The sequence below is a fragment of the Chenopodium album genome, chromosome 11, assembly GCF_948465745.1.
Source record: "Chenopodium album chromosome 11, dcCheAlbu1.1, whole genome shotgun sequence".
NCBI lineage: Eukaryota > Viridiplantae > Streptophyta > Magnoliopsida > Caryophyllales > Amaranthaceae > Chenopodium > Chenopodium album.
The window spans coordinates 25,368,185-25,440,273 of NC_137844.1; the positions used below are offsets into that span (position 1 = coordinate 25,368,185).

General features: G+C 37.9%; 2 protein-coding genes and 2 long non-coding RNA genes across 10 annotated transcripts in view; 3 read left to right on the forward strand and 1 right to left on the reverse strand.

The window, feature by feature from the left end:
* Positions 1 to 11,996: 11,996 nt before the first annotated feature.
* Positions 11,997 to 13,498, forward strand: LOC145566480 (uncharacterized). The gene is made up of 2 exons (XM_081625888.1): positions 11,997 to 13,167; positions 13,254 to 13,498. The coding sequence occupies exons 1-2, from the start codon at positions 11,997 to 11,999 to the stop codon at positions 13,496 to 13,498; spliced, it is 1,416 nt and encodes a 471-aa protein (XP_081482014.1).
* Positions 13,499 to 49,488: 35,990 nt separating this feature from the next.
* On the forward strand, positions 49,489 to 52,312 carry LOC145568754 (uncharacterized). The gene is made up of 3 exons (XR_014095920.1): positions 49,489 to 50,108; positions 51,858 to 51,916; positions 52,017 to 52,312. It is a non-coding gene; the product is annotated as an uncharacterized LOC145568754 (long non-coding RNA).
* A 13,968-nt stretch (positions 52,313 to 66,280) lies between these two features.
* LOC145566481 (uncharacterized) lies at positions 66,281 to 66,929 on the forward strand. The gene is made up of 2 exons (XM_081625889.1): positions 66,281 to 66,451; positions 66,585 to 66,929. Exons 1-2 carry the CDS (start codon positions 66,281 to 66,283, stop codon positions 66,927 to 66,929), a joined length of 516 nt encoding a protein of 171 aa, XP_081482015.1.
* A 4,594-nt stretch (positions 66,930 to 71,523) lies between these two features.
* The window catches only part of LOC145568755 (uncharacterized), a 2,578-nt gene continuing 2,012 nt past the window's right edge, over positions 71,524 to 72,089 (reverse strand). For 2 of the 7 annotated variants that reach the window (XR_014095922.1, XR_014095925.1), the window contains one exon: positions 71,527 to 71,794. This is a non-coding gene — a long non-coding RNA (uncharacterized LOC145568755). Of the gene's footprint in view, positions 71,795 to 72,089 lie in introns of all 7 variants that reach the window. The other 5 variants (XR_014095921.1, XR_014095923.1, XR_014095924.1 and 2 more) reach the window with 5 other exon arrangements.

Consider the following 72,089-nt stretch of genomic DNA (forward strand, 5'->3'; position numbering starts at 1 on the left):
AAGTGGGTAGAGGCAGAGGCGGTCAAAAACATCATGACAAAGGATGTCATCTCCTTCATCTGGAAGAACATCATCACCCGGTTTGGGGTACCTATGTCTATGGTGTTTGATAATGGCCCTCAGTTTGAGACACCTTATCTCAAAACTTGGTTGGGAGATCAAGAGATCTCAAATTGTTCCGTATCAGTCGGCTGACCCCAAGCAAACGGCTAAGTTGAAGCCTTCAATAAACTTATCTCAGACGACATTAAAAAAAAATTGAAATAGCCGGTGGTTTATGGGCAGAAGAACTAATTCATGTCCTATGGGCCATCCGAACCACTGCAAAAGGAGCAACTAGAGAAACTCCATTTTTCATGGTATACGGAGCTAAAGCCGTCTTGCCCATTGAGCATTATGAGCCGACTCTACGAGTCATGCTTTACGATGAAGAGGCAAACTGGGAGGCCATGCGGTTAGCACTGGATTCCCTCCCAGAACGTAGGGGCAATGTCGCCTTGCGTCATGAGATTTATTGTTTGAGAATGACAAGAGCCTACAACAAGAAAGTACACAAACAACCCTTAAAGCGGGGGGACTTTGTGTTACGCAAAAAGGATGCAACCAGTAGGGCCAATGAACAAGGGAAGCTAACTCCTAATTGGGAAGGCCCCTACTAGATCTATGAGGAAGTAAGAGACGGCACCTACCGCCTGGAAACATCAGACGGTAGGCGGCTGCCTAGAACTTGGAATGTAGACAATCTTAAAAATTACTACTTCTAAGTTGTAAATTTTTGTAAATAGAAAGCCTATCAATTAAAAAGTTACTTTTTGTTTTCAAATTATGATATCTCTTTATATACATGCATCTGTCACAAGTGCCGCCTGTTTAATGAACAGACGGTATGCGTTCATAACAAGATAGAACCAATGTCCAAGTGACAAGAGGCCAAGGGCCGGATGATAAACTATCAAAAACTTGGTGGCTTATCATACGTCTAAAAGGCATGAGGCCTATGGCTGGATGATAACCTATTTTATAAATTCGCCTAACTTAGATTACTTCCCAAAATTATACAAGTCTTCCCAATAGGGGCAAACGGACATAAAGTATAATTGGATTACAAAATTGTGTCTACTAACTTACTTAGACGGCCAAGTTTAAATTAGCCAAAGTAGGTTAACTATGACACGGGAACCCATTTGAAATGGGGCTGGCACCTTAGGTCGCCGGATAAATAAAGAACCACCTGATATTGCCAAAAAGCATAGCAGGCGGACCAATGTAATATTGCATCCTAGTTCATACAACTAGTATTTTTAGCATGAATAGCCATTCGGCTTTTATGAAAAGGTCATTGACCGCTTAATCACCGGCTGCTCAAGTGGCCGGTTGCGCGCTTGGCTTGGGGCTATCAGCTTAGTGATTGATATACTTAAAAATCAGTCATACCCTCCCCAGGAATCACAAATTTCCAAGTCAATCGACCAACTTGTAAACCCAAGCGCACAACCGCCCAGGGGCAAGAACATCCGATATACCATTCAAAACTCAAATTTCAAATTCAAAACACAAGTGTTGAAAACCGACCTAAAGGCCGGATGATTCATCATTAAAAAGTTGATCCCTTGATCAGCCAGAACAAGTTAAATTATTAACCGGTTAAACAGCCGGTGACAAAAGAAATTGTTAAGAAACCTGACTCTACAGTTGGTAAAGAAACAACAATACACGGCACGCAGGGCGGAAAATGTATTAAAAAAGGCCATCCGGCCATAGAAAAACTTAAGCTTAATTAGCATTGGGGGAGGACAGCGCTTCATTCTCATCTGCCATATCCACGTCATTGGTCGGATGGTCCCCAGCTTGTTCATTGTCCTGGCCCCTAAACTCTTCACCCGAGGCCCCTTCCTCCGCCTGTTGCTGCTCATGATCCAGGGCTTCTGTCTCCTTCTCATAACGATACTCCTAGATAGAGTAATCATCATTAGGAAAGAGAGCCTTCCACGCCATCTTCATTCGGGTGACGCAGTCGGCCTCATTCTCCTGAATGAGCAAGCACTACTCTTCTTCAGCACGAGCCTTATACTTGGATTTAAGCTGCTCCTCCTGGTTGGCAAGTTTTTTCTGTAAATTCTCAACTTGGCGACGGAGACTGTCTGTGTCCCAGTCTATGTCTTGCAGCTTACCAAGCTCCGCCTGGGTCGTCTTCAGCTCCCCCTTGAGCTCAGTCACCTTATTTTGGGCCGCCTCCAAATCTTTCTTGACTTGCAAGTTGGCAGCCGCCTGCGAATACAGGATATCCTGAGTTAGTAACTCAGTTTTATTTACATCATACAGTGTCAGGTCAAGATTGGAAGCGGCCCTAAGGTTGGCAGCTCTTACCTCTTTTGTTTTCACATTAAAAGGCTTTTTGAGCCCATTCACTCGCAGCATAGCCCTGCATCCGGTCAGAAGAATTAAGGCCGTTAGTAAACAAACGACAGAGAATTAAAATCTCATAATTCTATAGTATAACATGAAAACATCTTCACCTCAGTAAGAAGAGCCAGTATAGCATCGAAGTTCATGGTCCCAACCCCATGTATTGAGTCCCGTTGCTCGGCAGAGATGTTCCGGAGCATATCCTTGGCAATTCGCCGAACATCCGGCACTTGGGGAGTCTCTGCATGATCAAAAAATTGGGTGTGAGAATGCATATACATCCGGTATGATAGAACAAAAGTCTCCTAATTTATTAGGAGGCTGGATGAAAAATTATATTTAGCAGAAATAATTCATTTGAATACCTGAGATTACAACCAGGTCCTGGACCTGCTTGTCTCTGCGTTTGCTTGGGGAGTCGGCCCCAATAGCAGGCTTCTCCTTTGCAGATTTGGAGTCTACCACCCGTTTCAGGGTAGCCATAGCAGCCGACGATTTTCCGCCGGTAGAAGGGTGGGATTCGGAGTTGCTCACAGACGGCTTGTGAGCAATGTTCTTCCGGGGCCGCTTGGGTGTTTGCTATTCATCAACAGTAAGCCGCTTGGGGGGCCTTTCATTCAGAGTAGATAGGACCGGGGGCTTGATCAAACCCTCTTGTAAGGGAATTAACGGCAGTTAGTAAAGATAACGTGCTTTAAATTCGAAGGAAAAGGGACGGATGTATAGGGCTTACATGCTTGAGCTGGTCCTTTTTGAAGAGTTGTGTTTTCTTTTTTATCATTTGGCGATAGGCGGATGCTGAGCCACTTGGTTTCTTGCTCGGAGTGAGCTGAGACATAGCTTCCTCTGCTAAAATATCCGAATGTATGATTTGAATAGCATAAACAAAGAACAAATGCACAACAAGATACTCATCCGACTACACACCTCGACTTTTTTCTAAACTAAGGCCACAGGCGGTCAGGTAGAATGGATCCCTAAGCCATTCGTATCTAGGGATATAGCTGTTACAAACTATTTCTTTCTCAGCACTCCCCTTTATGGTTTTAATGTCGACTTTAAACAACCCAGGCATCAAAATCTGATCCCAGCCCTCTTCAGATACAGGCGGGAGGAATGCTTTCTGGCCTAGGAGATAGGGAATTCTGATCCAAGAATTGAACTTCATGTTCCCGCTGGTATCTGGAGAAGATATTATGTAAAACCTATTTCTCCAATCTTTCCACTTGGATTATTTTCCAAGAGTCATCATGAACCCTTTGTTGCTTGTTAGGGTGTACCAGATGGGACCGGCTGATTTGGGGGCTTTACTCAAGTAATTCATAGAGGAAAATGCCTCAAAGCTTGGCTCAACACCTTACATCCTACAGCCGGCCACAAATCCTAGATATTAACCTAGGAATTGGCGGTAAGTTGTTATACCCCTTGGCGGTAGCCATCTAGAATTGCCTCAACAGTGGATCTAAGGGAAATCGAAGGCCCGCCTGCATTGCGGCCGCATAAAATCCAAAGCTGGAATCCTCGTAACTTTAGCTGAGAGGCCAGACTACTGTATCCTCTAAGACCGAAACATTGATTTCATAGCCGGCCCCCATCACATAGGTGTCCTTAAGTTCACCCAGGCTTTTCTGCATAAGTTTCTGGGTGGAGAGTGATATGTGTGCGAAGTATGGGGTGAATTCATCCTGCAGAGAGGAGGACGCCTCTTCCTGACCTCTCTCGGAAGAGGCGGATTCCTTATCAGATTCATCAGGTGGCCCCTCCTCAATTGCAGAGCCGCTTGAGGAAGCACTTGTATGGGAGGATCCTTGCTCGGATTTAGACCCCCCATCCGAGTCATCTGACTCTCTCAAACTAGAGTCGCTCAGGGTACTTGGGGCACCAGGCGCATCGTAGAAAAATTGCGCTCCTTGGCACCCTAATGAAACCCTCATCCTCCTCATCACTAGGCGATCGAGCTGTTCTTTTCATCCCGGCCATAGTGTCCTACACAGACACAGACACAGAGACAGTTGGATTTGGGGACGAATGAATAGGGAAGATGCCACCCCTAGTCCTAGATTCAGCCGTCCTAGGTGACCGGCTGGCAACTATCCTAGGCCGTGTCGTGTGTGTGTGTGAAACCATTTATGAAAACAGTGAAAAACAAACACAGGCGGAGATTTAAAGTTTGAAGGAGAAAAGAGTCAGGCGGTTACCTTGCAGAAGGTACTAATCGAAGGTAAATTGAGCCGGTTGAAGCAGGCAGACTGTGGCAAACGGCGGACAACAAACTTTTTCTCTAGAAAATCTCAAATTCTCTCAAAGTTATTTTTGTGATTATGCGAAAAACGAGGGGTAAATTTTATATATATAGAGGGGTAATTCTAGGGATACCTTGGTAATTTTCCCATAAAGTGAATAGTAAAAACTATTCCGCTAGCTGTTGAGTGATAAGGGTCACAAACGCCACGTGGCACACCACGTGACATCTGTGAGGGGCAAATGTTTTAGGTCAAATTAATCGGCCACGTGGCCCATTTAAAGTAGTACACGTGTCCACCTAGTATCGGTCCAAATCGGGCCACTAGCAAGATGACACGTGGAATCCACTGTCAAGAGAAGGAATGACGGCTTTCAGAGGCCCTATTCCCCAAAAAGCCGCTAAAGCGGGGGCAGCCCACCAAATCTAGTTCATATGACCTACGTAAGGGCACAGTCTCCAATGACCCTATAAATAGGGAGATTTTCCCTATTTAGGGAACAAGTTCATTTATTACCCCACACCTACTTTTCTCATACATCAGAGAAATCACCTGATCTCGGAATCCGAGAAGATCCCACTTTTACCTTTTTCGCACTTTTTACTCACTCTCGCACGTTCTAACTTGATCGTCGGAGGCGGAGCTCCAATCAACCGGAGTCTCCGTTGTTTTGCAGGTACAGACCGCGCCGAATCAGTCTTCGAGCTGTAAGTATCCCGAGGGACTAAAAACACCGAAAACAGAAATGTATATGCATAGATAGCTAGATTGGTTGAAAAGGATACAATTCATTCACGGCGTTGATTTTAATAAAAACCTATTCACCAATCGGAATGCTTAAGTCTTTTCGTGATTATTCTAACAAAATTGCGTATATGAAATATGAAAAAATAGATACCAAAACCGCTTTCCTAAAATAGGATTTTGGAAGAGTCTATGGAAACAGTCTAAGGGTTTGAAAATCTAAATAATGCTAGATTTGAAAGTAAGCTCAAGAAATCCATTATGGGATTGAAGGAAGCATTGCATATAGGAACTGGAACGTGTTTTCTCATAAAGTTAATAAAAGGTTTGGCTTATGGAGAAAAATAGAAATTCTTATGGATATGAAGTTTAATGGGAGCAAGAGTCAATCTTGTAAGCTCCAACAAGAAGTTTACAAACTCTATTGTGAAATCAAATGCTAAATGCTTAGATTTGAAAGAAATTTCAACAACGCCTCGCACCTCTTTCGTTCACAACGAGGTCTTAGGCAACTTCGTGCTTGGCTAGGTGTGTCTAAGTCTCGTGAAGGACAGATGATGTATGTTTATGAAAAGGTGTAGAAAAGCTTAGAAAAGATCAAGAGAAAGAGAGAGAGAAAGAATAAGCTTTAGCTTAGAGAGAGAAGAGATGATGATTCTGGGTGAATTGAAAATGGGGAAAATCGCCCCCTCTTTATAGATCAAAACAACAGAAAAAGATTTGAAACAAGTCGGATCCAACTTGGAATAAAACTGGTTCTATCGTGGCGCGATAGGATTATCGCGACATGATAGCGTTATCTCACAGCGATACGCTTATCGCGGCGCAATGGATTCCGTACGATAAGATTAGTACAGAATCCGACCTCTAATCAAATTAGGTTAGCCGAAGTTCGTACTTATCTTTATTAAAACAGTTTTATATCCTTTTAAAACACTTGTTCTATCTGATGTAGAATTCTTGATCAATTATCTTTTCAAAATAACTAATAATTATAATTATCAATCCTAATACCTTTAGAATTCAAAATAACCTTCTAGATAATTTCAAAAAATTAAGACAAATCCTAATGACTATAGAAATACAATTATATTTAATGGACTCTCCATGTGATCATTGGGTCCGCATATAAAATTCGATTTAGGCCCAGTTTAGTATTTTGGCCGTAACTTCTTCGTTACTCGGATTTGGACTTATAATATATCGTTGGAAAGCTCATTTCAAACTAAACTGGATTGGACGTTTTTTTATAAGTAGGACATGAAATTAATTATTTTCAAAATAAGAAATGAATTATTTTTTTAAAACATTTTAGGAAAGAGAAATTCACGAGACTCTTCCACATTTTACCTTGCTCGGTATTCAATGACATGAAAAGCACTCTTCACTGGGTTTGGTTTTTTGGGAGACACAATCAGGTGTCTACATAGGAAATCCCCTCAAAATTCCAATCTCCCATCAATATGGGAGAGTTGGTAAAAAGGCATCTTACCATTTAATTTTAATTCAAAAACCAAATTAAAATGCAAGTGAATCAACAAACAACAAGTATCATATAGTAAGCAAGGGGTTACGTAAGGAACACAAGGGGAGACCAACCACCCCTTACTTTCCAAGAAAATCCTTTAAAAAATCGGCTCCCGCTCAGCACTCCCACAATGCGCCAGATGGCTACCCAAGCTTAGGCAACAACGCACAGCCAGCTGGTGTCTTAGTGCTTCGGCTGGGCCTGCCTAATCGGCAGCATGTGCGGGCAGCTCGGCATGCAAGCATGCATAGCCCGCAGCCCACACATGTATTGCGTGCTTCGGCTGCTGCTGCTGTGCTTGTGCTAGGTGTACCCCAGTACGCTGCAACCTCGTGGGTAAGGCCTTGCACGCATATGATGCTGGCCTTGCTTGCGATGTGAGGGCTGGCTATTACTATGCCTAGCATGTGCGGCTGGCCCTACCAGGCCTTGCCTTGCACACAAGGTTGGCTCGGCCATTTGATGAGTTTTTAGGTTGTTTTTACCTTCTTTTCATGGCTTTATTCAATAATAAATGCTTAGTTTTATGCATTTTCTCTTTTATTTCCTTTTTCTCTCTCTTATTTTGTGTTTTTATGGGTTTTCTCCTTTATTTGTCCTCTTTTTGTGGTTATAGGTATTGTACGAGGTTTGGGTCTTAATATTGGTGGCCTACTAAGTTGGAAGATGCCTTTGGAGCAAGCTTATATTATTGGGAAAGCTCAAGAAGAAAGATAGTGGCATGATCCAAGTTCTAGCTCTTGCACTCTCAAGATGCGCTATCATTAGACCATGGTGTTGAACCCACCGTCAAGTCTATTTGAATCTGCCATGCTTAGTGTTTTTCATGAGCATGGGTGGAGCTACAGGGGGGGCTAGCAGGGGCCCGGCCCTTGTAGCCCAATCCCGCGGCCCATATTTTTTTAATATGGCCCCTGTAAAGTTTGGGCTTATATACTATTGAACTTCTTAATGATATATACATATTCTCTTGGTTCAGTGGTAAGTCAGTGCAATTTTTGTGCATGGGGTTGCGTTCGAGTCTTCATAAGAGAAAAAACGTGTTTTTTTTTAATTAAAAAAAAATCTTAATTATGTTTTTCTTTTTTTTTTTCTTTCTTTTTTTTTTTTTTTTTTTTTTGTTGTTTGTGAGAACATTAAAAAAGTTATCCTAATGTAACTCTTTGACTCTTTAATTCTCCAACAATATTAGATATTTTCTATTTGTTCTTTCCTCTTTTTTTTTTTTTTAGCCCAATTTATCTACTAACTTTTTCAACTCTTCAATAGGTGAATTTTAATTTTTTTTTTCTTCAATCTTCTACTTGTATTTATCGTGTAAATTTCTTTATTTATAAATTACCGGCTATATTTTACAAAAATTAAAACTTATACTTTTGTCTAATTGTTCGGTACTAATTTTTAGAGCGGTTGATATTCAAGAAGTGGATTTTACAGCAGTTTTATACAAGGAATATAGATTGCCAATACTTTTATCACATTATTGACGGTTTTTTATACGGAATATGAAAATTCATAAACGACATGCGATTAAGAAAAAAAAAATCATTATAATAAGCTATATAATTATATATAGATTCAACCATCGTCGGCCCCCGTAGCTTAAAATTCCTGGCTCCGCCCCTGATCATGAGGGGCGCACCATTCACATCATGCATGCACCAAAGAAGTGTCCTGCTCAGGGAGCGCGAGCGCGCATCTTTATCTTGCGCGGGCGTGCAATTGAGGTCCATTTCGTACCCAATTTATCGCGAACGCGATCGAGGAGGAGAAGGCGTGCAGGCCACCTTGCACGGGCGCGCAACCCTATTTTCGGGTCCATTTCGAGCTCATTTCCTCACCTCTTATAAATAATTTAAGACCCGATTTTTGGAGGAAGCTTTTACACATTATTTTTATCATAATTTTAGCTTAGTTGAGAGTTTCTCTATCTTGTTTTTAGGGTTAGTTTAGGAGTAGATTTAGAGAGACAAAGTGATGGATTTTAGTGTGACTTGAGAGATTGATGATACAAGAGTGACAATTGTACTAAAGACTTCTCTATTATCAATGAGCATTTCTAACTCTATCACATTTTATTGCTTTGTTTGTTTAATTTCATGTTTGTTTAATTTGATTTTGATGATTGATTCTTGATTAGTGTAGTTGTTCTTCAATATTTATTGATTCCTAATTGCATTCTCTTACTTGTTGATTTGATGAAGATTCTTGAGTACTTTTTCTAGGGATTGGGTGAAACTGTTATGATTGATTGATTGTGATTGATTTGGGAATTATATTGATTTGTTGTTGAGATTAAAGTGATTAATTTAAGTTTGCATGTGTGTAGTTAGGTTAGGCCTTGAGAATTATGCTAGATTGCATTGTGATTTCTAATGACACGACCCATCGATTTAGGAAGTGCAATTGTCGATTGGTTTGGATTGTGATTCTCCTAGTTTATTATTTGTAGAGACCACTAGCTTAATGATTAGGAGATAGCTCTTTGATTCCAATGGATAGCTCTTATCAATAGTCTTCACAACCATTAATTGGCATGTTTTTCCCAAGTTTTTACAATTGTCTTGATTATTTATTAATCTCCATTCCCTATTGTTTTACTTGTTTGATTCTTTGTTCTAGTAGTTGATCACTTGTTCGAAGGACACAATTCCTTTCAATCTCCCACTTGTCCTTCCGGACAAGTGCTTTATTTGTGTATAGCCTATTTCGTATTTCGCTTAATGTCTCTTCATGAACTAGAAGGTAAGATTCTTCATCAACCTTATTAAGTCCAGAAGTGTTTCTCGATTTTTGAGTTTGACTGTCAATAAGCAGATGATTTCAAAAATCCATCTGAGCAAGGCCATGCATTTTCACAGTCTCGTTCTTCGAGAGGCCTTATAAACAACAAAGACATGTTCCCTATTTTTCATAGGGGGACATTCCCAGTCTTGCACTGTAAGCTTCTCTTACTAAGAGGACCTAGCCGCCCGAATGTCGCCTTTATAATTTCCCTTGTACGGTAGACGTTTGACAAAAATTAAAGCATACTATTACTCAAACAAGAGAACCACTAGTACATAATTGAGTTTATGTATCACGTCTATGTAACACTTTTTGAGATAGAAGATTACTAGATTTATAAGTAACACTTTGGTAACACTTTTTCAGAATGTAACACTCAATGTAACACTTTTAACATAAGTAACATTATAAAGTAACACTTTCATACTTAGTAACATTTTGTGGTAACATTAACGGGTGTTACCTTGTGTTTTTGGGAAAAAAATAATTTAAATTAAAATTTCAATTAACAAAAGGCAGTGTTAATTCCTAATTTTAACAATTTCATTCATCTAGCTAGGTTAATACTATTAGCGACAAAGAAAAATTAAAAATAAAACAAAAATTGGGGCAAAATTAATTCTGAAACCGCCAAACAAAATCAAAAGGTGTATTTCATCCTCTTCCCAAGAGTAACGAAATTCTCTTACCTAGTTTGTTGATCATGTAGCGCAATTTCATCATAAAAATCAATTGAATCCTTGATCGTGTAGCGCAATTTCATCAGAGAAATCATTCGTTTCCTTGAAGCTGTGGGTATCATCACAATCGTGCTCCAATTTAAGGTATTATCTGATTTACGAGAGTGGTTTTTAATTTTTTCTGTTTATTTATTCATCAAATTTCAAGAATCTATAAAATGCTTATTCATTAATTTCAAGAATCTATGAAATCAAGCATTTATTTTTTTTAAAAAAATTGAACTCTAAAATAATTTATCGGTAGGAATCAATTAAGCGTTTAACTCTGTATTAGTATAATTGTAGGAATTAAGCATTTATTCATTAACATAGGTTCAGAGAGATTACATGCAAATTGTGCAGAGCTTGTTAAATAGTGTATTTGATTGAAGACACTTTGAACTAATATAATGAATTCTGAAGATGTGATTATTTGAGTGTTATTCTGTGTTTGGGTTCTACTTATTGAGGTATTCGTGAATTCCATTGCAATTTTAGAGGCTTGGATAATCCTCTTATTTTTTCCTCTAACAATTAATCTTCAATTCAGATGATTTGTTTAAATTTTTTTTTTGATGATTTGCTTATGTATCCAATAAGATAACGAGGATTAGAACATAGTTACAATGATACAATATGTACCCTCAGCTGGTTTGAATTAAAAAAAGTTACTAACTTCTTCAATTTTTAGACCATGTTACAATGTGAAATGCACTGTCAGATAATCTAGAATTTGATTGGTTTCAGGACATCATAGTTTATGTATCTGACCACATCCTTTTAGGATTAAGGCTCTGATTTATTATTCTTAGCTGTTAGATTTTAGCATCCTATATGCTTTTTGTAGATGAGACTTTGATCTTTCACAAATCTTGAAGTAAATTTGACAGGTTTTGCATTGCATTAGAGAAATTAGTTTTAAAGTGTCTGGGCAATTTCCCTGATTTGCAAGCTTTTCACTTGTGGTTTTTCACTTTCATTTTTCTATTGTCCTCTAGACTCTACTTTTATGGTCAATTTGTTTGGCTGGCTTGTAGGGTTTCAATAGCATAGGTTAAATATGGCTTCTATGGATTTAGAAAATAAAAAAAAACTTTTTATTAGTTAAATATGTTAACAGAAAAAGTTTGCATTTGATGAACGGGGAGAATTTTTCACCCAAAAAGGTTTGGAGCATAGGGGATGGGGGTCTTAGAATAAGGTGTTAACACTTTGTAAATTAAATACCCTGTAGGATTGTGTCATTGTGTCTGGAAGTTTGCTAATGGTCAGTGCTTTTGTATAGGGATCAACGTAAATTGAAGTGTGAAGCAGCACTAACTTACTTTGTTTAAATTTAACTTATTTTAATCGAATTTGTCTAAACAAGTCCTAATAAGTTAAACCAAATGGATTGAACATAATTTTTTATTTTTTTTACTCGTTTCATTTCTATTATTATTATACGAGGTTGAATATTTGGGCGTTTGTTTCTATAGATATTGTCATTCCTTTTGAACATGTTAAATTATATGCCAATATTTTAAATCTTTAAATTAATTATGTATAAATTTTTATAAAGGAGACAAAATGAGTTGTTGGACCAACTTCTTACAATCTAGTCACGAGTATGAGAAAGGTGTAGAGGATTATTTAGATAAAGCGTTTTCAACACAAGCAATTGGAAATCAAATTTCTTGCCCGTGTAAGGTGTGCTATCATCGCTTTTGGCATCATAGAGAGACAATTTTCAATCATTTGATTGCAAACGGGATCGAGCCTGGCACTGAAGGATGGCATTGTTATGAAAAGGGCTTGTCATCAACATCAAATAACGAGAGGGATGTTGAAGACATGCATGATGATATTGAACGTCTGATATATGATGTTCATAGAGATGTGGCAGAAAGGTGTGAAGGGGTTGGAGATGAGCCAAATGATGAGGCTAAGAAGTTTTATAATTTAGTTGAAGATGGAAAACAAGAGCTATATCCTGGGTGCAAAAAAATTTCAAAGCTATTATTTCTTATTCGTTTTTACCTTTTGAAGTGTACTCATGGGTTAACTAATATAGCAATTTTGGATTTTTTGGAGCTTTTTCGAGAAGTGTTACCAGATGCATCCAATTTGCCTAACTCTTTTAATGAGGCAAGGAAATTGATAAAAGATCTAGGTCTTCATTATGACAAGATTGATGCATGTCGTAATGATTGTATGCTATATTGGAAGGAGCACGAAGCTGCCACGTCTTGCCATGTTTGTCATGCTCCAAGGTGGAAAGAACCACAGACTGAAAACCAAGAAGATATTACTAATCAGCCATCTAAAAAAGTGCATCAAGTCCCCGCAAAAGTTCTTTGGCATTTTCCTCTTAAACCAAGGCTTCAAAGGTTGTACATGTGTTCAGAAATAGCAAAGCTAATGAGGTGGCATGATAAAGAAAGAAAGAAAGATGAGTTATTGAGGCATCCTGCTGACGGTGAGGCGTGGAAAGATTTTAACCAAAAGTACCCAGATTTTGCTAATGAAACACGTAATGTTCGTTTGGGGCTTGCAAGTGACGGATTTAATCCATTTCGAACTATGAGCACACAACATAGTACATGGCCTGTTGTTATAATTAATTACAACTTACCACCATGGCTGTGTATGAAACCAGAATTCTTAATGTTATCTTTCCTTATTCTTGGGCCCACCTCTCCTGGAAATGACATTGATGTCTACCTTCAACCATTAGTTCAAGAACTTAAAGATTGTGGGAGTATGGGTTGGACACATATGATGCGCAAAAGAGTCAAACATTTAAGATGCGTGCAGCTTTACAATCAACGACCAACGACTTTCCAGGTTATGCTATGCTATCTGGTTGGAGCACCAATGGGAAGTTTGCATGCCCCTATTGTCACTACGAGACTGATCATCATCACTTGAATAATAGCAACAAATCCTGCTATTGGGCTCATCGTCAATGGTTAGATGAAAATCATCCTTGGCGGTATGATGTGGAGTCTTTTAACGGGGAAAAGGAAGAGAGGACATCTCCTGATCCTTTAACAGGGGATCAAATTTTAAGCTTGTTGGAAAATTGGTAAAACAAGTTTGGAAAGTTACAACCAAAGAAGAAATATGTAGATTGTCCATGGAAAAAGTCCTCCGTCTTCCACACTTTGCCTTATTGGAAAGATTGTGGGTGTCGTCATCATTTGGATGTCATGCACATTGAAAAAAAACGTATGTGATAATGTGCTAGCAACTTTGTTAGACATACCTGGAAAGTCAAAAGATCATCATAAGGCTCGATTAGATCTGCAAGAAATGGGTATAAGGGAACAACTACACCCTATAGATGCAGGTGACGGGCGGTATGTTTTGCTGCCCAAAGCATCATTCTCAATGACGAAGGAAGAGAAAAGCATATTTTGTAGTGTTTTGAAGAAGGCAAAGCTGCCCCAAGGTTGTGCATCAAATATTGCAAGGTGTGTGCAAGTGAAAGAGGGGAAAATATCGGGGTACAAGAGTCATGATGCTCATATAATAATGCAACACTTGCTTCCGTCAGCTATTAGAAAAACTTTGCCAAAGCATGTTGCTTTACCTCTTATGAGATTGAGTGGCTTTTTTAGAGAAATATGCAAGAGATTCATCAATCCAAAAGATTTGGATCGCCTTCAAGCACAAATTGTTGAGATTCTTTGTGAACTAGAAAGAATATTTCCACCATCTTTTTTGACATAATGGTCCACTTACCGATTCATTTTATTGAAGAAATAAAGCGTGGTGGACCAGTTTATGATTGGTGGATGTACCCTATAGAAAGGTACCTTGGAAAGTTAAAATCATATGTTAAAAATCGATGTCGCCCGGAGGCTTCTATAGCTGAAGGTTATTTGGCTGAAGAGTGCTTGATATTCTGCTCTAGGTATTTAAATGCAAGTGTAAAGAAGCGATCTAAGTGGTTTAACAAAAGACAAGAGAAAAGTAATGAAATTGATGAAGAATCACCTTTGTTCCCTTAGGCAGGTTATCCTCTTGGGAGGAAAAAGAAAGGGAAGAAGAAAGGGAAGTCATACACTCTTGATTCAAACACAATGACTCTAGCACATCGTTATGTGTTGTTTAATTGTGAAGATGACCAAGTTGAGAATTACATCAAGTGAGTAATTTTTCGATTATCTTTTTCCGTTGTGTTTGAATTTATATTGTTTTATTATCTTACTTATATGGTTGTTTAATACCATGAAGGGAACATGAAGAGTTTGTAAAGAAGAAGTCTAGAGATAGACGAAAAAGAAGGTGGAAAGAGGCACAAGAGCATAGCAATGAATTCATGGTTTGGTTTAGAGGAAAGGTTGAGGTGGATAATGTCCCGGATCATATCAAGTGGCTATCCAAAGGTCCTTCTAGTGTTGCACGGAGCTACACTGGATATTTTTGTAATGGATATAAGTTCTACACAAGAGATCACGATGAAAAGTGTAAAACGCAAAATAGTGGAGTCTCTTTGACAGCTTTGACTCCAAGCTTTGCGAGTAGCAAGGATCACAATCCCGTTCTTAGTGATGTCACATACTATGGGATTATAAGGTCTATAATAGAGATAGATTATTGGAGTGCTTTCAGTGTTGTGATATTCAAGTGTGATGGTTCCATATGGAAGTAGACGATTATGGACTTACTCGTGTTAACTTCAAGAAATTGTGCTCTAAAGATGATCCTTTTGTCTTGGCATCACAAGTGCATCAAGTGTTCTATACTCAAGACGGCCTTAAAGAAGATTAGTATTATGTGAACCGAAATTTTCCAAGAGACTTTTTTATGTCGAGGGGCAACCTGAACAAACGTTTATGAGTGAAGTTCGTGAACCCGCGGAGGATGTAATTTCTACTACAGGTCATGTTGAACATCATAATTGGTGCAGAGAAGCTGCTTATGACAGAGTTGAGGTTCCTGTGAACAATGAAATTATGGATGATAATCGAGAAGAAAGTTTCGATATAGATGACACAGATTGGGATTGGATGGAACCATCAAAGTGACATGTCTGGAGAATTTAATTAGAATTATTATTATCATATATTTAAACCTATTTTGTGGATTTGACAAACTATAATTGTACTGTTTATTTTTCTATCTTAAATTCTTATGTTATTTTTTTGTTTTAAAGTCAGTGGTTAAATTAAGTGTTGTGCAACAGAGAACCTCTATGTTGCTAGTTGATTTGATTCGAGGTTTGATATTATAGTGGCAGTTGAATATTCAAAGGGTCATTCTTATTTTCACCAGGACCTAAATTACATTTAGCCAACTGTTGAAATATCCTTTCTACTCAGAATATGTAAATTAATCTAGACTTTGTTTTATGAGCAGTCAGGTGTGCTGAGGTGCTCATTCTTTGCTAAGGTACTCAAGCTTCCAGTCAGGTGCTCTTTCTTTGTTCCCGTCTCTCTCATTTTTTATTTTTTGGCTTATATTGAAATCTGTGTGGAAAAGAAATCGGAGCCTTAGATTCTTAGGGGTGGTTGGCTTGTATGTCCTTCTTTTGAATCCTATTTAATTTACACCTTTTACAGAATAAACTTTCTTGCTGACAGCTTGCATTGAACGATAACTGTTTGTGAATGTGTGTTATCTAGCACTGTGAGCGGTAGCTGAAAAAGGTTATATGTGTGTTGCAATGAACATTGTGGTTCAAATATGTTAAAGTGATTGGTGGTGGTTGTGTCCTGCTGCTGGTACTTTTGTTTTTTTCCCCTGTGTCCTGCTGATGCTGCTTTTGTTTTTTTTCCCCTGCTATCCTGCTGCTACTTTTGTTTTCTGGCTGTGGGTTCATTGCATGTGTGCAAGTAGTTAGAATTTGCATTAATGATGATAAATGCCTTGGTTTAGCACTGTCAATTTGTCATGACTCTTGAGGTTGACTCAGAGTGTGATTACAATTCTTGCAATGATGGACCTTGGTGTCTTAATTGAACTTTGTTGTAGCTAACTTGCAAAATCATACTTGGGAATTTTAAGACCTTTGAGTATTGTGAAATTCACCTTTATTTTTTTGTTTGCAAGTGAATTGATGTTGTCTCTGCATCACTGGATTTGCCAGATACTGAGTTTATAGTCTGAAACTGTAGGCTTGTAAATCCATGAGCAATACTCTTTCTTAGGCCTCATAGTAATGTACTAATGTGTATATCAATCATAATGTAAAACTAAAGGAAATTATATGAATTTTTGTCATTTCTTGGCTGCTAAATTTATGCCAGAAATGGCACCTTGGTTTTTATATTGTAGAGCTTTATGTCTCCTTTTCTTACATGTCATTCTTGTATTTCTTTTGTATCCTAGATGGGTTTTAATCTTGGTTTTTATACGAATTGATGCAGTAATCCATCTTATTTAATAATTATTCCCTAGAAGCAACTTGTTCCCTCACTACTCTCACTTTTGACAAATTCAGAACTGAAATCTGACCTGAATTTCAGAACTGAAATCAGACCTGAATTTCAAAACTGAAATCAGACCTGAATTTCAGAACTGAATTCAGTTTTGAATTTCAAAACATAATTCAAACCTGAATTCAGATCAGAATTTCATATCTGAAGTTCAGAACTGAAAATCAGATATGAAGTCAGAGCTTAAATTCAGAATGCTTGTGTCTTTGTGTGCGTGTGTGAAATTCAGAGCTAATGCTGAGTTTTTGAGGGATGTCATAGTGGCTTAGTGTCATAAAAGGCTAAATCCATATCTGTATTGTTATTGTCAACATTGAAATGAATAGAGAAACTGTAAAAACTAATCTGGAATGGCAGAGTTTTGAATGATATTTGTACCAAACTGAATGCCAGCAATACATACATATTTCCATGACTCATCACTGCAAGTACACTCTTCCATTCCCTCGTCTTCATGTTTCCAGGACTAATCACTGCAGGACTAATCTGATTTTTTGGAATGAGTTTTTCTGTAGGAAGTGATGGCAGATTATGAGAAAGCTAAACAAGCAAGGATAGAAACAAATAGAATTAAAATGAAGGATTTGGGGGTTATTTCCATGGCTTATCAACTGAAACAATCTGTGAAGGGATTGAAACAAACGAAAAAAAGCAAGAAGGTGACTAAAGATACTGACGAGTACACATCTGATGAAGAGGGTGAATTGAACCACTCTAGTGAAGAGGGTGAAAATCAGATAAGGAAAAACAGTGTAAACTTGAGGTCTCGTTCGAAAAAGGTGTTTCTTTTTTTTTTCCTGACAATTTAATTATGTGAATCAGAATTGATAAAAAGTCATGTAATACTTTTAATGTTTTTCACGAATACTTTATTGCAGGTTGTGGCATTGAGAGGGAAGATTCCCACAAACATTAAAGACACGACAAGTGTCTCTTCAATACCAATGGCTAATCTTGTTTAGATGCGTCATCAAAACACCGAAAAACAACAAGTAGGGCAAGGGTTGCAAGGGACAGATTCAACGCAAAAAAAAATCCAATTAGGCAAGTCTACTATACAGAAAAATCTATCGTCCTATAGTCAGCAAGAGAAAGAGATTGAGATTGGGAATGGTGTCCAAGCTAAGATAGCGCAGAGTAAGGCAATGGTTGCTCCTGGTTCACTCAGTGCTTTCAGAGAAATGAAAACACAATTGATAGAAAAAGAGAAAAGAGCAAAACAAACTGATTTATTACAACGACAACTATAACTAGGGTGGCAATATCATCCAAACCCGATGGATAACCATCCACCCGATCCAAATATATGGATGAAAACCCGAACTTAAGCGGATGACGGATGGATGATGGATGGGTTGGGTGACGGATCGGGTCGGATACGGATGATGATACATCCAATCCATCATCCGATCCATCACCCGACCCATCCATCCACCCGTTAAATTTATATATAAAAAAATAAAAATAAATATTTTTTTTAATAAATTAATGTCTATTGTAGTGTTAGGAATTGACATTTGTTTTTAATTTAGTAAAAAGGAACGAGTATTAGAAGGATGTATAAAAGTTTTAATTAATTGATCATTTTTTTTTCAAATCTCAATTTTAATTATTAAAGTGCAAAGTTGTATTTATATATATATTTCACCCGAATTATCACCCGATCCACCCGATTCATCCATGGATGACGGATGGATCGGATGTGGATGAAGGAAAATTAGGTGATGGATGGGTCGGGTGATGGATGGATTTTTGGCGGATGGAGGCGGATGAAGCATCACCCGACCGACATCCGATCCATTGCCATCCCTAACTATAACAGGTACTTTTAGGGGGTTCGCAAGCACACAGTTTTTCACAACCACAAAGAATTGCACCTGACTTACAGGAAGATTACGAGAATCATATGGGTTCAAATGAACGCAATTTGGAACAATATGCAGATGAAGAAGATGAGTATATTGATGATTTTAGTACTCTTACCCCCTATGAGCTAGGAATGCAAGTTGAACCATTAATGAATCATGAGTACGAAAGTGAACAAATAGGTAATGATCACTATCATTCCGTTCTAAATATTTTAAGATAGATATGTTAAGAGCAGTAAATGATTTTAATGACTTTGTTCAGTTAATGTTGATGTAGTACTTCCATAAAAGAAGCGTAATAGAGGACCTACTATGTGTAAGGATGTTCATGAATGGACATTAGAAGAGCGTAAGCTTATTGTTATTAATGAAATGGGAAAGCCTATTGGTCTTGACGATAAGACTGTAGATACATTTACAAGATTCTTAGGGACATTAGCTCGTAATGCTTCTCTAGCGCCGTTGAACAAGATTAATTGGCATCATGTTAAAGACAAGGAAGAAATCTGGAGTTATGTGAAGGTATGTACCTTTTATTGTGTATTCAAAAGCTAGTATTTTGTTTCTTTTATATAGAGTATGAGTTACACAACTACTGTAATTTTCAAAGTGCTCAATGTTTTTTATTGTGAGAAGATACAACATACACTTGACTTTATCTAGCAGCCACATATTTAACCTACTTGCAAAAGACCTGACCTTCACAATAGCAAACAAGTAGGCCTCTGCCAAGTAGCTATCTTAACTAGATCCCCCTTGTAATTTTTTATCACACATCCAGCAGCCTGCATAGCAAAAAATTTCTGATATGAAGAATAATGTAGCGTGATAAATTCTGATACATTCTAATATAAGTACAATTCTGATACATTCTAATACAAGTACAATTCGAAATAGATTATGATAAAAATCATAATGTTGTGTTCTTGGTTAATATGCGCTTATTTTGGCGCTCCCTAATTTTCTTGTTTAATATTTTGAATAATACAGAAGAAATTCATTATCCCTGAAGAAGGTAAGGGAAGTGTATTGTCATCCGTGGGAAGGCTTTGGCGTAAATATAAATGTAGTGTAAAGGCAAGGCACTTTACTCCATATGACAATGATGGTGATAGGTTGGCAGATCCACCTATTACAATTCCAGAAGCGCATTTCAAAGAGTTGCTAGAATTTTGGAATTTGGAACAAGTTCAAGTAAAATTTATTGTTTGTTTCCGTTATATGTATTACAATTGCTTATTACCCTCTAAAACTAAAAGATGTTAAGCTATGAACTGTGTGCTATGCATGCATGTAGGAAGACAGCAAAAAGAAAAGTGAAATAAGTAAAGACCAAAAAGATAGGCAAACTATGGGTCCTATGACTTTCGCGAGGAAACAACATAAATTGGTATATTTGTATTCAGTTATTTCTTTCTTATCGTTCTCACTATGATCATTTAACAATCTTTATTGAATTCTTATTTTGATGTATTTTTTATTCTAGCAACAACTAGATGTTGAAAAGAAGCCACCATCCTTAGCACACGTGTACAAAGAAAGTCTTAAAAGGAAAGCAGACAAACAATACCAAACTTCTTATGAGCCCACCCAAAGTAACATTGTAAGTCTCCTTGTCTCCATTTTTTTTTTTTTTGGAATATGATTATTTGTGTGAAATTAGCTAGTTATTTATTTGTTATATTTCCAATTATAGGACAAGATGGAGGAAGTCCAAATGCAAAGTGAAATTGATGGAGATATTGCATACTTTGAAGTAATGAATAAGCTAAATAACTTTGGCCATAAAAAAAAGCAACCAGGGATATGTTCACTAAGGGGAAAGAGCAACAAACCAATAATTCCTGATGAGTTCTTAAAGCCCTATAAAGACGAAATTGTGAAAGAAACAATAGCAGAATTAATGAAGACGCTCAAGCAAATTGATCCTAAAGTGGTGGATACTTTGACTAGAACACTTGAAAATGTGTCATCCAATCCAGAGCTTAGAGATCAAGTTCCAAATTTAGACTCTGAACAACAACAAAATGAGGTAATGGTTAATATATTCACTTTTAGAAAGCATTAAATGTGATTATTATTTTTTATTCTGGTTATCTGATATATGTTGCTTTTACAAATACATAGGATGAAATGGTTGAAGATGAAGGCTTAGACTAGCAAGTCAAGATGCATGCTGCTGATTGCATAAATGTTTCCGCTCTCTGCTATTTTCGCTCTCTGCCTGTTACCACATTATGCTGTCAAGATGCCTGTTTTTTGCTAGCTGTTACCGCTTTCTGCTGCTATTTTCTGCCCGTTGTTGCTGATGCATGCTGCTGTCACTACTGTCTACTACTATCGCTGTCTGCTGCTACCGCTATTTGCAGCTTTGGTGCTGCTGTAATTCCTTCTAGCCGCTGCTTATGCTATCTGCTGTCCGGACACTGTCATCTGTTGTGCTACCTGCTGATGTTACTATTGCTGTTTTTTTTTTTAAACAAAGAAGTGGGCAGAATTTGGTGGTCTAATTTCAAGGCCGAAGCTGACTTATTAATTTTTTTTTATTACATTACTTAGCCAAACAAAAAATTGGTGTTTATAGATTTTTGTGAAGAAACTGTGAAATTATATAAATTCAAATAATTGTTTATCGTATATGTTAATTTCACTATCGTTAATGTTGAACATGTAATAATAATAATAATAATAATAATAATAATAATAATAAATGTTACCTATTAATTAATAAGGTGTTACAGTAGTTTGCAAAAAGTGATACATAATGTCGAATAAAGTGCTACAATATGTCACAAGATGATTGAAAAATGTTACCTAATAATCAATTAGGTGATACATTTGTTCGAAAAAATGATACGTAATGTTGGATAAAGTGATCCTATATGATTGAAAAATGTTACTAAAGATGAGTAAGTGTTACTTGAGAAATAAAAGGTAACACTTTAAAAATGATACTAATAATATAAAAAAGTGTTACATAAGAGAGTTTAAAGTAACACTTTTAAAGTGTTACCATACGTTACCCAAAGTGTTACATAAGACCTTAGGGAACATGGGCGGAAGTATCACCCACTAAAGTGTTACCTATTGTCTATAATAACACTTTTACCACATTATGTAACATTTTTTGGGTGTTACTTAAGGTTAGTTTTGTACTAGTGAACTTACAATACTCATGGTCGAGGAAAGAGGTTCCGATAGGCATAATGAGAAGTATACTTATGACGATTTTAAATCGCTTAAAGTATTCTCATTGGTCAATCCGGTATAGTTCTAAACCAATACCTGCGCAAATGATTTATGACAATCATGTCCTTGTAGCACAAAAAATGGTGCTATAAATCATACTACACACTAATCTCAAATGGTCATTAATCGTCCAACATTTAAATGAGCTTGATTAGGGATAATTTTTCGATTAAAATATTCAACATTCACTTAATAGGTGTTTCTTTATCCAAGACATTGTCTTAATACCCTGTTTTGAATATTCTCAAAAGAAATGGACTCATTATCTAATTCTAAACCACAATTAAATAGAAAATGGAGTAATAATTAGTTACTAATTAGTTACAAATTTGTAACCACCATAGCCGGTCGCCGCCAGCCGCCAGCATAGTGCGACAGCAGCAATAGATGCGGCCGGGAGGTGGCGCCGACCACTCTCCCATCTTCTTCTCCCTTTTTTGTGCATATAAAACAAAACTTCTCTCTTTTTTTTTAATCTTAATCTAATTATTGATTAATTATTGTTTTTATGGTTTTGTGATGCTTTTATGATGTTTTATAATAAGTATGAAGAATATAAATTTTCAAAATTGATTTTGAATCAAAAAGCCCCAAATTTCAAACCCTAGATCTCTAAGTTTATGTATATTGGCGTAAATTGATTATGGGTGATTTAAATTATTGAAATAGGTGTTTTAAAACATAATTACAGCAAGTTTTTATGATTTAATAAAGCTGAAAATTTAGTATATAAGCCATAATTAAGTTTCTTGAAAGGATTTTTGATTACCCACTAATTGGGGATTAAAGTAAGGGTTTTAAATTAAATTTTAGCTTATTTTAAATGATTTATGAGTGATTTAAGGAGTGTATATATTGCTAGAAATTTGTATGGAATAGGTATTAATGCCTCTTTGTAATTTTGGATTGTAAGAGATTTCCAAGTGAGTGATTTTGTGTAGTCGTGGCGATTTAAGATCGTATTCAAGGTACGTTCGCGTACTTAGCAATTATTTGAATATGTAGAAGCATGCTAGACTTTGTTTATTAATTCCAAGTAGTATCATGGTAGGTAATGATTGGAATTGTGGATTGATGTAATATTGGTGATTGAATGGTGAAGTATGGGTTATTTATGGTGATTTGATGATTGGAATTAATTTTATTGACATGTTGAATATAAACCACACTTTTATTGTTGGCATGATTGAGAGCATTTTTAATTAAACTAAATGTTAAATTTGGTTTGGTATATTGAAAGAGAATTTTATTATGGTTCATATAATTTTTATTGACGCTATAAGCATGAGGAAGAAGCTATTTAAGTGTCTATGTACACGAGGATTACATTATACTTTAGTGCCTAGTGCATTTAAGATGTTTCCAACACCAAGGGATAGGATTTGTGGCGCATTATGCACTTAAGGTGTCTTTGACACCGAGGTAGATTAAAAAGTATTCAACATTAAAGATTAGGTAGTCACTAATCATTCAAGAATTAAATTAGTATACTTGGTTGCTTGGATGGTATTGATTATTATTATCGTTATGGTTTGTGAGTCATCACCAAGTTAAATAATATATAAATAACGTAAAGTGGAAGGGATTACGCACCAAAACTCTTGGAAGGTATATACCTTGAGTCTGAACATATGGGGGGAGTTATGCGACTTTATATTTGACCATAACTTCTATTGGGAGTACAGGACGATGTATTTTTATTTTCTTTGGGTAGGGAATTCAAATCTAAGCCTTTTCCTTTATAGGATGCCGATCATTCCTAGCAAACATTCCCAAATTGGCACTGTAGTTAAGAAAATCAATGAACATCCATTAGATTATGTCAAGAAAATCCAATTCTACTGTTTTCACCCGAGTGATGTCCTTGGAAACAAACTTTATGACCTTCCAGATTGAGTTTCTACTATGATTATTCACTGTCTTCTGGATGAACCCGCATGCCTTGTTGTCAAAGCAAAGTTTTATGATTTCTATCTACCGCGGGACGTTCCAAATTACTCTAAATACAAAGATTATTATGGTCAGTGGTATCCAGGTTATAGATACTTGATTTCTTACCTCATTAATGTTGAGAAATACCAATGTGAGCGTTTACACATTCCATATCCAAACTACTACTATGATGATCTACCGGGGAATAATCCCCCTTCCTTTAGTCATCAGTCAGGAAGTTCTCCTAATCAGGGTGATTAAGCAGGGACAATTGGAGAGCAAGAAGAAGGAGAGATGATGGATGAAAGTAACCATACAGTTGATAATTCCATGATGGAGATTTCTAATCAAAATTCACCTCCAACCCCAATCATAATCGATATTTCATCTGACTATGAGGAAGATGAAGAGTTCGTTCAAGTGGAAGAAGAACCAGAGTCACCTAAACCAATCATAACCATACAGACTCGTTTTCGCATTTTGTTTATTTCAATTTCAGCAAAATAATAAGTGGCATGTCCATAGTGAGTCAGTGAACTTATGTAGTTACATAAGGAACGCCCCCCAACTAAACCCTTGCTTGTCCTCGAGCAAGACTAAGGAGGAAAGAGAAATAGCAAAAACTATAGAGGCTAACACAACATGACAAGGCATAGGAAAAACAAATCATTTTTAGGGTGGAAGATGCTTCATTCGGACTCAAAAGAAAAGACAAGCGCCAAATAATGCTTACCTTTCTCAATCAAATAAGGGAAAACAGGCTCTAAGATGCTCATGGTTGAAAGAGACAAACCTAAGCTAAGCATAGAGAACTTATGATTTCATTTTCCGCCCTAGCCCCATCCAAAATGGTCTGCGTTCTCCCTACTAGCATCAAATCACCCCCTAGTTAGCTCCTCATGATTCCACAAAGGAACCGGAAAAAGATATATTTTGTGGAAACATATGGTCATCTTGACATCTCAGCTATGCATACTCTCTCCATAGGGTTGAAATCCATCTCCCTTCACCGGTTTTTGACCTTACCCCTCTAAAGTTAAAGGGTCTTTACTAGGGATATAATGTCATGGCTAATGGTAAAGGTGGGGAAATAATTTGAAAACTTGGAGGAAATTCCTAAGTGAAGCAAAAGAGTCGTTATCCCTCAAAAACATACTTAAGAAAACCACCAAATCACAAACAAACAACCTTCATTGGAGATTTCATAATAACATCACTACAATTATTTAAAGGTAAAGAACTTCAAAGCTTTTTTTATTTCCTTCTTTTTTTTCTTTTTATGAACTTTATTAGGTGTCCTTGCCTTTTTTTTAACTATGGGCGACTTTTTCTATGAAACTTCATTTGATTTTCTTGAATTGCATCTTCCTTTCAAAATTTCTTGCATATTCAAGTCAAGTTCAAATTTCAATGCTTCACTTTTTAACCAATGCTCAAAGAAATTTCTTGTTCATAATCAATATTCCCAAACCTCACATGCCAAATGCTTCACTAACTAAAGGGTTGGTAGAACATAGGCCGTACGGTTTGTAATGCGGTTCAAACAAGAAAGGGAAACATTAGGCTCAAATTGGTTAGCAAGAAAGTTGATGCAAAATAGAAAATCAAATTTGTAACTAATTAAAAAGAAAAATAAACTAAAATGAGGAAAGGTGCCCTTTTCCTTCCTTAAAATTGCATGGTCACGATCTTGGGAGCTAGAGGACAACACAAGGATTAAGACATGCATAGCCGAGGATCCTAAAATGCCATTCAACATAAATGATGAAGGCTATAACAAATTAAACCTCACAAGGGATAGAAATTAGCAAATACAAACTAGAGGGTTTCAAATCCACTAAAGGGAGCAACTCCACCACTTTCCCGTGAACTAAGGGTTTAAACATCCTCAACAGTTCTTAAAGTTGCTACTTTAGCTTAAAATTCATCTAACTCAACCATAAGCACTCTCAAACCGTGCATTCCATCATCAACTAGGAAGAGACAAGCATTCTAAGGTTCATTATCAAATCAATCAAGTCCAAATGCATGAGCACATTCCAAAACATATTCATTTAATATTTCCATAGTCATGTTTGCCACGAGAAAAAGGAAAAATAAAACTAAAAAATAAATAAAGAAGTAAAAAAGGTTCACAAATGAGGCATAAGAAATCAAGTAAATCCCAATCGACAAACAAGCGAACGTTCGATATCAACATCAACGATCCCAGGTTCCTTAGAACCAAATGCAAACATCCTCGAACCACTCATCTTCTTCCCATACTAACCTAAACTAAACAACCAGTCCAAATATTTAAAGAGTTATAAGAAGGAAATTTGTCACCAAAAGCGTATAAGATCACAATTCCATAATAAATGAAGCTCCGTTGCTTATATCACTCCGGAAATTGCATCGATAAGCCCTACACAAATGACATAATCCAAAACATCTCGGAAAATATTTGGTTAGTAGCAAGAGTTATATACAAAAAGATCAAAATAAAAAGCAAAGTATGAAACTACTACAGAAAAAAAAAAAAAAAAAAAAAAAAAAAAAAAAAAAAAAAAAAAAAAAGATTTTGGATTAAAAGGGAGTTTGGATTTTTCGCTTTGGGAGCCAAAACAATGAAACCATCATCAAAACATTGATTTTAGAAGAGATAGAGAAAGTGAACATCAACAAAGATGAGAAAAACTTGCAATGGGCGCTCATTGGCAATGAATATACCCCATAAAACATGCCCTTAGAATAAAAAGAATAATGAAACACCCCCCAACTTGAACGGAAAACCGTCCTCGGTTGGAACATAAATGATAAAAAATGAGGGGGTAAGGGAAAAAATGAGGCCCGAAGGCTCTAGTCATCCATATGGGAGCTAGATCCTCTGCCACTCGGACGCCATTCGTAGTCGACGTCGATTGGAGGGCCATAGGAGTCCCATCCACCAGTATAACTCGGTGGAAAACCACAATTCTAATATAGCGCCTGTTACCAATCCGGAAGAGGGTCAAAAGGAGGTGGCATAACTAGGGGCTCCGAGGTGTACATGGGGTAATTGGGGTCCCCACGATAATCACAACCTCCTAGTGCCCGATAGGCATACCCCTTCGAAGTGGGGTAATCCACACGAGGGCCACGTTAAGAAGATGACCCTTGCCAATAAGACCAAACCGGTTGACGGGGCGTCCCGTCGATATGCGGTTTCTCATAAGAAGGAACCAGCCCTTGTTGGGGCGGAAAATAAGGATAGTTCACGAGAGGGTCGAAGTGCCCTTGGTTTACATGCTAATCATAAATGTTGGCATTGTAAACCCCGTGACCATCGGTGGCCTCCACCATGCAACCGGTTAACTTGCAAGCTTAATTTTGAAAAGCGTTTTAATATTAAAAGGGAAAGTTGAAGAAGTCATACCTCCCTCACGAAAGGAAGGAGTGTGTAGAGATTGGGACCCTTCCCCAAATTGAAATTGTTGATGCTCAAATTGTTGTTGATGATGATCTTTTTGGCGAAATAGTGAGAAGTGACTTCTATGTCACTTTTAGGGTATTTTTATGCTTATTTTTCGGTTTAGTTTCTAATAATTTTCCTAGTTTTAGGCTTTATTTCTCTCTTTTTCGTATTTTCCTTATTCGATCTTTATTTTGAGTATTTTAGTAATTTTTAATAGTTTTTAGTTTATTTTCGTAATTTATTTTATTTTTCTTACTTTATAATGTTTTAAGTCTTGCTTCTAGTTAATACTAATCTTCTTGTTTTCCTCCTTCTTTTATTTTCTTTTATTTTCAAGTTTGTTTTCTTTATTTAATTTAATTTCATTTTATTTTATTATTTCTTTTAGTTTTAATATTTTATTTTACTTTAATTTTATCTTTATTTTATTTCTACTTTGTTCTCAATCCTACCCTCGTGTTTGGTTTTGTTTGTAGGAACATTCGGGTCGACCTGCTTGGCTATAATCAAAGTCATATTCGAAAGTCCAAGGTCAAATGTTTTAACAAGCAAAGTCGAACTCCCTCACTCCCTTGCCATATGCCAAGCTGCTGCCAATTTGCTATCCCCTTATCCTACACTCCACCATCACCTAAACATACACCACACAAAGTAACCAACATCAATTCCCTTGTTCCTCCCCTGCTCCCTCACCTCACAAACACAACTCCACTCACGCATACTAACCTCCACCTCCACTCACATTACCACCGTCACCCACCAGCACTATATCACCCACTAACAACCGCTACACCCGCAATTAACCCCTTGTGCTCACAGCAGCAACGCTGCCCACACAAACACCACCAACACTTCCTCTCCGCACCTCACAATCCAACAGCCCGCAACAGCAAATACAGCAGCAACCACGCATCCACAACCAATCTCAGCCAACCATTTCAACCACTAGCCACCGAAACACCATTACACAACCCCCTGCGCGCACCACCTCTTCTCCCAGCTAACTCCCACGCAACTCACATCCACCACAACCGCCAAAACCGCTAGTAACAAGCCCCACAGTAGATCAGCTCCAATCCGCAATAATTGCACCAACAACGAGGAGCAACCCAGGCCGCCGCAGGCGTGGATGCTGCTGCCGCGGGCGCGGCCTTGGGTCCTTCCACCCCTTGCAAATTTTCGGTAGATGCTTAGGAGATGCCCAGCCGAGGCCGCTCCGAGTTTCGCGTGTGAGCTGTACAGAATTAATGAGCTTTGTTGGGCCCGTATTGTAATACGACCCATTACATTTAGGGCACCAGTCCAAGAAGCAATACATCAACAAAATGAGCAAAACGGCTTGATTAGAATAAACAAGGAAAGCAGCATCAAGGATATCAATCAAAGAGATACTTGCCAAAAATACACCTACAGAACAGGGAAGAAGATAAATCAAGAAGATCTTCTTTATTTTGAATATATTCCGAATATCTTTGTAAACCCTAGAGATCCCTAGGTATAAATAAGCATAAACTAGACATTTTGAGCATTCATGTACGCACATATACTCTAAATATAATAGAATTACTCTGCATTTATCTACGGAGCTTCGTCCCTACTGAAGAAGGAGGCTAGTCCTTATTCAGTATTGTATTTCTAAACTTACTCTTTTCATAGTAGAGTTCGTTCTGTTTATTTATCGTTTATTCATTGCTTATCTATTGCTTCATTATTGCTTTACTGCTATTTTATATGCTTTTGGTAGTATGATTGTTATTACCCCTCAAACCTAGCAGATTCTCATACGTCCTTGTTGAGATTTGCCTAAACAATTTGGCGCCCACCGTGGGGCTGATAATCAATTAACCTACCAATTCGCCAAAAAAAAAATCAATTCAAACACCATGTCTGGGCACCAAGTACCCTTTACCATAGCCGAAATCAATGAGGGAATGAACGCATTCTATCAAACCTTAAACCAACAATTGAAACACTGTTGGCCCAAAAAGTCCAAACTGAAGCCAAGCTTACCAGCCTCACCAAGCAAAATGAAGCCCTCCGTAGCCAAATACAATCAGTCGCTTCCAAAACCATTAATACCAGAAAAAACACTGAAAGTATAGCCATGCAGCTTGATATGTCAGGTGTCTTTCATACCCCTAACGGGGAAAAAGGGTCTAACACTAGGGAAACAGCCCTAGATCTGGACTCTTTGAATGCAGGAACCCCTAAGCAGAACAGACAAGAAGGATCTGAGGAGGGGAAGATAGAAAAGGTAGTCAGGGAATACCTCAAAGCAATCGAAGCCAAGATCGCCAAGATCCCTGGAATGCCAAAGCCTATGGAGGAAGAGGCGTCAGACGGCTATATAGAATCTCCCTTCTCAGAAGAGATCGCCATGGTAGAAGTGCCAAAGAGGTTCAGCACACCCAACATGGCCATGTACGATGGAACAACAGATCCTGATGAGCATGTATCCCTTTACAAGCAGAAGATGATGACCAGCTCAATCCCTAGAGACATCAGGGAGGTCATCATGTGCAAAGGCTTTGGAGCCACATTATCAGGTCCAGCTTTAACTTGGTTCATTAATTTAGATAATGGGACAATTCGATCTTTTGCAGGAATGGTAAACCTATTCAAGGTCCAGTTCGTCAGCAGCAGGAAAATAGAGAAACAGTCATCGGATTTATACCGTGTTGTGCAAAGACATGGCGAATCCTTGAGGGATTACCTTAACAGGTTCAACAGGGAAAAGATTGGAATACACAAGTGCGATGCTCCTACAACCATTGAAGCGTTCAGAAGAGGATTGCTAGATCACATTGAACTCTACAAGGAATTAACCAAATATCCATGCACAACCTTTGAAGACGTACAAGCTAAGGCAATGGCTCAAGTCAGATTCGAAGAAGATGCATATGCAAGAAAGACTCCAGAGCTCATAAAGGATGAAGATCGTCCGTCAAGAAGGAACAACAACTTCCCCAGGAGAGATCATCGATTCAAGCCGTATCAGCGTTCCCGCTTTGATGAAGGATCAGTCAATGCTGTCGAAGGAGAGTTTTCTGATTGGAGGGAAGATCCTGAGCTCCCACCCAAGTTGCACGAGTATTGCTTCAATGTCAATCCTGCAGGAGTAATAAGGACCTTAAACAAGATGGGAGATACTGTTCAATGGCCTAAAAGAAGTGATAGGCCTGGGGAAAAGAAGGATCCATCCAGATGGTGTGATTTCCATTCAGATATTGGTCACACTACTGACGAATGTGTCGCGCTTAGAAAGGAAGTTGCATACTTGTTAAAGAAAGGCTACCTCATAGAACTCTTGTCGAATAGATCTAAAGCTTCAGGGAAGGATAGAGAGTCTAAGAAAGGAGGTCCTCCACCCCCACTGCCAATTGTCAAAACCATCTGTTTCATATCAGGAGGGTCAGAAGTATGCGGTCTAACATATTCAGCAGCGAAGCGGCACGCAAAAGAAAGCAACAAAGAGCAACCAGACAAGAGGGAGAAGTCAAAGATAGACATCCCTATCATGTTTGAAGAAAGCGATGCAGTAGAAGGTCATCATGACGGCCTAGTGATCTCACTCCCAGTTGGAAATTGCATGATTAAGCGAATCCTAGTTGATAATGGGAGCTCCGCAAATATCATCATGCTAGACACCCTGAAGCACATGAACATAGACGAGAAGAATATCGTCAACAAATCAACAATGCTAGTAGGATTCAGCGGGGAAACCAAGAAGACAAGTGGAGAGATTACATTGGCAACGTATGCAAAAGGGATCAACCTGCAAGTCAAATTCTTAGTGATCGACACCCTATCCTCATACAATATGATTCTGGGAAGACCTTGGATACACAAAATGAAAGCCATCCCTTCTACGTACCATCAGGTCATTAAGTTTCCTACTAGATGGGGAATTCAAGAAATCAGGGGAGATCCTAGGGAAGCCAAGGAATGTTATAAGATAGCACTGAAAGCAACATCTGCAGAAAAAAGTTCAGCATAGCAATCAGAGGGTCAGCTGGGCCAAGAGAAGTTGAGTATATCAGAAGAACAAGAAGCTACAGAAGTCCAGCTGAACCCCATACATCCTGATCAGAAAGTCAGAATAGGATCAGAGCTGAAAGCAGAACTCAAACAACAAATTTACGACTTTCTGGAAGAAGAGAAAGATGTGTTTGCTTGGACCCATGAAGACATGAAAGGCATTTCCCCAGAAGTTATCACCCACAAGTTAAATGTAGACCCAATGCATACACCAGTGAAGCAAAAAAGAAGAAAATTCGCGCCAGAAAGGAACAAGATCATCAACGAAGAAATTCAAAACCTACTGAAGACAGGAAAAATCAGAGAAGTAAAGTACCCAGAATGGCTTGCCAACGTGGTGGTAGTAAGAAAGAAGAATGGGAAATGGCGGATCTGCATAGACTTCACAGACATCAACAAGGCTTGCCCAAAAGACCCATTCCTTTTACCTCATATCGATGCCATGGTAGACGCCACAGCAGGACACGAACTGCTATCCTTTAAAGACGCCTACACTGGTTACAACCAGATCCTCATGCACAAGGACGATCAAGAGAAGACAGCCTTCATTACCAGTCAAGGAATATACTGCTACAAGGTGATGCCTTTCGAATTGAAGAATGCAGGGGCAACGTACCAAAGGTTGGTAAACAAGATGTTTGAAGAACAAATTGGAAACACGATGGAAGTCTACATAGACGATATGGTAGTTAAATCCAAGAAGGCAGAAGATCATGTTAGAGACCTTAGAGAAGCATTCGTCACCCTGAAACAATACGGCATGAAGCTAAATCCCACAAAGTGCACATTTGGAGTACAATCAGGAAAGTTCTTGGGATACATGGTTACGCAAAGAGGAATAGAAGCTAGTCCGGAACAAGTCAAAGCCATCCTAGATCTAGAGCGACCGAAATCCAAGAAGGATGTACAGAGCTTAACAGGGAAAATCGCGGCACTAAACAGGTTCATTTCAAAGTCTTCAGAAAAGAACAAAGCCTTCTACGAGGTACTAAAAAAGAACAAGGAGTTTAAGTGGGAACAAGAACACGATGAAGCATTCCAGAAGTTGAAAGAATACCTAGCTAACCCGTTGATTCTCTCTAAGCCCAAAGAAGGAGAACCACTCCAGCTATACCTTGCAGTATCTGAAGGGACGGTCAGCGCAGTTCTCACAAGAGAAGAAGAGAAGGAACAATTTCCAATCTACTACGTCAGCAAGACCCTGCTCAGTGCGGAAACAAGATATGCATCGTTGGAAAAAATCATTTTAGCCTTGTTCACTGCTTCAGTAAAGTTACATCCATACTTCGAGAGTCATTCCATACAAGTACGGACCAACTACCCCATCAGAGCTATCATGAGAAAACCAGAAATGTCAGGAAGGATGGAGAAATGGGCCCTACATCTAAGCAGGTACGACATACAGTACGAACCCAGGACGGCGGTCAAATCTCAAGCCTTAGCAGACTTCGTGGCAGACTTCAGTCCTACCCTTGAAGAAGAAGCACAGAAGGAAGTACTAGCTCTACAGGAACCAAAAGCTACACAAAAATGGACACTCCATACAGATGGTGCAGCTAACATACGAGGAATAGGCTTAGGAGTAGTACTGACATCACCCAAAGGAGACAAAATAGCACAGGCAATAAGGTGTAACTTCAAAGCTACCAATAATGAAGCTGAATATGAAGCACTAATCACAGGGCTAACCGTTGCAAAGGACATGAAGATACAACACCTTGAAGTCATTTCTGATTCTCTACTCATGGTAAACCAAGTCAACGGGCAGTATGCAGCAAAAGACGCTAGAATGATTGCCTACCTAGAAGTCACAAAGAAGCTCATCAAAGAATTCAAGGAGTTCAAGATAGAACAAGTACCCCGAAACCTGAACACCGAAGCAGACGCATTGGCAAATTTGGGGTCAAACATCAATCTAGAAGAATTTGGGGCAATCCCACTAGTACATGTACTCTCACCAGCCATAGAGAAAGAATCAACCATGAGTGTCTACGAAATTCAAACAAGCCCTACAGAAGAAGAAGACAACAGTTGGATAACACCTCTGAAAGAATACCTCCTGGGCAACACGAAACCAACAGGGAAAGTAACAGCTCAAGCATTCGCTCAGAAAGCCTCCAAGTACTGCCTAATCAGCAATGTACTCTTCAAGAAATCTGCAGCAGGACCTTTCTTAAGATGCCTGGAAAGAAAAGAAGCTCGGCAAGTCTTACAATCCCTACACAGTGGAGAGTGCGGAAATCACTCCGGAGGAAGGAATCTAGCCAACAGAGCACTTAGAATGGGATACTACTGGCCCAGTATGAGGAAGGATGCAGCTGAGTTCGCCAAGAAGTGCCTAGCATGCCAAAAACATGTGCCCTTGACACACAAGCCATCAGAGGAATTACACCCAACATTGACACCGTGGCCATTTATGAAGTGGGGAATGGATATAGTAAAGCTACCACCATCATCAGGACAGAGAGTGTACTTCTTAGCAATGACAGACTACTTTTCCAAATGGATTGAAGCAGAAGCGTACAAGGAGATCAAGGATAAGCACGTCATTTCATTTATAAAGAGGAACATTCTAAGCAGATTCGAGGTACCAGCAGAGATCATTACAGACAATGGGTCCCAATTCATCAGCAACAAAACCACCAAGTTCTGTAAGGAATGGAACATCTCCCTTATCACATCTACACCAAGATACCCACAAGCAAATGGACAAGCAGAATCAAGAAACAAAGTCCTTATAAGCAACATGAAGAAAAGGCTGGAAGGAGCCAAAGGAAAATGGGCAGACGAACTACCCAACATATTGTGGGCAGACAGGACAACTCCTAAAGGCGCTACAAGTCATACCCCTTTCTCACTGGTGTACGGATGTGAAGCAGTAATCCCAACAGAGGTAGAAGTGCCTACAGCAAGGTACGGGCTAATGACAGAAGAAAGAAATCAAGAAGAACTAATTCACAATTTAGACACAGTGGAGGAACTAAGGGAAGATGCACAAATGAGAATGGCAGCATATCAACAGGAAGTAGCAAGATCCTTCAACAAGAACGTTAGAGTTAAAGTCTTCAAGCTAGGAGATTGGGTCCTCAGAAAGGTATACGAAAACACCAAGGAAGTCAATGTAGGAAAGCTAGCACCCAACTGGGAAGGACCCTATGAAATCACCAAGGTAGTAGGTAATGGAGCATACAGACTCAGGAATGTAGAAGGAAAAGAAGTGCAGCGAAGCTGGAACGCAGCACATTTAAAGTTATATCATTTCTGAAGAAAGGTACGCAATTGTTATTTCTATTTTGTCTTTTAAAATACAAAAAAAAAAAAAAAAAAAAAAAAAAAAAAAAAAAACAGAAAACACAAAAACACAAAAATCTCCAACAGCCAAAATCAGCACGAAAGGTACTAATCTATCTCTATCTTTTGTCAATTTACTTTATGATCATTACGAGTACTGACTTTGGCATCGGAGGGCCGTTGGGGAAACCCACGGCCACCCCTCACCTTCTTCTGTTTTGCAAGGAACACAACTGACATTACTGAGCAAGAATGCAACAAGTCCCTTCACTACAGAACAAAGACAAGTCATTCCTGAAAAGAACAGACCTACTATCCTTACAAGACATACAAACACATGTAAGTAGCATCACCACTGTAATACAACTGTAATACAACTGTAATACTACTGTGATACAACTGTAATACATTCGTGATACAGCTGCAATCACAACACACTATACAGAAAAGACAATCACACAGCTAGAAAGATAGAAATACTTAGTTGCATTGCAACAAAATTAAACAAAGCATCCAGCTACAGAAGTATAGCACAAAATGAAACAAATTATCCAAACTGCACTAAGGCAGTAAACAGAAACAGCATTCAAAGTTTTACATTTTTTTTTTAAAAAAAAAAAGGTGACACAGCACCAGCTAAACTAATTCTCCCCCATGTTGTCAGCAGGAGCTACTTCTTCAGCAACAGGCTTCATCACCTCTGGGGCATCCTTAATTTCTTCATTGTGAGGAGAATTCACTTCCTCATCAGCAAAGCTCAGCAGTAGTGAGCCAGGAGCAGCAGTCCCTTCAGGAAACGCCTTCTCAAAAGAAGCCTTATCACCATTATAGTCCCAAGCCTCATGCTTTCCTTGCTGAAACTCCTCCATCATCTCAAGACGCGCCTTCCCGTAGTAGTACGTAGCAGCATCAATGGCCTCGTTAGCAGCTTCCTTCAAGGTACCCTTCAGCCCATCCCGCTCAGAAATGCAGTCCCGATGCTTAGTCCGTTCAGCCTTCAAAGCCTCAGTAGCAGCCTTGTACTTGTCAGACAGAGCATCACACTCCTTCTTCATAGCCTCATACACCCGAGAAAATTCTGACACTTTGCCTAAAACACCAAGGCAGGACTGGAGACTCTGCACAGCAAAGATGAAGTGTAAGGAACATATTTCAATAAGGTCGATTTTATTTAAAAAAATTTTGGAGTATACTATACTTGGAAAGACTGTACGGCCGCCTCTTGTGAAAGGTCAGCAAAAGTCATCGAAGATTGGCGATCCTTGAAGGAAGGAAACAACAGGGTATCTACATGCGGAGCAAGGGAGTCAAAAGAAAACTCAGCAGCGTCAACATCAATAGGCACCTCCAACTTCCTCTTGAGACTAGCACGAGACGGAGGCGGAGGAGGGACACCCTTAGGAGCAACCATCTTGATGGGAACAGCCTCAAAAGTCTGGGGGGACGAGCGAGACTTAAGACAACCCAAGATGGAAGATGAGCTAAGAAGATCATGAGACCTTAGTGACCTTGATGTATCTGCAAGGAACATAGCTGGTTCAAAAAGTAATGCAACAAGAAACACAGCAAATATATACAACAAGGATCACAGCAAATATATACAGCAAGGACGCTAATTGGATCAAATAGATTAACAATTGTATACAAGTATATTCAACAAGGATACAACCGATCTAAGATTAAAAACCCACAAACTAAACAAGCAAACCGACATCAACCACACATTCACAAAATTATAAGTACAGCAAAACATCGAAACTCACAAGAAAGAAAGAAAACAAACCTTGAGACATGGTTGGGGCAACTTTCTGTTCAGAATCAGATTCGTCCAAGGATTTAATTTGAACAACTGCTTCAGGTTGTGTCAACCTGATGAAAGATCTCTCGTCTGCACTCAACTCATACAACTTGTCCATCAAAGATGGAGACTGAGAGCGCTGCTTCAATTTACTCACTGCAACCAACAAGCAAATAAGCCCAAATCAACAAAGAAGGAAAGAAGAACATAAAAGCATAAGAAAACAGAATACCTTCAGCCTCAACAGTGTCAATCAAAAAATCACAATCATCACCCAACGAATCAATCCTCACAAAGAAGAACTTGTGATACCACTTCTTGTCAAAAGCCTTCTCCAAGTCAGTCACCAGAGGACCAACACCATCCTTCAGGCGAAGGCCAACTCGACCTTTACCACTGGTCCTAATAGTATAAGGGTAACACAAATCCCTCACATCAAGTTCTATACCCAATTTTATACTCAGCAAATCCAGAATTCTCAACACCCTCCAAGTCTGGGGCAACAATTGACAAGGCGAAACCCTAACTCTAAGAAGGAATTGACGAACAAGAGTAGAAAAAGGAAAAGTGTGCCCAATTACAAAGAGGTACTCAAAGAAACACACCCAACCGGAGGCAGTCCAGTCAGCCCTCTCCCTAGGTGATGGAATTTTCACCACAACCCCATCAGGAAAACGCGCAATTGCAGCAATATTCTGAACTTCCTCCTTCGTAATGGTGGAAGGATAGGTATCCTTGACAGGAAAAACGTTCTGCGCCACCAAGTTTAGCCTTTTCACACCCTCATCCACCCCAGCAAACACCACCCTCACATGATCATCCATCGCAAAAAAAACAAAGAAAAAGTACAAAGTGTAAAACAGAGCAAATAGAGAAGAGAAAGAAAATACCTGATGAAATTGAAATTGGGGCAAAGCAATTGAAGTGATTAGACAATAGCCTGCACACCCAATAAATACCAAAGACGGAAATAAACCGCCCTTCACAGTTATCGAGGGAGTTGCCTCAAAACTGCCTCCACTTTCTATTTTGCTAACCGTTGGAACAATTTCTGAAATTCGAAATATTCTCTAGAGTTTTCTTTAAGTAATTTTCACTTCCAAATAAAAATTAGGGGCAATTATTGGGCCCGTATTGTAATACGACCCATTACATTTAGGGCACCAGTCCAAGAAGCAATACATCAACAAAATGAGCAAAACGGCTTGATTAGAATAAACAAGGAAAGCAGCATTAAGGATATCAATCAAAGAGATACTTGCCAAAAATACACCTACAGAACAGGGAAGAAGATAAATCAAGAAGATCTTCTTTATTTTGAATATATTCCGAATATCTTTGTAAACCCTAGAGATCCCTAGGTATAAATAAGCATAAACTAGACATTTTCTGCATTCATGTACGCACATATACTCTAAATATAATAGAATTACTCTGCATTTATCTACGGAGCTTCGTCCCTACTGAAGAAGGAGGCTAGTCCTTATTCAGTATTGTATTTCTAAACTTACTCTTTTCATAGTAGAGTTCGTTCTGTTTATTTATCGTTTATTCATTGCTTATCTATTGCTTTATTATTGCTTTACTGCTATTTTATATGCTTTTGGTAGTATGATTGTTATTACCCCTCAAACCTAGCAGATTCTCATACGTCCTTGTTGAGATTTGTCTAAACAAGCTTCAACGATTATATTTAATTCAATTAATCTAACAGCCATGTTTTATTTATGCTTGATGAGGATTTTGCTGATTGATGATTTCGAACGCTGATGATGCGTGAACGATGATGATGGAGCAGAGCATCCACGAAAGGAGACAAAATTCTGATTGATTTTTGGGGGATTTCGTGGGTTTCGGTTTGTTTTTCCTTTTTATTTTCTTTTTATTTTAAGTTTTGTTATTTAATTATTTTAACTTGTTTTATTTATTTTTTATTTTATTTTATGAACTTGTAATATAAATACCCTTTGGGGTTTATTACTCTAATAACAATAATTCATCCTAGATTAGATTATTTTAGCCTCTTTTACTTTCTCTCTCTAAGGATTAGATTAGGATTCTCTCTCTAGTTTAGGAGTAGTTTTAGGGAGAGAAATCTTGGATTTTTCATGAAATTTTGAGAGGTTGAAGAAGCAATTTGTGGATTTTCTTCTCATATATTCAATAAGTCTTTCTAACTTTCTCTCATATTTATTGCTTTCCTTTATTTTTTGTTTTTGTTTTTGTTTATTTTCTTGTTGATTTGAGTAGTTAATTAGATTATTTGTTTGATTCTTGCTTATTTCTTATTTTACCATGTTTTCTATGCTTTTGTTCATCATGTTAGCTTAGATTTTATTCTAGGGAATTAGATGAAGATTATGTTGATAAATTGAATGATTGATTGTGATTTATATGCAATTTATTATTGATTATTGTGTATGGATGATGCTTTTATGGATTAGAATCTTTCTAGCTAATTGATTATATGTTCGTAATTGTGATTTCAATCAATTGTGCGAAAGTAAGTTGGTTGAGAGTCTAAATTCTTTCATACCTATGCTAGGTTAGTTGCACGAGAGTGAATTAGCTTAGTAGGATAATTAACATGCTCAATTGTGCGAGAGTGAGTTAAATGTGTTAATTGTTCCTAATTAAGGTCATTTTCATCTATTTGCAATGTTGTTGTTGAATGCATTGATGTAATTGGATTCCACTTTCCCTAGTTTTAGTCATTTGCTCTAAGTAGTGTTTAGTTGTGTCTCTCTCTATCTCACAACCTTTCCTAGTAGTCTAATTAGCATATATTGATACACTTAGTCTTTGTGGTTCGACCCTTTACTTGCCACTAACTAGTTTGGTGTAAGTTTAGGCATATAAATTTCTAATTTGATTAGGGTAGTAGACCAATGACCTACTTCACCTTGTGATCAAATTTTGGCGTCGTTGCCGGGGACTAAGGTTTTCATTAGTTTGTGTTGATTATATTAGCTAGGTTCTTGTATATTATTTGATTTTTGTTTGCTTTTCATTGTTCTTTGTAAAAAAAATGGCATGATTATCTTTTCCTAAATTTGTTGATGAACCCTTCTATGCTTACTTTGATAGATCAGATGGTTTCCTTAATTTCCATGGGTGTTCTCTTAGTGATGCTTGTAGTATAGCTTATTGGGGCATGAATGAGTATACTAGGGGAATGGTTGAGAATATGTATAATGGTTGATTCCATCTTTATTATATGCATGATGCTTTGAATTTCTTCATTTGGCTTGCTAGAGATTCTCATGATAAAGAATGTCATGTTTCTTGTTTTGATTCTTAATGTCAAGATTCTTTTAATTTTTGCACGAATTCTCTTATTGTGTCTAATATGCCTTGTGATGATCCAAATATGCATGTTGACCCCTTTTCCTCTTATGCTAATTGTGATGAGGTTTGTGCCAATTTTGATGATATGCAATTTAATTTTGACCATGAACCTCAACCCAATAAAATTGATGCCCAAATTATTTCCCAAATACAATATCTCACCCAACAAGTCCAAGAGCTTCAAGAGGACAAAGATTGAGAGAAGTGAGACTTGCCCAAGTGATGAGTGCTAGAGTTGATGTAAATGGATGTGAGGCACCTCATTTGGAGTGTGAGAGTGTTTTTGAGGATGATGTGGGCCAAGGGTGTGAAGGTGAGGGGAGATTTTCTTGTGATGAAAGGATTTTTAAGGATTTTAATCTTTTTCATTCCCCTTTAGAGCTTGAGTGTCATCCTTCCCCTTATTCACCCCCTTTAAGAGCTACCCTTGGTGAGGATGTGAGTGAGCCATCTTCAATATTGGTTGAGGATATTCATGAGGATGATGATTATGAGTTTGAGCTTTTGAGAGATTGAGAGTCCCTTGATTGATACTGGAGGAGTTGTGAATGAAGAAAATGCCAATTTTGAGGATTCTAACCCCCTTCCCCATCTTGATGAGATCACTTTGCATGCTTGTGACCCTTCTATCCATGAGTATTTGGATTCCTTTGAGGTTATTTCTAGTATATTCATTGAAGGAGTAACAAAACATTATAGTCTTTTGAGAGAGTTCATTAGCAATGCTTCATGGGAAAAGGGATGAGCTTGAGAGAAACCTTTATCCTTTCATGCATGGTTTAGAGACTCTAGGCTTTGAGGATGTTAAGGGAGTTGTTTTTTATCGATGTGATAGAGAGGATGATGAGGTTATTTCTCTAGGAGAGTTTTTGTTTGAGGGAGATGTGAGTCATGAGTGTTCTTTTGAGGATTCTATGATTGATTTTCATGCCTTCATTGGTGATGTGAGGCTTTGTGAGACCATTATTTCTCTTCCCCTTCCTCATGTCCCTTTTTCAAGGAAATTTGACAATATCTCCTACTATCCTATGTTCTTCCCTTCTTTTGTTGTGGAGCCTATTGAGGACCCTCTCTTCTTTGATGAGACTCTTCCTTCTCATCCTCCCATTATTAAGGAAATGGGTGATTGTGCCACCCAAAAACATTTTGAGGAGAGTTTGCCTTATTTTTCTTTTTCTTTTTCTTCTTATCTTCTTGATTTTTTTTTCTTTTTTTTTTCTTTTTTTTTGGCATCTTCCTCCTCACTTGCGTGCAATAATCTTGTTGCACGTCCTCTTACCATCATTGCCTACTGTTTATCTTATGAAATGTGTAGTAGTGCATTTGACAAGCTCTTGCGTTCGTTGCAATATTATTTGCTACAGCGGTCTCGCTTGGACGTTAAACAAGCCTTTCTCGGAAAGTAACCCGAGTTTTTATTGCTTTCATTTTCTTTTCTTTTTAGATTAGAATTTCTCTCATGGAAATGTTTGTGTGCCCCTTGCTAGGTACATGACTTGATATACTCTTATGTAATGGTTTGGATCAAGAATTATGGAAGTTTGGCGCCTATTTTTGCTAGCATATAGAAACCAAGATTTAATTTAAGAGGAATTGGCTTTGAAACGTTAAATTGGGTCATTTGCGGGTATTAACACCCACCAATATCCGGTAATATCTTTCTAATCTCTTTCTCTAATGGTTGGTGACTTGTTGGACATGTGTTGTTTTGTTGGATTGATTTCTTTCTTTTCCCCTCCCATGGATTCTTTGGTTATGTTTGAGCATATTGTCTCATTCAAGCTTGGGGGAGGGTATTCTATCATGTTTGGTGGGATGTTGATTCATATATGTCATGCACTTAAGTATATGCATTTCCATATCTTTTCTTATACTTTGAAAAATCCAAAAAGATTTTTGTTTACTTTCAAGGTAATTTTGGCAAATTGTGTTTTGTTAGTTCTTGTTTCAGAACATTCTATTTTGGACTTGAATCCTTGAATGTTTTTCTTCCTAAGTGGTAAATGTGTGCATAGCTTGAGAGTGTCATTGGTTGACTCTAGGATACTATATGCTAAGTTAGCCAATTTAAGAACTTTTGGGTTCCATGAAGCCTTAGTTCAATGCTTGTGGTAAGATGGAGTTGCTCTCTATAGTGGATTTTGAAACCCTTTAGTTGGTAATTGCTTTATATCCCTTGTGAGGTTCATTTGTTCTAGCCTTCATCACCTTGTTTAGCAACAATTAAGGATCCTTAGCTATGCATGTCTTAATCCTTGTTTTGACCTTTAGCTCCTATGATCGTGACCAAGCCACTCTAGGGGAGGAAAAGGGCACCTTTTCTAATTTTTCTTTCTCTTCTTTTCGTTTTGTTACATATTTTGTTTTTATTTTGCATTTGCTCCTCTTGCTAACCCTTTGAGCTTATTCCCTTTCTTGATTATGAGCCACATTACAAGCCTTATGACCTTTCATTTCCCTAACCATTAGTTTTGTGAAGCATTTTGGTTTGAGAGTTTGTTTTGTGTTGTGATGGTTTGAATGAAAATGAGAAAGCAATATGCTCCTTTGGACCAAGAAAGAAAGTAAATTGTATATATTGTGTTTGATAAAGCAATTGCATTCAAGAAAAAGCCATCCATAGTTAAAAAAGGCAAGGACACCAATTTTCAATTAAAAAAATGCAAAATCCATAAAAATTTGGAAAGAAACAAAAACCACAAAAATATTTTAGTTGGTTTCATTTTTCTTCCCTTGGTTAAGCATTGAGGACAATGCTTCGTTCAAGCTTGGGGGGGGGGGGGGAGCGTTCCTTTGTTTATGTATATATTATGTATTGGTGTTGAGCAAGCTTGGGGGAAATGTCATTATTGGTATTTTTGTTTGATGTTTGGTGACTTCTTGAGTTTGTTTTTGAGAGTTGGCCCCCCTTTTGCTTCACTTAGGAAATATCACCAAATTTTTCAAATTTTTACCCCGCCTTGACCCCTAGCCCTACGTTACAACCTATAAAAGACCCTTAGACCCTTGAGGGTTGAGTCAAAATCGGTGGAGGGAGATAGTTGTCAAGCCTTTAGAGAGAGTGTGCATGGCTAAGATGTCGGGATTACCTTCTCAAAGTTTTTCATTTTCTTTATCTTTTTCCGGTTCCTTCGAGGAATCATGAGAAGCTAGCTTAAGGGTTGATTTGAAACTAGTGGAGAGAACGCAGACCGATTGGTTGGGACGAGGGTAAATTGAGTCCTCATTAGTTCTCTATGCTTAGCATATGTTATGTTTCAATCAACCATTGACATCTTGGAATGTGCATAAATTTGTCTATTTAGAAAGGTTTGCATTCATTGGTGCTTGTTCTTATCTCTTGTCCAAATATGAACTTTGTATTTTCTTTCTCTTTTTATGTTTCTTTTTCTTTTCTTTTTATTGTCTTGCCTTGGTTTTTTCCTAGAGTTATGGGTTAAACTCTAAGGAAACCCTTATGAGAGCACACTCGTCCTCTAGGGCGATCTAGGGGTTTAAAGGGCTTGTCATTAGTTGCTAAAATTAACTGTGATTCCTACGAAAGTGAGTTAGTGTACATTCTCATCTCCTTTAGTGTCTTAGCTTTGTTTGAATGATTCACTCCCCTTCTCTAGTGTTTCGTGTTAATTTGCTCGAGGACGAGCAAAAGATTAGCTTGGGGGAGTTTGATAAGTGACTTCTATGTCACTTTTAGGGTATTTTTATGCTTATTTTTCGGTTTAGTTTCTAATAATTTTTCTAGTTTAGGCTTTATTTCTCTCTTTTTCGTATTTTCCTTATTCGATCTTTATTTTGAGTATTTTAGTAGTTTTTAATTGTTTTTAGTTTATTTTCGAAATTTATTTTATTTTTCTTACTTTATAATGTTTTAAGTCTTGGTTCTAGTTAATAATAATCTTCTCGTTTTCCTCCTTTTATTTTCAAGTTTGTTTTCTTTATTTAATTTAATTTCATTTGATTTTATTATTTCTTTTACTTTTAATATTTTATTTTACTTTAATTTTATCTTTATTTTATATTTATTTTGTTCTCGATCCTACCCTCGTGTTTAGTTTTGTTTGTAGGAACGTTCGGGTCGAGGCTTGGCTATAATCAAAGTCATATTCGAAAGTCCAAGGTCAAATGTTCTAACAAGCAAAGTCGAACTCCCACACTCACTTGCCATATGCCAAGCTGCTGCCAATTTGCTATCCCCTTATCCTACACTCCACCATCACCTAAACCTACACCACACAAAGTAACCAACATCAATTCCCCTGCTCCTCCCCTGCTCCCTCACCTCACAAACACAACTCCACTCACGCATACCAACCTCCACCTCCACTCACATTACCACCGTCACCCACCAGCACTGCATCACCCACTAACACCGCTACACCCACATTAACCCCCTGGGCTCACGGCAGCAAGTTGTCCACGCAAACACCACCAACACTTCCTCTCCGCACCTCACAACTCTAACAGCCCGCAACAGCAAATACAGCAGCAGCTACGCATCCTTAACCAATCTCAGCTAACCAGTTCAACCACTAGCCACCGAAACACCACACACACCAGCCCACAACCCCCTGCGCGCACCACCTCTGCTCCCAGCTAACTTCCACACAACACACAGCCACCACAGCCGCCAAAATCGCCAGCAACAATCCCTACAACAGAGCAGCTCCAATCCGTAACAGCTGCAACAGCAGCGAGGAGCAACCCAGGCCGCCGCGAGCGCGGATGCTGCTGCCGCGAGCGCGGCCTTGGGTCCTTCCACCCCTTGCAAATTATCGGTAGATGCTTAGGAGATGCCCAGCCGCGGCCGCTCCGAGTTTCGCGTGTGAGTTGTACGGAATTAATGAGCTTCAACGGTTAAGATTAATTCAATTAATCTAACATCCATGGTTATTTATGCTTGATGAGGATTTTGCTGATTAATGATTTTGAACGGTGATGATGCGTGGGTGATGATGCGTGAACGATGATGATGGTGTAGAGCAGCCACGAAAGGAGAAGAAAGTCTGATTGATTTTTGGGGGATTTTCGTGGTTTTGGTTTATTTTTCCTTTTTATTTTCTTTTTATTTTTAGTTTTGTTATTTAATTATTTTAATTATAAATACCCTTTGGGGTTTATTACTTTAATAACAATAATTTACCTTAGATTAGTTTAGCCTCTTTTACTTTCTCTCTCTTAGGGTTAAATTAAGATTCTCTCTCTCTAGTTTAGGAGTAGTTTTAGGGAGAGAAAGCTTGGATTTTTCATGGAATTTTGAGAGGTTAAAGAAGCAATTTGTGGATTTTCTTCTCATATATTCGATGAGTCTTTCTAACTTTCTCTCATATTTGTTACTTTTCTTTATTTCTTGTTTTTTATTTTCTTGTTGATTTGAGTAGTTAATTAGATTAGTTGTTTGATTCTTGTTTTATTTCTTATTTTTACCATGTTTTCAATGCTTTTGTTCATCATGTTAGCTTAGATTTTATTTTAGGGAATTGGATGAAGATTATGTTGATGAATTGAATGATTGATTGTGATTTATATGCAATTGATTCTTGATTATTGTGTATGGATGATGCTTATATGGATTAGAATCTTTCTAGCTAATTGATTCTATGTTCTTAATTGTGCTTTCAATCAATTGTGCGAAAGTGAGTTGGTTGAGAGTCTAAATTCTTTCATACCCATGCTAGGTTAGTTGCACGAGAGTGAATTAGCTTAGTAGGATAATTAACATGCTTAATTGTGCGAGAGTGAGTTAAATGTGTTAATTGTTCCTAATTGAGGTCATTTTCATCTATTTGCAATGTTGTTGTTGAATGCATTGATGTAATTGGATTCCACTTTCCCTAGTTTTAGTCATTTGCTCTAAGTAGTGTTTAGTTGTGTCTCTCTCTATCTCACAACCTTTCCTAGTAGTCTAATTAGCATAGATTGATACACTTAGTCTTTGTGGTTCGACCCTTTACTTGCCACTAACTAGTTTGGTGTAAGTTTAGGCATATAAATTTCTAATTTGATTAGGGTAGTAGACCAACGACCTACTTCACCTTGCGATCAAATAGGAGCCTCCATCACTAATTATCACTCTTGGAACCCCAAATCGTGGAATGATGATCTTCTTGAGAAGCTTAAGCACAACCTTATGATCATTGCTAAGGAAAGGTATGGCTTCAATCCACTTAGTCACATAATCGACAGCTACCAAGATATACAAATACCAAGAAACAAAAGGCCCCATAAAGTCGACACCCCATACTTCAAAAGGTTCAACTTCTAAAATGTTTTATTGAGGCATTTCATCTCTCTTGGTTATGCCACCACTTCTTTTACACCTATCACATCTTGAAACAAACTTGTGGGCATCCTTATGCATCGTCGGCCACCACAAGAGAGATTGGGAAATTTTTGCCATTGTCTTGTCAACTCTACCATGACCTCCACACGACAACGAATGGCAATGCTCAAGAACTCCTTCAATTTCATGGTCCGACACACATTATCGAAAAAGGCCATCTCCACATTGTTTGAATTGGTATGGGTCATTCCAAAAGTATCACCTCACTTTCTTGAAAAACCTTTTCTTTTGTTGAGAAGAGAACTCCGGGGGAATGACTCCACAAGCAAGAAAGTTGGCTATATCGGCATACCATGGGCTAGATGTTGAAGCTATAGCCATAAGAGTTTCAAATCCCATCTCTTCATTGATTGACTCATCCTCTTTGTTCTCAAAAGTAAGCCTAGACAAATGATCTGCAACATAGTTCTCCGCTCCTTTCTTGTCTCTCATTTCCATGTCAAAATCTTGAAGGGAGAGAACCCAACGGATTAGGCGAGGCTTTGCTTCCTTCTTAGTCATGAGATATCAAACCGCTATGTGATTCGTGTACACAATCACCTTAGAGCAAATAAAATAGGATCGAAACTTGTCAAAGGCAAACACAACCGCTAACATTTCCTTCTCCGTTGTGGTATAGTTCTTTTGAGCTTCATAAATAGTCTTACCTGCATAATAGATGACATAGGATCTTCCTTCCTTCTTTTGCCCAAGACTGCACCTACTATAAAGTCACTCGCATCGCACATTAGCTCAAAAGGCAAGCTCCAATCCGGAGCTTGCACAACGGGAGAGGAAATGAGAGCTTCTTTGAGCTTATGAAATGCCTCAAGATAAGCATCATTAAAGCTAAATACAACATCTTTCTTGAGTAATTCGGTTAAAGGTTTGGCGACTGATGAAAAATCTTTTATAAATCTCCGGTAAATACCGGCATGCCCAAGAAAATCTCTTACTCTTGTGATGGAAGTAAGAGGGGGCAACTTTGCAATCACCGAATCTTTGGCCAGATTAACCTCAATGCCCTTCTTTGACACTTTATGGCCTAGGACAATACCCTCCTCAACCATAAAGTGACATTTCTCCTAATTTAACACCAAACTTGTCTCTTGACACCTTTTCAAAACTCTTTCAAGATTAGAAAGGCAAGTGTCAAAAGACGAGCCACCAACACTAAAATCATCCATGAATACTTCAATCTCTTTTTCAAGCATGTCAGAGAAAATAGAAGTCATGCATCGTTGGAATGTTGAAGGAGCATTGCATAACTCAAATGGCTTTCTCCGATATGCGAATGTTCCATCACTAGTGGAAAAAATGCTATTAGCAGCACCCTATTAGCAACTAGCATTATACACGTAAGTTACTAAAATACTATTGCAACTGGCTAAAATAAAGTAGGTTAAAAATACTATGTCATTAGCAACTGACTTAAAAATGAACGTTGCTAATAGTTAGTGTATAAAAGATAAAATTTATATTAGCAACTGGCCTTGTCAATGCCAGTTGCAAATATTATGGTATTCGCAGCTGACATAGAGATAAGCATTGCTAATAATAATTAATTTAAAATTAAAATGTCTACTGGCAACTAGACCTGGCAAATGGGTCATTCAGGTCGGGTATGGGTCGGGTCATTTCGGGTCGGGTCAAGTTCGGGTCAAAAAGTTATCGGGTCATGTTCGGGTCGGGTCAGGTCATTTCGGGTTTCGGGTTGATTTCGGGTCGACTGATGATCGGGTCGGGTCGGGTATCGGGTCAACACTTCGGGTCGAGTTTGGGTCGGGTCAGTTTTCGGGTCAGGTCAGTTCGGGTCGGGTCAATTTTCGGGTCCAATTTTTGGGTCAACTTCGAGTCGGGTCAATGCATTGAGTTAAATTCAACTCAGTATATATATTTATTTATTTTTAGACGAAAAACTCACTACATTTATTAAGGCTACTTTTTTCATGAAATATAGTAATTGTTTGACTTTTATTGACTTTGTTATTTTTATTTTTTATTTTTTTTGTGTTTAGATTGAGAATCAATTTCAGGATCTCCTGAAACTAAGAGGGATGCTCTAACAAATTGAGTTATACGACTTATACCTCATAATTAGGTTTTTCTTGTTCAAGTTTTTTCAAACGAAACTCATAATAAGGTTTTTCTTATTCAAGGTAATTTGATCTCAAATTCAAACTTGATAGGATAAGATTAAACTTTTTCTGGGCTACTTAATAGCTCAGTCTCCGACTCTCCGGTTTAAATTACTTCATAGGATGTCTCATCACTATTAGTATATAATGAACTAATGACTTATGAACTATTGCAGTTATGTAACTATGCTTGTATCTATCTACCAGTCTACTATCCAATTAAAGAACTCAAGATCCTACATGACTATATTTTTCATTACATATAAAAACACAAAATACGGTCAAAGAGAAGTGTGTGAATAAAGTCAAAACGGTCAACTAAAAAAAACGGAGGTATTTTTAATTAAGCGAAATATTCTCATATTCAGATGTAAGATTACGGATACACTTGTTGATCAATTAAAAATTTTCAAAATTTCAATTTTAACAAAGTTACAACTTAAAAGTGAAAATTCAAGAGGGAAACAAAATAAAACTTTTAACTTGGTTAAAATTGTGGGAAATTCTTCCCCCCAAATGGCTAAAACTCCAAAAGTATTTCATTATAAGGACAAGAGGTAAATTATGAGCGGGAATACTCCCTCCAAATTTCCATAAGTAAAAGGTAAAGTGACTAAATTCTAAAATACAGAAAAACAAAAATAAAAGTAAAAAAATAGGAAGATAAAAAAAATCCTTTAGCTTAAATAGATTTGGGTCAATTAATTCAATTTAATTGCGGTTTTTTTCTATTTCGGTTTGCTAAGGTCAAGTCTTTAACTTAAATAGATTCTAGTCATTTCAGGTATAAGATAATTTTGGTTTAGGTCACTTTGGGTTTTGAGTCTATTTGGGTCAATTAATTCAAGTTAAAGATCGGGTCAACTTCGGGTCGGGTCGTTTCGGGTCTCGGGTCAACTTCGGGTCGGGTCGTTTCGGGTTGGGTCATTTCGGGTTTCGGGTCTAGGTCGGGTCATTTCCACTTCGGATCGGGTATGGGTCGGTCGGGTTGATTCGGGTTTTGGGTCAATTTCGGGTCACTGATTTCGGGTCGATTTTGGGTCATGGATCGGGTCATTCGGGTCGGGTCATCGGGTCTGGGTCAGGATTGCCAAGTCTACTGGCAACTGACGTATTTTATGCCCGCTACAACTACTTGGTCAAATAAGTTTTGACCAAAACAATTGTATATTTGTATCTGACATTCTGGCTTATATAGCCCACTACTAAAGTTATATTTTTCTACGGAGTATTTTATTTCTGAGCTTCTCTCTCCTCTAATTTCATTCTCTTTTCCTTTTTTATTCTCTCTCCTCCTTCATTCGTTCTTCTTCATCTTCTCAAGGGCTCTGATTTCTTGGCCGTTCAATCACAGCATTTTTTCGATCGCTTTCTCCGTAATGTGCTGCTTTTAATTCTCTTGTTATTAAAGATGTTTCGATTTGTTGCTTTTTTCGCGAATTAATTTTTTGTTGAATTGCGCAGAACTACTGAATCTTGGTTCGCAGGTGATTTAGATTTTAGGGGTTTTAATTATTGTGAATCAATCATTGATTAATTGTGTTGATATTCAAAATCGGGAAGAGATTTTTTGTTTCTCACTATTGTTGTTATTATTGTTCATCGTCTAGGATTTGGAAATTTCATCGTTTTGCATGTTAGTTTTATTTAGAGATTAATCCCTGATTCTTGATGATTTTTTTGAATGGATACAGATCATAATGGAGAGTTGGTACCTCTCGATGTTGAGCACTTGCAACTGTTTGAGGTTTTACGATTTCACTGTTGGCTTTAGAAATGAATCTGTATATTGCACAAGACCTCCTTGAACAATGGCTTTTGCTACTCGAAACCAATCATCTGGTATGCCTTTTTCCAAAATTTGTTTCTCTATACTACTTTTGGTGTTCTGTGAGAGTATGAATCTTGTTGTATTATTAATTGCTTGCATTTACTTGTGTTTAATTAAAGAATATTGCATAATGTACCTTGTTTTTTATTGATTAATAATGTTAGTTGTTATTCTTAGTGTATATATGAAGAGTCCAATGATTCATTTCATCTTCAATTTTTTTTTTAGTGAAAGAAGAAAGGAAATAGAAATATACAGACTTTAAAAAGGGGTAGTTTAAGTAAGATATATATAGACCCCTATTAGTATCTTTAGGTAAATAAATTGTATTTTCCTCTATATTAGTTTATTTATATGAGGTAAAATCCATCAATTTACGATTTAAGGATCAACTCATCTAAGTTTATTATACAAAAAAGTATTTCAATATATAAATTTTGCTAGAGTTTTTCTTATGTTTTTAATGCTTAGTTTGATGCGTAAATCATGTATACTTGCTGTGTTTGCCTCTATGAAATTTTTTATAAGGTTTAACATGATTATGGTAGGAGTTTTGAGGAGGAAAATTGGGTTAGAACATGTAGGCCGGAAAGCTGCTGTAATTTTGTGCTTGTATTGTGTGTGTTAGATGCCTTGAATATGATTATTTCCTACTATCTAAGCCTCGAATCTTGCTGGGATTTATAAGGTTACTATCCCCTAATGTGATGGTATGATTTATAAGTGTTATAGATGAGTTTTAAGATGATTTTATGCACTTGAAGAACAAAAAACACTATTGTAATTTTTTTTCCTGCTAGCCGTGTATTACGAGTGTGGGTTGACTGATTTTGCTTCCTTTCATGCTTAATTTTGTGTGGGATCATGTTAAGGGTGTTATAACCTAGATATATATGAGTTTACATGGTTTTATTTCATGTTAAAAGCCCTATTATGCACATTATTATACTAAAACCTTAATATGAAATTTTACTTTGTTCTGTTCGTGTAGTAGCAGCTATAAGAAGTCTTTAACCCTTAATATTAATGGGTTATGTTGGTACAAGTTATGTATATTAATGCTAGGGTTGTTAGGATAATTTTAATTAATGAATTGAGTAATTTATTTGCTTGAATTGTGAGTTTAATTATGCCCAAAATTGGTCTTTGGTGTTGGTTTTAGTCTTGTGAATTCGTGATTAACCTTTTAGTCATTTTTCATGGGTCATCAATTTAATGAATATTAATTTTTTATAAGTAGCATGGAAGATTTTGATGAACATTTAATTTGATATTTCTTTCATTAGATTGTAATGAACATTATACAGCGCAAAATGATTGTCTACCTTTTTAAAATGATCTAGCCATAGCATTATGCTTAAATTTCTTCCATAGTATTTAATTTTTCATGAAACAGTCGTTACATTCTCCCTATCTCTCATGCTTAAGGATTTATTTATATGTAATATAATTGAGCTATTCCCTTTTGTTCTCATCACTTGGTATATGCATCTTGGAAAACCAATCATAAACTATTACAAAGTATGTTCTCTATATCCAAATTAGCATGTGTGATGATTATTTTCAACAAAAGGAGTATCATTTGGATTGAGTCATGGTTAGATGGATGGTGGGGGTTTATATATGTTGCAGCATCTTGAGTCTAGACTCTATGTCTAACAAGGCTACTTTCATGGCATATTAAAGCTAAGAAATGCATGCAATACATTGAAACTGTCATACTCCATAATGAGTTTATCCTACTTTTTGTTATTTTGTAGGGTGTGTTCATCAATCCAGCGTTTATTGAACCATTCGAACTGATCTAACTCTAATTGAGGTGCCATTTTAATCATTTTTTGAAGTTTTACAGCCATAACTATATTATTATACTATTAGTAGCTGACAATTTTTCTTTTTTTTTTTTTTTCATTTTGTAGATTGCTGCATATGGTTTGCCTATTGTTGCAAAAAAGCATGGAGGCCTTGTCGACATTATTGAACATTATTTGAAGGCTGCACGGCTAATTTAGTCGATTTGAGTAGTTCATGCTGCTGCCCATAAATGTTGTCCTTCTTGGACGCTTTTGGTGTTGTGTTTCTTTAGAAGCCTTGTAATTATTTTTATTTGTAGTTATTTTATACAACACAATTAACATATATTTTGTTAAAATAGTATGTAATATAGTTTATATATTAATTTGGCAAAATAACAATTTTTTTTTATTTACATAAATGACTATTTGCAACTGGTGTAGTCCTTTAGCCAGTTGCTAATATTATTTTTTTTATTAAAAAAAGGGACTATTAGCAGCTGGCCTAATACTATGCTGGTTGCGAATAAACATTATTAGCAGTTGGCCTAATATTACTCCAGCTGCGAATAAGTACTATTAGCAACTGGCAAGTGCCCGTTGCTAATGATATTAGCAATAGTAGCCCCCGCAATAGCAGCCCCACATGGCAGTTGCTAAAAGTCCTCTTTTGCCAATTGCTTATAGGGTTTTTTCTACTAGTGCATATGGACATGTAAAAGTAGTTTTCTTTTGGTCACTTGGATAGATAAGGATTTGGAAATATCCGGAATACCCATCAAAGAAATAAAAGAAATCCTGGCGAGAAAGTCTCTCCAACATTTGGTCCATAAAGGGGAGAGGGAAATGATCCTTCTTGGTATTTTTATTCAATCTCCTATAATCGATGGACATTCTCCACCCGGTCACCGTCCGGGTGGAGATCTCCTCTCCTTCTACACTTTTGACAATGGTCATTCCACCCTTCTTAGGAACCATGTGAACCGGGCTAACCCACTTGCTATCGGAGATAGCATAAATTATGCCCGCTTCACGTAATTTTAAGATTTTCTTTTTGACAACCTCTTGGAGGTTGGGATTCAACCTCCTTTGAGGTTCAATTGAGGTGGATTGATCATCCTCAAGATGAATACGATGCATGCACAAAGAAGGGCTAATACCCTTAATATCATCAACGCTATACCCTATCACATCTCTATATTTTCTCAAGACAATAAGCAATTTTTCCAATTCAATTCCATCAAGGGTAGCATTGACAATAATAGGGTATTTTCTCTCATTATCAAGATTAGCATATTTCAAAGAAGGGGAAAGAGGTTTGAGTTCTACCTTGGGAGGAGGCTTGGAACTCTCCTCTTATTTCTCTTCTTTGTGCTCAAGCTCGATCTCTTTTTGTTGTTTAATCTCTTCCTCCTTTGAAGCTTCTTCCATAGCCATGACAAACTCTCTTGCCTCTTGAGAATGGAACTCTTCTTTGCATGTAAGAGATTTAACCATTGGATCTTGAGGCTTCATCATGACCCTTCCCAAGCGATCTAACTCATTCACAACATCAACTCTATAGAATTTATCAACCACAGGGGTCTTATGTAATTGGAAAACTCAAAAACAATTTTCTCATTGGCCACTTCACATGTAATAGTATTGTTCTTGCAATTGATATCCGCCCCCAAGGTTTTAAGAGACTCAAGATCCAAGATCAAAGGAGAATCAACATCTTCCTCCATATCCATCACTACAAAATCACATGGCACATAGATATGCCCAACTTGAATAGGAACATCCTCAAGCTCACCACAAGAAAGTTTGACCAAGCGGTCGGCCAATTGATTTGTTTTTCTTGTGGGTATCATTTCAATATTGAGTTTTTGCGCAATGGAGAGGGGAATTAAGCTAATGTTGGGTTTCGGTAAGTCTAACTCACCGCGGAACAAAATCCGACCCCAAGACCTAATCACAATTAATATAACTAAATGACATAAATAACAAGAAAGAGAGAAAAGACGATCTTACCCTTTTCTCTTACTCGGAGTTTAGCCGAGTTGGACCAAAACACTACTCAAGTATTATATGAACTTAAAGATTTTCTCTCAAGTAGAGATGCCATTTTGAGTTCCTACTCAAGTGAACAATCCCAAGTTATGTCTTGGCTATTTAAAAGGAGTGCTTCCTTGTGAATTCCTCTCATCTTTCAATGTGAGACTATTTTCTTAAAAGGATCCCACATGGAAAGAATATTGAATTTAATTCCTAGTTAAATAAACCAAGGAATCACTAACTAACAAGTGTCACATGGTTTGGTGAGGACCACTTCCTCACTTGCTCCCCAAGGCAACTCACATCCATTGTGAGCTAACCATGTGGCACCCAACCTTGAGCCCCAAGACGGGTTCGGTTGGGCCGCCACCCTTCGGCTCGCATCCATGACCCGTCACCCGGGTCTGCACCCCACTACCACATGGCGCTGCCAATGTGGCGCGCTACCACGCGGCATGCTGCCACCGTGGCGCGCTGCCACGTGGCACGCTGCCAACGTGGCACACTACCAACGTGGCACGATGCCACTTGGCGCTGCCACGTGGCAGCGCGCCACGGTGACACGCTTCCCTAATTTTTCTCGTTGCTAGAGTTTTTACTTGTTACTTGAAGCATTTTTCCATCTCGCCAATTCATAAATTTTTAGCTCGACTTTTGAGATTCGGTTCGACGCTCTAAGCTCAAAATTCGACGGCTTTGTTCATAATACTCAAGTGACTCATTAATTCCTTTCGGATGAATTCGTCGTATCGAATCGTTAGTTGCTTGGGTGTGACCCGAAGGGTTCAGTCAAGATTAAGCTGTAATATTAATTATGGATTAATATTACTGATCGGAAGCGGCCTCCAACTAGGCATTCCGATCACTTGATCTCACAGAATAATTAGCTTTCTAATAATTCTGAACCCTTTATTAGAATAATACACTTGTTCGAAGGACACCATTCCTACGAATCTCCCACTTGTCCTTTTGGACAAGTGCGCTTTTAGTGTATAGCATGTTTCCTATGTCACTTAATGTCTCTTCATGAACTAAAAGGTAAGATTATTCGTCATCCTTATTACGTCCTGAAGTGTTTCTCGAAATCCGAGTTCGATTGTCAATAAGAAGATGATTTCTAAAATCTATCTGAGCACAGCCATGCATTTTTACAGTCTTGCTCTTCGAGAGGCCTTGTAAACAACAAAGTCATGTTCCCTATGGTTAGTAGGGGGACATTTCCAGTCTTGTACTGTCAGCTTCTCTTACTAAGAGGACCTAGCTGCCCGAGTGTTGCCGTTATAATCCCCATGTACGGCAGACGTTTAACGAACATCAAAGTGGACTAGTACTCAAACAAGAGAACTCACAATACTCATGGTCGAGGAAAGAGGTTCTGATAGCCATAATGAGAAATATACTTATGACGATTTTTAAATCTCTTAAAGTATTCTCATAGGTCTGTTGGGGTTTGGTGAGTCGACTCACCGCGGAAACAAACCCAAAACTAAGACCGCACTCGCAATAAATAAAACCATAAACATAGTTAACTTAATGACAAGATTAAGATAATAATTATACCTTTGACGCGTGCTTCGCCCGACCTCGAGGGGTTCTTACTTCAAGCTAGCCTCGAAAATACGACGACCTCCAACGGAAGTCCACCCACAACTCGAACACCGACTAGGTCCAATGCCTTGGAGTTAGTAAGGCCCGACCGAAACCCGAGTAATTGAGTTCAAAGGTTTTCACAAAGGTGATGCCTTTTTCAACTCTTGAGTTCAAAGGTTTTCACTACTAGTGATACCTTTTTCAACTCTTACTCAAATGATTTTTCTAATACCCCAACTTGGGTATTTATAGGGAAAATCATGAGTGTGAAAAGCTCTCTCATCAATGTGGGAGAATTTGATTTTCCCATTTTATTTTAAAGCTAAAATAAAATTAATAATCAAACTAGTAATAAATCAACAAGTGGCAAGCTCATATGAGAGGTTAGGTGATGACCATTTGGAAAGGGGGGGACCAAACTTGCTCCCCACTCTCACTCCCATAACCGGCCACCTCAATGCCCTAACTCCCATTTATTTTGCGCCATGTGGCACCCACACTTGGGCACCAAGGCACCCAAGGTGGGCTGCCATGTGCTACGGCTCAGCAGGCCCACAGTGCGGGCTGCTTGGCCGAGGCTAGCTGCCAGCACACCGCGCACAATGTGCGGGCTGCTAGCTGCTGCCTGCCAGCATGCCTCGCACATTGGTGTGGGCTACCAGCTGCCACGACCTAGCAAGCCACGCATTGCTTGCGGGCTGCTAGGCCGAAACCCAGCTTTCTAGGCAGCACGCATTGGCCCAGCCATGCTGCTGCTAGCTGCTGCGGGCTGGCACGCCTAGCGTGCTAGCTGCTGCGGCTTGCTGGTGCGGCATGGCTGCTAGCCAATGCACGCACAAGGCAGATCCCAGCAATGCGATGCTAGCATTGGTGCGCTAGCACGCACCAGCCAGCCTAGGCTCGGCTTGGTGCGCTTGCTAGCCACCTTGCTAGACCATAGGCCCCTAGCACTCGGTTAGCTCGGGGCATTCCGATTCTAGGGGAATTTCGGTCTTTGTTGATTTATTATTATTTTCACGTCTCGTCTTTTACTATTTTCGACTCGACTTTCGACGCTCGGTTTCGACGCTCCAAGCTCGAATTTCCGACGTCTAAATATTAATTGCTCGGTCGAATTATTAATTAATTCCTAATTAATTTGTCGCTTCGGCTCGTTAGTTGCTTGGGTGTGACCTGAAGGGTTCAGTCAAGATTAAGCCGTAATATTAATTATGCATTAATATTACTGATCGGAAGCGGCCTCCACCCAGGCATTCCAATCACTTGACCTCACTGAAAAATTAGCTTTCTAATAATTCCGAACCCCCTATCGGAATAATACACTTGTTCGAAGGACACCATTCCTTTCAATCTCCCACTTGTCCTTCCGGACAAGTGTGCTTTTAGTGTATAGCCCTTTTCCTATGTCGCTTAATGCCTCTTCATGAACTATAAGGTAAGATTAATTTGTCATCCTTATTACGTCCAGAAGTGTTTCTCGATTTCGAGTCCAACTGTCAATAAACAGATGATTTCTAAAATCCATCCGAGCACGACCATGCATTTTTACAGTCTCGCTCTACAAGAGGCCTTGTAAACAACAAAGACATCTTTCCTATATTTAATAGGAGGACATTTCCAGTCTTGTAATGTAGCTTCTCTTACTGAGAGGACCTAGCCGCCCGAGTGATGCTGTTATAATCCCCTATTACGGAAGACATTTGACAATCATCAAAGCGGACTAGTACTCAAACAAGAAAGCTCACAATACTCATGGTCGAGGAAAAAGGTTCCGATAGCAATAATGAGAAGTATACTTATGACGTTTTTAATCTCTTAAAGTATTCTCATAGGTTGATCTAGTATGGTTCTAAACCAATACCTGTGCAAATGATTCATGACGATCATATCCTTGTAGCACAAGAAACAGTGCTATAAATCAAACTACACACTAATCTCAAATGGTCATTAATCGTCCATCGTTTAAATGACCTCAATTAGGGATAATTTTCGATTATAATATTCAATGTTCACTTAATAGGTGTTTCCTTGCCAAGACTGGTCTTGATACCCTATTTTGAATATTCCAAGAATCGAATGGACTCATTATTTAATTCTAAACCACAATTAAATAGCCAATGGAGTGATTTAAATCGCATGAAAAATTTAATTACTCCAAAACTGAATGGTTCATCATAGTGCTTTACATTAAAATTGTCCAAAATTAATTAAAACACTAAAATAAGAAAATCAAAGCCAATCTCCGATGTGCCTGATTCCCATTCCCTTAACGTGCTTGTTGTGCTTCACTTGAGGCAAAGGTTTAGTAAGTGGATCGGCTACATTATCATCCGTTCCAACTTTACAAATTCTGATTTCAACTTCTGATTTCCATTCCCGAATCATGTGAAACCGCCGCTTGACATGTTTGACCTTCTGATGTTCTCTTGGCTCTCTGGCCTGAGCAATAGCTCCATTGTTGTCACAATAGAGGTCTATTGGTCCCTCGATGGAGGGTACAACACCAACTTCACCAATGAACTTGCGAATCCAAACTGCCTCCTTAGCTGCCTCAGATGCTGCCAAGTATTCGTCTTCAGTTGTAGAATTTGCAGTTGTGCTTTGCTTAGCACTCTTCCAACTAAACGCTCCTCTATTGAGACAGAATATGTACCCAGACTGTGACTTGAACTCGTCTCTGTCTGTCTGGAAGCTTGCGTCGGTATAACCCTCAACAACTAATTCATTTCTGCCACCATAGACCAGGAATTTATTCTTGTTCCTTCAGGTACTTTAGGATATTCTTGGCCGTAGTCCAATGCGCCTCTCCTAGGTCTGATTGGTATCGGCTCATAGCGCTCAAGGTATACAATACATCTGGCCTAGTACATATCATGGCATACATGATTGATCCAATAAGCGAAGCATACAGAATCTGATTCATCCTTTCTCGCTCATCAGGTGTCTTTGGACACTGATTCTTGCTTAGGGTTATGCCATGCGACATGGGTAGGTGGCCTCTCTTGGCTCCTTCCATGCCGAATCGAGTTAGCACCTTATCAATATAAGTACTTTGACTCAATCTTATCATCCTTTTCGATCTATCCCTATAGATCTTGATGCCTAGTATGTACTGAGCCTCTCCCAAGTCTTTCATTGAAAAACATTTTCCGAGCCAAGCCTTTACAGACTCTAATAACGGAATACTGTTTCCAATGAGCAATATGTCATCGACATATAAGACTAGGAAGGCGATGTCACTCCCACTGACCTTCTTGTAAACACAAGATTCATCTGGATTCTTTATAAAACCAAACTTACTGATGGCTTCATCGAATCGCAGATTCCAACTTCTGCTTGCTTGCTTTAATCCATAAATGGACTTCTTAAGCTTCCATACCTTTCCAACGTTGTTTTAGTCGACAAAACCTTCAGGCTGTGTCATATACACATTTTCTTCCAAAATACCATTTAGGAAGGCGATTTTGACGTCCATCTGCCATATTTCATAGTTGTAATATGCAACAATCGCTAGGAGGATCCGAACGGATTTAAGCATTGCGACTAGAGAAAAGGTTTCATCATAATCAATACCATGAACTTGTCTATAACCTTTTGCTACCAATCTAGCTTTCTAAATGAATACATTTTCATCTTTGTCAGTTTTCAACTTGAAAATCCACTTACATCCGATAGGTGTGTAACCTTCGAGTAAGTCAACCATGTCCCAGACTTGATTTTCAAACATGGAATCCATTTCAGATCTCATGGCCTCTATCCATTTAGCAGAGTCGGTGCTTGCCATCGCTTGCTTGTAGGTTGGCAGTTCATCTCCATCCATGATCAGGATGTCCTGATTCTCGGTTTATACTAAACCAAGATATCTATCAGGTTGAGATCTCGGCCTTTGAGACCTACGTAGGGTAATAGACTGAGCATTTGCATTATCGGTTCGACTTTGCATATTTTGATCATTTTGACTTTTGTCAACAGATGCTGTTTGAGCACTTTGACTGTCATTCTGATTTTGTTGCTCATCCTCACGAACCTCGTCAAGTTCGATTTTCCTCCCACTTGTCATTTTGGAAAGGTGTTCCTTTTCCAAAAAGACACCATCGCGAGCAACAAATACTTTCTTCTCCGATTTGTTGTAGAAGTAATACCCTTTGGTTTCTTTAGGGTAGCCCACAAAGTAAACCTTATCAGATTTGGGATGAAGTTTGTCAGAAATCAATTTCTTGACATATGCTTCGCATCCCCATATCTTTAGAAAAGACAACCTAGGAGGTTTCTTTGTCCATAACTCGTATGGAGTCTTTTCAACAGCTTTCGATGGAGCACGGTTCAGTGTTAGTGCCGCAGTTAAAAGTGTGTGTCCCCAGAAAGAGATAGGAAGATCACTAAGACCCATGGTTGATCGTACCATGTCTAACAGGGTTCGATTTCTCCGTTCGGATACTCCGTTCCATTGTAGATTTCCTGGAGGTGTCGGTTCTGAAAGTATGCCATGATCTTTCAGATGGTCATCGAATTCTTGGCTCAAGTATTCACCACCTCGATCCGATCGAAGGGCTTTGATTTTCTTGCCAAGCTGATTTTCCACTTCACTCTGAAATTATTTGAACTTGTCAAACAATTTAGATTTATGCGACATGAGGTAGACATAGCCATATCTACTATTCGTCTGTGAAGGTGATGAAATATCGATGTCCATTTCTTGTGGCGGAGCTCATTGGTCCACATACATCGGTATGTATTAGGCCCAATAAGTCACCGGCCCTTTCTCCCAACTTGGAGAATGGCTGCTTAATCATCTTGCCTAATAAACATCTTTCATAATTCTCAAAAGATTCTAAATCGAAAGAGTCAAGAACGCCTTCTTGTAGAAGCTTCTTGATGCGTTTGATGTTAATGTGGCCAAGACGACAATGCCACAAGTAAGTTTGATTTGACTCCATGGTCTTAGCTCTTTAGGTGTTATTCACAGTATAAACTTTTTTGTCTAAAGAAAGCACATAAAGACCATTTTCAGAATGTGCAATACCATATAAAACATTATCGAGATAAAATGAACATTCATTGTCTTTACTCGGAATTCAAAACCTTTGGCGTCTAACGCCGAAATTGAAATAATGTTTTTGGTAATGTTGAGAACATAGTAACAACTTTCAAGTTCTAAAACAAGCCCAGAGGGCAAAGACAAATTGAGAGTTCCTACGGATATGGCTGCAATTCTGGCTCCATTGCCGACCCGAAGTTCAACCTCTCCCTTCGCTAGCTTCCTAACGTTCCTTAGACCCTGGGAATTGGAACAAAGGTTTGAGCCACATCCGGTATCTAATACCCATGATGTTGAGCTAGTGAAGTTTAAGTCCTTAACGAATATACCTGATTTAGATGCAACAGTTCCGTTCTTCTTATCTTCCTTGAATTTGAGGCAATCTCTCTTCTAATGTCCCTTATTCTTACAATAGAAGAATTCGGAATCAGATTTAGAAGATGCTACCTTTTTCCCTTTGTTGTCCTTGGTAGCTTTCGGCTTAGGCGGAAAGTTCTTCTTACCTTTCCCCTTGAAGCCTTTCTTCTTTTTGCCCGTGCGTTTGAATGGCTTGCCCTTTTTTACCATGAGCATATCATGTTTTCCCTCATCCTTGAGAGTTTGCTCGGCTTGCTTCAACATACCATGAAGCTTAGTGAGGGTTTTCTCCATGCTGTGCATATTATAGTTCATCTTGAATTGATCATAGCCTTTGTGCAGCGAGAGGAGAATGATGTCAATTGCCATCTCGGTTGAATACCCTGCATCAAGCCTTCCCATGTTCTCAAATAATCCTATCATTTTGAGTACATGTGGGCTGACTGACTCTCTTCTCTTGAGCTTGCTCTCAAGGATCTGTCTGTGGGTTTCAAACCTTTCTGTTCGGGCCTGCTCTTGGAACATATTCTGCAGCTCAAAAATGATCTCAAAAGTTTTCCCCTTCTCAAAGAAAGTCTTTTGAAGTTCGGGAGACATTGTGGCCAACATGATGCATTTGACATCCCGATTGACACTTTGCCATCGGTTTAGGGCAGCCTGAGTCACCTCCTCATTGGGAGCGTCGGGCATTTCCTCATCAAGGACATATTCCTTTTGCTCTTGCATGAGAACAATTCGCAAATTTCTTTGCCAATCAAGAAAATTTGGCCCACTCAACTTCTCCTTGTCGAGAATTGAGTGTAATGAAAATTGGTTGTTTGAGTTACTTGAAGACATGATTCTAAAATTGAAAGAATTTTAATGAAAAACCATTCATAATACTTAAATAAGATTGAATTTAATTCATGCATATTTCAAACTTATTTAACGTCTTATTTACACATAAAATTGTCCCTATTTTGTGAAAATAAGTCGATTCCAAGATCCAAGGAAACAAAGAGTGACTAAGCATGCTTTGGCTTGTCTTAACACTCAATCTCCCAAGGTAAGCAACACTTTGCTAATGGCTCCAAGACACTATTAGTTGAATAAATCGTCGCATCTAATGCTCTCTCAACAATTTATTCACTTTGCCACAACATGTTAGGACTCCATCACTCATATCGTTGAGTACAACCAAAACCAACTTGCATACCCGGTATGCCTTATGAGTCTAGGGAGTAGTAGTGATGCCTCGCTTTGGCGTAGCCCATCACTACTCTCAATAGGTCAATAAGTGTTGTTTTTGGAATGGCAATTTTACTCAATATTTTAGGGACCTAGGGTTTCTATGTTGGTTGATTTAAGTGAACTTAATTAATCATCACAACATTCGAAATCCTAAACATGCATCTAACATATAATTCATATAAATGATCATAAATATGAAAAGCATAAGCATTTGATGCATATTTGGCAACTAGCATGACCCCTTGAATTCTTCAAGTCTTCAAAAGGTCTTCTTTTGCAACTTCATGGCTTTGTCTTCCAAGAACCTCCATCTTCAAGACTTGATCAAAATTATGCAACTACTAGTATCTACGATTAGGACTAATCTAAATATTAAGGTACAAAAATACTCAACAGTACGCAGACCGTATTAGATTTACAAAAATACATCACGGATCGCAGTTCGTATTTTCTATCCTAATCGGGCCCCACTAGTTGCCATTTAATTAAACCTGTAAGAGAACATATATTCCATTCATCCATTCACTATTTGTGAATGGCCCATGCATTTTACAACGATAAAACAAGTAACAATGCAAAAACACGCGATAACTAGAAACTAATCTAGGTGGTTAATCCAATTAACACGCCGAATTAAAACTAGTCAAAGTTGTTTTAACCGATTATGTAAATAAGCGCAATTAACATTTGAAGCTCCCACTAAATTCCGCATCCAACTTAATTAATCCAATTAATTAAGCCCAAAATTTGCCAAAATTAAATTTTGCCAACGCCGCTCAAAGCTGAGGCGTAGCCTCCAAAATTTTAATTAAAATACACAAGATTAATTAAAATAAATAAACGGCTAAAATGCAAAATAACATTGCCTTAAAACGGGGTATATGAGCTAATTAAGGGGAGGTGCGCATAGCCGTGACCCATGCTAAGTGTCACACCCATAGCTTAGAATACCGCATACGCGTCGACTCTTCTACGGGGCGTGCAAGAACACAAGCCACAAGGCCTCACAAGCTTGCTAGCTATGCGCACCATGCCGCAAGCTCGCAGCACATCCCCCGCACACCATTGCCGCACCAAGCCACGCACGAGCTCCTGCTCGCACCAGCCATGGCCAGCCAAGCATAGAAGCACGCACAGCGCGCACAACACCATGCTGCTGCTGTTTGTTGCTGGCTGGCGCACCATGCAGCTGGCAGCGAGCAGCAGCCGCATACCTCCCTCGCACACATGCACGCACAGCCTACTGCCCATGCGCACACCTCGCACGCACACACCACTCGAGGCGCCCAGCAGCCTCGACAGCCTCATGTGGGCTGCGTGAGCAGCCCAGCTGGCCGAGAGCTTGCTTGGGGCTCTTAGGCCTCGATTTGTATGCTCATGCCTCGTGAAAAATTCCCGATTTTGTGTGACATTCTTAATCAATTCTAAATTAATTTTAGAATCAATTAATTTTGAGGAAAAATGAAAATATAATAAGTCCAACTTAAATAAATTCATCCAAGTGCAGACAACTAAAATTATTTCCAAGAACCATTCTTTAAAAAAATTAGTTTAACTTGGTGCAACAAAATAAGGCAATTTCTCACTATTAATTTAATCAATTTAAATTAATCTTGAGATTTTGACAAAATAAAAGGGAGTTTGGAAAAAATGAACATAAGTTCAATAACGATTCCAACTTTTGAAAAATTATATCTTCCAATATGAAGATAAACAAATTTCTATCACAAGATTCAAACTTTATGATTCCAATCAACTTAAAAATGATTAAATCAACAAAGTTCAACAAAATTCATGGAATTTAGTAACTTTAAAGTTTCAATCACTTAACATAATTAAAGATTGAATCTTTAGTACTTAGAAGCCTCAAAGAACAACAATTTCACACTTAATGCAATTAATTTGCAATTATGTGAAAAATAAAACCAAGCTTTCAAACACAAATTACTACCAAGTAATCATGCCTAAAGAGGTTTAAAATTGCATATAAAATATGTATTGAACCAATTACATAACCACCATAAATATGCAATTAATTTTCAAGGTTAGAAAGACTTAAAAATTTTCGTCAAAACGAAAAATCCCTCGAAAAGTCCACTTCTGGTTGTTTTTTGGCTAAAAACATAGTCCTAAAAGGGTAAAACCATTTCCAAAACGCCTTTTCCACCCAAAATTCACTATTTTTGGGTCGAAATCTGGGTTCGAGAGCTGAAGTCAGCTCTAATACGAGGTTAAAATTAATAAAACGAGCTACTAATCTAATTAGCAACTTAAAACCATAAAACACCTTGAAAAAATAATATGATTTTAAAATAAACGAGCGAGGCTCCGATACCGCTGTTGGGGTTTGGTGAGTCCGACTCACCGCAGAAACAAACCCAAAACCAAGACCGCACTCGCAATAAATAAAACCATAAACATAATTAACTTAATGACAAGATTAAGATAATAATTATACCTTTGACGCGTGCTTCGCCCGACCTCGAGGGGCTCTTACTTCGAAAGCTAGCCTCGAAAATACGACGACCTCAAACGGAAGTCCACCCAAACCTCGAACACCGACTAGGTCCAATGCCTTGGAGTTAGCAAGGCCCGGCCGAAACCTGAGTAATTGAGTTCAAAGGTTTTCACAAAGGTGATGCCTTTTTCAACTCTTGAGTTCAAAGGTTTTCACTACTAGTGATGCCTTTTTCAACTCTTGAGTTCAAAGGTTTTCACTACTAGTGATGCCTTTTTCAACTCTTACTCAAGTGATTTTTCCAATACCCTAACTTGGGTATTTATAGGAAAATCAAGAATGTGAAAAGCTCTCCCATCAATGTTGGAGAATTTGATTTTCCCATTTTATTTTAAAGTTAAAGTAAAATTAATAATCAAATTAGTAATAAATCAACAAGTGGCAAGCTCATATGAGAGGTTAGGTGGGGACCATTTGGAAAGGGGGGGACCAAACTTGCTCCCCACTCTCACTCCCATAACCGGCCACTCTCACTCCTTCGAACAAGTGTATTACTCCGATAGAGGGTTCGGAATTATTAGAAAGCTAATCATTCAGTGAGGTCAAGTGATCGGAATGCCTAGTTGGAGGCCACTTTCGATCAGTAATATTAATCTATAATTAATATTACAGCTTAATCTTGACTTAACCCTTCGGGTCACACCCAAGCAACTAACGATCCGACACGATGAATTAATCCAGAATGATCAGTAATATTAATCTATAATTAATAGTAGGCAAGGCCACTACAAAAGAGAATGAAAGGAGTACCTAGAAGATGAAGTGAAAGGAAAAGTAGCTTTCACCTCAGGTATCTTCTTTATAAACCATCACTTGAATATGAGCATTTCATAAAGGTATTAAATGCCGTAAATGACTCACTGTATGCTCCTATTTCAGGAACTAAGTGAGAAGAAGCTTCACAAGTGGTTGTGCATTTACAAGCGGAAGAAGAAGAGAATCTATCAATTAAACTTGTAATTGCATATGTCGGGTTGTGAGATCACAAGACTATAACTGTGATTGTTTTGAGTCTTGTTTATATGTTTTATGGCATGGCACGTTTATCCAAATGTGCTTTATTTAGACAAACAAGTTTATAATGTTAATGATACCACCAAAGAAAGCTAAGACCATTGAGTCAAATAAGACATACTTATGGCATTGTCGTCTTGGCCACATTAACATCAAACGCATTAGGAAAATTCTACAAGAAGGTGTTCTTGACTCATTCGATTTACAATCGTTTGAAAATTGCGAAGTATATTTATTAGACAAGATGATAAAGCATCCATTCTCCAAGTTGGGAGAAAGGGCAAGTGACTTAATGGGTCTAATACACACCGATGTATGTTGACCAATGAGCACAACCACAAGGAACGACCATCAATATTTTATCACCTTCACGGACGACTATAGTAGGTATGGATATGTCTACCTTATGTCGCACAAATCTGAATTGTTTGAGAAATTCAAATAATTTCATAATGAAGTTGAAAATCAGCTTGTCAAGAAAATCAAAGCCCTTCAATCAGATCGAGGTGGCAAATACTTGAGCCAAAAATTCGATGACCATCTGAAAGAAAAGGGTATGGAAGGAAGTTTCGTAGCCCAATCTTTTTGAACGACATAAGTGAAACAATGATCTTAGGGCCTCAAATGATTAAAGATACAATTAAACAAGTGAAGAAGATTCAAGCTAAGATTCAAGCAACAAGGAATCGTCAAAAGAGTTACGTAGATTTGAAGCGTAGAGAGGAAGAATTTGAGGCTGGTGACAAAGTGTTTTTGAAAGTTTCACCAATGAAAGGAGTAATGAGGTTTGGAAAGAAAGGAAAGCTTAGCCAAAGTATACTGATCCATATGAAATACTTAAAGGGTAGGCAAAGTAGCTTATAGGTTGGCCTTATCTATGGAGCTAAGTAAAGTACATGATGTATTTCAGCTAAGAAGGTATATCCCTGATAAGTCACATGTGATACAACCCGAAACCATTGAGTTAGATCAAAGCTTAACCTATGAGGAAAGACCAGTCAAGATCCTTCACAGTAAAGTGCATACTACTCGCAATAAGGATGTTGAGACTGTTAAAGTGATATGGTCTAACCAAGAGTATGAGGAAGCAACTTGGGATGCCGAGGATGAAATGAAAAAGAAATATCCCGAGTTGTTTGGGTATGTTGAGTTACGGAGACGTAACTCGTTTTCTTTAAGGGGGTTAGAATGTGGTAGAATTTCACGCTTTTTCCCCATATTTTCAGTTATTTTTGTGTTATTTGCACAATTTTAATGATTATTTTGAGTAATTTTAATTTCAAAGAGACACTAAATGTAAGAGTATGACAAAAGAGTACAGCAACATTATAGAAAGTGAGGAAAAAGTTTGAATTTCATTACCCAAGTTTCGAGACGAAACTTCTTGTAAGGGGGGTAGATTATAGTACCCCGTATTTTTATACATATTTTTAATTTAATAAGTATTTCTTGAAGTACTTAAAGAAGTAGAAATTAATTATTTACGAGGTGTTATTTATTTAAAGTGTTTTATTAAAGATCCAATTTATTTATTTAATATTTTGGAAATACTTTTTTTATAATTTAAAAATATTGGGGCATATGATTTTATAAAAGATGATTTTTAAAGTTAATGGTATTTAAAGGAAGTCAAATAGTAGTTAGAATAATACAAGGGATCATTAAGGGTAGGAAACAGTTTTAAGTAGGGGGGTTGTTGAGAGGAACCGCCAGCAGAGTGCGGGAGCAACAGCAACCGCGAGGAGGTGGCGCCGACCACTCTCCCCTCTTCTTCTCCCTTTTTCGTGCATATATAAAAAAAATTTCTTTTATTTTTAATCCTAATCTAGCCATTGATTAATTATCGTTTTTGGGGTTTTGTGATGATTTTATGATGTTTTATAATAAGTATGAAGTATATAAATTTTCAGATTTGATTTTGAATTAAAAAGCCCTAAATTTCAAACCCTAGATCTCTAAGTTTATGTATATTGGTAGACATTGTTATAGGTGATATAAATTATTGAAATAGGTGTTTTAAAACATGTTTACAGCAAGTTTTGATGATTTAATAAAGCTGAAAATTTGGTATATAAGCCATAATTAATTTTCTTGAAAGATTTTTTAGTACCCATTAATTGGGGATTAAAGTAAGGGTTTTAAATTGAATTTCACCTTATTTTAAATGATTTATGAGTGATTTAAGTAATGTATATATATTGCTAGAAATTTTATTGTATAGGTATTAAGGCCTCTTTGTAATTTTGGATTGTAGGAGATTTCCAAGCAAGTGATTTTGTGTAGTCATGGCGATTTTGAGATCGTATTAAAGGTACGTTCGCTAAAAATATGTAGAAGCATGCTAGGCTTTGATTTATTATTTCCAAGTAGTATCATGGTAGGTATTGTTTGGAATTGTGGATTGATGTAATATTGGTGATTGAATGGTGAAGTATGGGTTATTTATGGTGATTTGATGATTGGAATTAATTTTATTGATATGTTGAATATGAACCACACTTTTATTGTTGGCATGCTTGAGAGCATGTTTAATTAAACTAAATGTTTAATTTGGTTTGGAATATTGAAAGAGAATTTTATTATGGTTCATATAATTTTTGTTGATGCTATAAGCATGAGGAAGAAGCTATTTAAGTATCTATGTGCACAAGGATTAAATTATATTTTGGTGCCTAGTGCACTTAAGGTGTTTCCAACACCAAGGGATAGGAATTGTGGCGCATTATGCGTTTAAGATGTTTTTGACATCGAGGTAGATTATAAAAGGTTCAACATTAAAGATTATGTCGTCACTAATCATAAAAGAATTAAAGTGGTATACTTGGTTGCTTGGATGGTATTGATTATTGTTATTGCTATGGTTTGTGAGTCATCACCGAGTTAAATAATATGTAAATAACGTAAAATGAAAGAGATTACGCACCAAAACTCTAGGAACGTATATACCTTGAGTATGAACATATGGGGGGAGTTATGCGACTTTATATTTGACCATAACTTCTATTGGGAGTACAGGATGCTGTATATTCATTTTTATTAATGCGTAGGAATTCCGCCACTTATGAGTGGTTCTTTTATACTGGCACATTTAGCTCCCGTGTTAGTACCCCTTTATTGGGGCAGGTTAGGGGGAAACCCGTTCGATGCGTAATCAAGCTAAATAAATAATTTAGTTATTTATTGAATGTTCATGTTGTATGTTGCATGCGTGTAAACAGGTGCAACAAGGTAATTTGTGTGGATGATAGGATGAAAGCATGTTAGTGTGTTTCATTACGCTTATGTACTTAGCTTTGCTGATTGTGTGTTTGTATGTTTGTTTGGCCTTGTCTTTACCTTGACCCTACGACGACCCATTTCTAATGGCGAGTAGTGGGGACAAGTAGAGAGAAGCTTTTCAGGTGATGAAGCATAATCATGATGGGCAAGAGTGAAGAGCGAATCATGCTTAGTTCTCATAGGAATATGATGTGTTTTTTTGCATTATTATTATGTTTTATTTTTCGTTCTTGCAAACTAACACAAAGGTTTTGGTATTTTCACGGTTTTAATAAGGGCCTACAATGGTTCCAAAATGTAGGTTGAATTTGTTTGACTTTGTTTGATTTCATTTGACTTGGGTTTTACTTTACTTTCATTAGGTTTTGACTTAGAAGTTGACTTGTTTTGAATGGTTTTTAAAAGTAGTCTTTCGCTGTGTGTCTTTGATAATAGTAGTCGTTTTCTCGGTGGCAGTATTGTCTTAGATTTTCCTAATTCGTATTTTAAAAGAGCAAAACAGGTATTTTAAAGGAAAGGAATTTCTAGGGTGTTACAATTGTTGTCAAAATATAGATCTATTGGACCCTTGATGGAGGGTACAACATCAAGTTCACCAACGAACTTACGAATCCAAACTGCCTCCTTATCCTCTTCTAAAGTTGCCAAGTATTCAGCTTCAGTTTTAGAGTGTGTAGTTGTGCTTTGCTTAGCACTCTTTCAACTGAATGCTCATTCATTTAGACATAATATGTACCTTGATTGCAACGCTTTAGTTGTATTGTAACCTTCAACAACCAAATCATTACTCCCACTATAGACCAGAAGTTTATCCTTGTTCCTTTTCAGGTGATTTAAGATATTCTTGTCCGCAGTCGAATGCGTCTCTTTTCGGTCTGATTGTCATCGGCTCGTAGCACTCAAGGCATACGATACATCCGGCCTAGTACATATCATGGCATATATGATCGATCCAAAAAGCGAAGCATATGGAATCCGATTCATCCTCTCTCGCTTATTAGGTGTATGTGAATACTACTTCTTGCTTAGAGTTATGTCATGTGACATGGGTAGGTGACTTATCTTGGCCTCCTGCTTGTTGAATCGTGCCATTACCTTATCGATGTAAGTACTTTGGCTCAATCCAATCATTCTATTAGATCTATCCCTATAGATCTTGATGCCCAATATGTATTGTGCCTCTCTCAAGTCTTTCATTAAAAAACATTTTCCAAGCCAAGCCTTTACAGACTCTAACATCGGAATGCTATTTCCAATGAGCAATATGTCATCGACATACAAGACGAGGAATGCGATGTCACTCTCACTAACCTTCTTGTAAACACAAGACTCATCTTGATTCTTGATGAAACCAAACTTACTAATGGGTTCATCGAATCAAAAATTCCAACTTCTTCTTGCCTACTTTAATCCATAAATGGACTTCTTAAGCTTGCATACCTTACCATCATTGCTTGGATCAACAAAACCTTCCGGTTAAGTCATATACATAGTCTCTTCCAAAATTCCATTTAGGAAGGCGGTTTTGACGTCCATCAGCCATATTTCGTAATCTTAATATGCAACAATCGGTAGGGTAATCCGGACGGACTTAAGCATTCCAACTGGGGAAAAGGTTTCATCATAATCAATGCCGTTAATTTTCCTGTAAAATTTTGCCACCAATCTAGCTTTGTATACATATACATTTCCATCTTTGTCAGTTTTCATCTTGGAAATCCATTTGCAACAGATAGGTGTGTAACCTTCAGGCAAATCAACCAAATCCTATACTTGATTTTTAAACATGGAGTCCATCTCAGATGGCATGGCTTTTTGCCATTTTGCAGAGTTGGGGATCGTTATAGCTTGCTTGTAAGTTGTTGGCTCATCTCCATCCACAATTAGGATTTCTTGATCCTCGGTTAATACAACACCGAGATATCTATATGGTTGAGATCTTGGCCTTTACTACTTACGCAGGGTAATAGACCAAGCATTTGCATTGTCATTTTGACTTGCACATAGTTGGTTTGACTATGACCAATGTCAACAGGTGCTTCTAAAGCACTTTTATTGTCAGTTATATCAGTTTGACTTTGTTACTTGTCCTCTCGAACTTCATCGAGTTCGATTTTCCTCCCACTTGTCATTTTGGAAAGATGTTCCTTCTCCAAAAAGTAATAACCACTTTTTGATTTCTTTTGGATATCCCACAAAGAAACACATGGCGAATTTTGGGTGAAGTTTATAAGAAACTAATCTTTTAACATACGCTTCGCAACCCCAAATCTTAAGAAAAGACATCCTTAGAGGTTTCTTCTTCCATAATTCATAGTCTTTTCAATAGCTTTTGACCTAGCTCGGTTAAGTGTTGCACTAGTAGAAAATAGCATTTTCGCACCGGTTCAAAACCGGGTTTGCGCACCGGTTTTGAACCATTGGTCAATTGAGGGATGCCAAAAGCTGAATTTATTCGCACCTGTTCAAAACCAGTTGGAATAATTAACATTAGCACCGGTTAACCGGCGCGAATACTAGGTTATTAGCACCGGTTAACCGGTGCCCTTAATGGCCCAAAAAATCATTTTTTTTTTTTCATTTTTTTCACTTAAATTGCACTATATACTTATATATAATCATAATATACATAAAACAAATATATTTTCATCAATAAATTGTAATATTACACTTTAAAAAACTGAAAAAAAAAAAAAAAAAACTACTGTAGCAGTAGAGGCAGCAGCGTGGATAGCAGTAGCAACAGAGGGATTATGTAGCGTGGATAGCAGTAGCAGCAACATGAAAGCAGCAGCAGCGGGATTAAGCCATATTGCAACAATGTCAAAGATGACTCCAAACCTGAAGAAAGAACATTTTTACAGTAAATTATTGTTTTATATCAATTACAAGTGCTAACATTAAGCTAAGGAAGTCATATATTCATCACAAAGTGATTAAATTATATAAGAAGCTTTTTGTTTTGCTTAGTGTTTTGCACAACCAAAGGTTACATGCCAACTAATGCATGCAAATGTTCAATCACCTCAACAATAGCAAAGAGGGTATGAGTTTCTAATATTAAGTTCAAAAGACAAAGATCAAAGCATCTAGAAATACGAACAAGGATTTCCATCAATTTACAAGAAAAGTCCTC

What these genes read in the sequence shown, in the direction of transcription:
- LOC145566481 (XM_081625889.1), top strand. Translation starts at nt 66,281, where the DNA reads ATGATCTTAGGGCCTCAAATGATTAAAGATACAATTAAACAAGTGAAG. An exon ending in AAGTTTCACCAATGAAAGGA is followed by an intron (nt 66,452 to 66,584) that starts GTAATGAGGTTT and finishes GATGTATTTCAG; the next exon opens with CTAAGAAGGTATATCCCTGA.
- LOC145566480 (XM_081625888.1), top strand. Translation starts at nt 11,997, where the DNA reads ATGAGTTGTTGGACCAACTTCTTACAATCTAGTCACGAGTATGAGAAA. An exon ending in AGAACTTAAAGATTGTGGGA is followed by an intron (nt 13,168 to 13,253) that starts GTATGGGTTGGA and finishes ACGACTTTCCAG; the next exon opens with GTTATGCTATGCTATCTGGT.